This window comes from Ambystoma mexicanum, chromosome 2p (genome assembly GCF_040938575.1).
Source record: "Ambystoma mexicanum isolate Mex_15411 chromosome 2p, UKY_AmexF1_1, whole genome shotgun sequence".
Classification (NCBI taxonomy): Eukaryota; Metazoa; Chordata; class Amphibia; order Caudata; family Ambystomatidae; genus Ambystoma; species Ambystoma mexicanum.
Window position 1 is genome coordinate 862,543,646 of NC_090923.1, and position 72,089 is coordinate 862,615,734.

Genomic DNA, 72,089 nt, shown 5'->3' on the forward strand with positions numbered 1-72,089 from the left:
GCTAATTAAACGTGATATATCTGGGAAATAGTCCATTGGACTGTAAACCTATGTCAGCCCGTGAGACAGTGATACATTAATTGGGTGCCATTGTATGTTTAGAAAGCAAAGTGCTTCAGACTTCCATTTGTATTTAAGAATGTGCTTTCTATCATGTCCAGGCTGCACCACAAAAAGCAAAGCATTGGTTGTATCTGTTGGTTCATCTGCGGTTTGGCTGGAAAAACGAAGATAGTTGTAATTATTCTCTGCAGGCTGTCATGGAATATTCCTTCCAAATTTGATTCAGGGATAAGGAGCCTGACTGCAAAGTCGGCAATTTATGGACTATGTGAGCAGCTGGTGCGCGATATACATCACAGCAAACCGATCAATTCACATTTAACGACAGCCCAACTTGTTTGCGATTCTGTGAAGCTGCCGCTCTTGGTGCCTGGCCCGGCAGCATTGTAGAGCACAGGAACTCTCCAGGGCGGCATAGAAGCTAAGCCTCTTAGCTTGCTGGAGCAAAACGTTTGCTTCTGTCTCAGCTCAGCTGGCTGCAGTCAGAGAACACCGATTTGCATTAGGTCTTCTCTTGCCAGGGAATGTTGCATAGGTGTAAACTAAAGATCAACGTCTTACTTTGTTTGAATTGGAACTAGGATTTATGCCATGCTGGACGGTGGACGCACGTGGTATATACAAGCTTGTGTGTGTGTGTGTGTGTGTGTGTCTGTCTCTGTTAGTTGATGTGGGGATGCAGCACGCTTGGAGCCCAGCATTGCCCTTGCTTCTGTTATAGAAAATGAAGTGCCAAAGCCCACCCCAGAAGTGACACCTCGCCCAGTTAGTGTCCCTTCAATGATACACCAGACTGCTCAGAGCTCATTAGGACCAGTCCTCTGCTCCTCCACTTAACGTTTCCCTTAAACTACTTCTCATCTGTGCTGTCTTAAGCAAGACTATAGCTGCTTTCCCTTGATCCCCTTGCCTCCCTCAATGTACACACTTTTTATTCAACCACTGAATACAAAATAAATATCTCATTATCCGTATGCATTGTACATAACCTATGCTGTTAGTATGCACTATCTTCAGGACTCACTCGAATATCCCTTGCTACTACCTGAATCATTATGTAATGCGGCCTCCACAGGGATTCCTCTTCTCCATTTATCATCCTCTGGACAGCATTTTAAAAGAGACTCAGTCATAAACCCTAGACCCCAAACAGGCAAAAATAATATTCAGGTTTATAAACTACAAATAGAAAACGCGTATTTCCTAGCAGGTAGTGTGATATTCGGGTCAAGTCCCCAGTACATTGCACTGCACGCAAATGACGTGTTGAAATAATCCCTCTCGTCTCAGTCACGAAAAAATATAACACAAATCATGCATTTTTCTGCACATGTCCTGCTTTGCATTATGCACTCTAGAGAATCAGTGAGTTGCTGACCAGGGTCGTTGAAAATTGGTTGTGGGGGAATGGAGGTGTTGTCTACTAAGTTCAAATATAATGGGTGTAAACAGATGGGATTTCTTTTGCATTCTCTAAAACTCTCACCTATCCCAGATTGTCAACATCATACGTCTAGGAAAGTGCAGACATAATGACGTACATTGAATAGCTGCAGTATTTATCCATCGATGTATGTATTTATTCTTTGTGTATCGATTGGCTGCTTTATGAAGCTGTAGAGGAGGTCCCAGACATGGACTGCACCCCATCCCCTCATTTCGAGGTACCAGGAGCGTACTCGCCAAGGTATGTGACGTATGAGGAGCAAATGAACCAAGAAAGAGCTGCACTGGGACTCTGCCCAGTATACATCGGAAGATCTATACCTGTTGAAGCGCCCATAACCAGACAACCCTGGGCAGCACGGTACCCTATCAGACAGCCGTACCAGCTGCTGACACGAAACAAGGAGTACCTACAGACGGTCCATGAAGAGACCCAAAGTGCCCTAATGGAAGGTCAGTGGAAATGACACAAGGCCCGAACAGACTTGTGAAGGAACAAAAATGGCTATTGGAGACAAGCACGCCAGTGCGAGTAACTACGAAAATAGATGTAATGGACACAGAGAAGAGACAATGACAAAACGTAAGGACACTTAGCTGCGAAACCAGATGGAAGAACCGAACCAGCTAAATGTGTGTAAATAGGCTTGGAACGCAAGAAGCTGAGAAATCGATATGGTTTGCAATGCGTATTAGAAAAATAGAGCGGCTAGCGCCAACTATATATCTACCTCAGTAAGACACATTATACAAGTGCGACTCCATTTTGTAAAAGCAGAAGTGTACCCAGGCTGCCAGAGGCCTGACAGGCCAAGTTTCGTAACCCAGACAGAGGCAAGAGAAGGAGTGGAATCGAAACTCAACAAAGAGCGGCTCATGCCTAGGAAATTGAGGTCATCCAGAGAAAGGGATCAGAGGTCAGCTAACAAGACTCAAACTTCAGAGCATACCAGCCTGTCCCATAAAGGTCAAGATAAGGGGGGCCCAGCCAGGTGGCGAGGCTAAAGAAGAATTAAATACACAAAAAGCTAGAAACTGAAGCAGATTCATGGTGAACCAACACATGATCAGCCAGGCGCGAAGAAGTACCACCGCCTGATGTCATCCAGGACCCGGGGATGCCATAACTTTTCCTGATAAGAGGCTACAGTTCCGAGGCAATACCCAGCCAACTAAGTGACACATAGCCCTAAAATACTGATTGATGGAAGGGAGGCAGGGTGAAACTTGGGACACCAGGCACCTGGGTGTCCATTCTGCATGCTGCTAATTAAAATGGGGATTTACGTCTAGGGGTGTAACCTGCCCAATCATAATGGACCAAGTTATCGGGAGTCCTATAGATAGTAGAACCAATAAGACGTCGTACGTGTAGTGACGTCAATCACGTGTGATGTAGTAGGATGTAGTGGGATGGGCGAGTTATCCAATCCGCATGCCCTGTTATCATATACAGATATAGCACCTATACTTAAGTTACCTTTCCTAACCAATTGTATTGCATGTCGAGTTTTTTAGAATTAGACGTCAGTGATGACAAGTTTTGCCTCTAACTATTGCTGTTCAACTGAAGTTTGAGGAAGTTGGAGCGAGACAGGTGATCACCAGTATGCTGATTCCCAACTGCTTCTCTGTTTGATGTACATGTCATTAAACGGACTTCCCTTTGCCAAACTCATTATTGAGTCATGTTGGACTAAGTGAATCCTGAACCCCCTGTCCTCACACGGTGCAGCTATCTTGTCTTACTGGTTCTAGAGGATGAGCACTGATCTATGGGCCCGTCAGTGGATTCTTCTCCTCCAGAACACTTGGTAGCGTGAGGATGGTTTCGGCCATTGATTATCAATTATGGATTATTGATTAATATAGTTATAAGACACCTGTAGACCGACGGTAATATCACGAGTCCTTTCGCCATTCCGGCTGAGTGGGGTGAGAAGCTCCCCGTGGACAATGATAGAGTAAGTCCTGTAAGCGGATTCAATTCAACACTGCAGCTAAGTCAATGCCTAGTCTGGGATGCTGAGGGAAACCCTTATTGATATATTTTTATGTCCAGTTCGTTTACTCTGGATAACAACTCTTATATAACACCCCTCTCTTAGAATCCCCCTGACCCCACTGAGCCAAGAAGTAGGTTTGTTTTGCAAATTAAAAGGTTTATTTGAAAATTAAACAATATATATCTGTCACATTTTTATAGTAAATTAATATTTGATAGAACACTTGTGAGGATGATAGTGATCAACAATGGATAATGTTACAGTGGTACACTCTTTTTGATGGCTTAGAAGTGATATAGAGAGGATAAAGTAGCTGGGAATGCTTTTATGGCTTCAAGGACAATGCAATGATGAATGAAAATGCAGTACAGAAAATAAACTTGATATGACTTCAACAAAAGACAATGTAATCACTTTTCTTTGACAATTCACCCACCCCTTTATGCAAGGTAAAGAGATGGAACGAAAGCACACAGTTCTCAGAATGCAATCAAATACAATTCAGTTCCCCCCCTAACAAGCTTAAAGGAAAACAGGTAGAAGTTTTAAACACAGGCCCAAAATGCTTTGAATGTGATGACAATGAAGTGGGAAATGTGCTAAAATGATTTTAATTCCCTCTAGAGGTTCAGGGTGGGTGACAGCTACTTTGTATTAGTTCAGGATCACTTTAGCAATGCTCTATGAATTATTGTCAGGTTGCAAACTATTTTCAGCAAAGGAAAGCAAGGACACATCTTTTTACACGTGGCTGAAATTAAGCAAAATGTCAAATCGTGGCAAATTTAGTCGCGTGCGTCGAGCGCAATTACAGAGGCACCATAAGGGGTAGCAAGTCGGTTTTAGGTTCGTTGGAAAGCTTAGAAACTTAGCTTTAAGATGACAGAATGACACGATTCTAGGAGGCAGTTCTAAATAGGTTAAAATAGTTTGGATTAGATTATTTTAAACTAAGAGATTGGTTTTGGCACAGTGAGTACTCACACTATATTTTTGAAATAAGCCGTCAAGGTCTGGTCAGGTTGGACGGGACTTCCGGCGGGTGGTTCTGAAGTCCCGGCTATCTGGGTCAGCTCTGCTCTCTGGTCTGTCAGGCACCGGTTCTGCTCACAACGGTCTGGTCTGTGGTTCTCTCTGGTTCCGGATACAGCACTGCTTTCTGGATACTGCTACAGGTTCTTGCAAAAGTTCTTGGCAAAGAATTCAAACAGCTCACCCGGCTGTTGAATAGTTTGGTTGGTTTTGAGGCCTGCTGAAGAGAACTCAGCTTGTGGTTTAGGCCTTTGCTTTAAATTGTGGAGTCAGAGTTCTAAGTTCTGGTATCTGTCTAGCTGGAGTCAGTCTAGGTCTCTGGAGTTCTGGATGTGAATTTGTCCATCAGCGTGCTCCGCAGAAAATGGGAATTGAGTGTCTCTACCTGTCCCAGCAGTCTCTTTTTATGTGTTCTACAAGTGGGTGTGTGCATGGACATAACTGAGCCGGCCCCTCGCAATCTATCATTGGCCACGTCCTCCTCTCTCCCTTGATTGGGGAGCTGGGTTGTGTGTCATCTTTATGACTTACAGAAAGACACTCCCCTTGTCAATGTGCACACAAATCTATTTCTGATCCAAATACATATTTCCCAGATACACAATTTGTTGAAATTACATGTACATATTACAGATTCCTTATGGTCCATGCTTGTCCGACTCTGATCTTCCTGGGGGCTTGCATTAAAAAATGACAACTTTATTTTCGTTTTTAATTGGTTTACCAATGTTAAATCTGTATCAAAAATTACACCAATGTACACCCTCCTTCTACACACATTCCAGTAATTTACTAGGTTTCTAGCATAAACCTGGTGTCTGTAATATCAATAAATAGCGGGGTTTCGCCTCAGAACATGGTACATAGTTGAATCAAGTCTTGAATTGTGGGTACATTTCTTAGATTGAGGTTCTCCAAATTGCACATTTTTGTAAGCTTAATACAATGTTTTAGAAGCATTTAACTTAAACATATATTTGCTGCCTGCAATATGATTCCACAAAAGTGTCTGAGCTCACCCCCCAGAAACTCGGGAGTACCACATGTCTCTCCTCTCCCAGGCAGGGCTCTGTTTACAGTCCACACTGAAAATCAACATACCCCATTCAAGTGCAAGGGTCTATTGTGTCGGCTGAGGTCAGCAGGCCAGGGGGCCACTCTTCATTTGGTTAGCATGTCCATGTGATCTCCTGGGCTGTTGTGTGGGTCTCTGAGGTGAGAAGGTTTCCCAGCCTCTTGGCCTGTTAATGCAATCAGATTGTCTCTGGGAACAGCAATTTGTTAAGAGTTTAATTAACCAGTGGGCCTTTGAAGGTTTCCAGCTGTCTCAGGAGGCTGATTAGCTTCTGAAGTAGCAGTTCTCCTGTCAGAGTTTAGACCGCTAGCGCCGGTTTGTGGACAATGCTGGTACTGCACCCATTTTTGGGATCTGTCTTGAATTAATGCATTTCAATAGAGTGGTCTTTTGCTTGAGAGTATAGGATTCTTGCTTAACATTGTTTTGATGGCATCCTTGCAGTAGAGTGGTGATGTGGAACCCCCCACAAGAAGGTTGTATCTTTAGAGTGGTCTTGTGCCCATGATTTTAGCAACGTTTTGACATCAATAAAAACGGATTTTGAACAGAACCATCTTTCTTTGCACTGGTGGGTGGCAGATTAGGTGACCATTTTGGTGTGCGCAAACTGCGCGGTTCTCCTGGATTCTGGCGTGAATGTGGGCGGTGACAGCTCATCCCCACATCTACCCAGTCTAATGATTTAGTTTGTTCTGGGATAGAATAATAGGCGGCGACAGCTCATCCCCACATCTACCCCGTCTTATAATTCAACATGGGTCAAAACCCTTGACAGTCCATAAAAAATCTGCAGTGGGTCTGAAGGAACCTGCTTTTCCAAGCATAACCCCTCTCAATGCCACGGGTAGCCAATCGGACGAAAAACCGCAAGAGGCTGAAGAGGAAGGGCTGGTGATCCCAAGGTTCCAGAAAGGAAAAGATGCGATTGGTGAGTAAATAATAAACTCGTTACTTTGGCAAATGTTTTGTAGGTATTAGATCAAGTAACGGAAAGGTAACAGAGGGTGGTGGTGAAAAAAATAATAATAAAAAATAGTCAGAAGTAGAGAAGACTGTATATATATATATAAGGGGTTAATGACTCAAGTATAAGAGAAAATGTAAGGATACCGGGCGGAGCAACCGAGAGACAACGTAAGGATACCGGGGGAGCACCAGAGAGAAAACGTAAGGATACCGGGGGGAGCACCCGAGAGAAAATGTAAGGATACCGTGGGGAGCACCCGAGAGAAAACGTAAGGATTTGCCTTGTTTCTGCGCTTTAATGCAGCGGTCACAAGAAACGTGAACCCAGAGCCCACATAATAGGGGACGATAGGCTACAGTGACGATAAAGGACGGCATCAAAGGGGTTTGTTTACACCCCATGTCGGGCTATTGATTAGAAGGCATGTATATGTATGACCAGCTGGTGTCCGTCTAGTCTGTCAATTGTCTGTCACATGTGTTCTGTTGTACGTCGAATGTAAAGTGAATGTATCATTGGTTGTTTGAAATGTTATTTGGCTTTACGCGATTCTGTAACTAAGAGGGAATCGCCAGTGAATTGATGGGTTCTGAGTGAATTGATAGTATACATTTAGGTGGCAAAAGATTGGTTTGGAGCTTGCATATTTGGTGCTCGCTTATGCCATTGGAAGATTAAAAACTGTATAAATATTATTGGTGACGAAAGTAAGAATGGATGAAGTTACCCCGCTTGCACATTTATGCAAGCAGCTACCCAAGCATGCACCAAAACTGAAGAAGTACAGCTCAGAGTGGGTTAAGGGTACCGCCAATAAGATGTTTATGCCTTGGCCACAGAATGGGTCCCTCTCTAAAGCCATCTTACAACACATGATGACTTTCCTCTATGCCACATATACCGGCAAGAAGCTAGAGGAACGCCTTGTTGTCCTCGAACTTTGGAAAATGTTTGAGCAGACAAAGGAGGAAGAACCACCCGCAGACTGTATACTAAATGTATCTACAGAGGGGGGTGAGACGCCTAACACCCCACTAGCCCCGTCTGAGCCAGTCATTGAAGGGAGCAAGACAGAGGGGCTTTACCCGCTAAGAGAACTTAAGTTAGCCACGGGGTATGGCAACCCCACATATGAGTCGCCTACGTGCAGCAGTGACGACAATAAGGGAAAGGAAAAGGGAATTAATCTTGCCTCCACAGTCCTGAGGGACAAGGAGAGACACAAAAATGAAGGAAAAGATTGAGCACAGAGTTGTGCACCTCCTGATAAGGAGAGAGGGGGAAAGAAGCAAAGGGGAAATGAAGGTAGAACTGACGAGATAGTATTTGCAAAAGACGAATGGATGGGAGGTCGGATAATGCTGAAACTTGATGGTACAGGAAGTGATTATATAAGGCTGAGAGAGAGGTCTGATGAGGCGCAGAAAAAGGAAGAAAAGAAAGAAAAGGAAATGAGGGACGAGAGGATAAGAAAGGAGAACAGGCTAGGCGAGAACAACTATATCGCGAAGAGCAGGGATTATCGCTCAGTCGCACACAGTGCACAGCCTATGGAAAATACAGGCAGAACATGCAAAGGTTGGAAGAAGAGCAAAGAGCACGTGAGAAAAGAGTGAAGAGAAGAGAAGACGAGGAAAGTAGAAGGGCAAAGGAACATAGAAATGAACAGAAAAGGGAAGTAGATAAGGCTAGAGAAGAAGCGAGGAAGCGCAAGGAAATAGATGAGGAAGCAGCACGCAAGCACAGGCAGAGGGCACGGGATCTAGAATATTTGGAGTGGGAAGTTAAGAAACCCAATCCTGTTGTAGAATGGGAAGACATAGAAGAATTCTTTCCTGCACACGAGTCAGTGCAAGGTATAAGCGGGACAAATATTGAAGATGACTTCGACACCAGAAGTATAGGGGAAACGATTGATAAGATATACGATGAGATGGGGGTAGAACAGATATCCCATGGGGGAAGGGAAGATGAGCGCTTGGGGAGCACTCAGCTGTATGACACTGAGGATGTCACTCAAAGTAGTGGGAACAGGGGGCTGTCCCTAGACAGACTAGAGATAAGGCAGAATGAAGAGGATGCAAGGAGTTGCGTAAATTGGGAGAACTCAGAACTGACTCCGGTGGGGAAACAGAGGATGAGACATATGAAGAAGGGGGACGGTGCAAAAAACGGCTCCCAGGGGACCAAGGGGTATGAACGTCAGACGCTAGTGAGTCCGCAATTAGGACACCAAAGTCCGCCGCGCAATCTGGTCGACATGAAGGAACACCTCACGGTCAAAGGGGGGGGTCAGCACCTGCTTATGCAGACAGATAAAGGGCATTTCCAGGGAGACGGAAAGGTGTGAATACCACTGCAACGGTAGACAGGGGAGCTATGGGAAAAGAAAAGGAAGACTGCGCATTCCAATTCCCGTTGCTAGAAAAGGGAGGAGCAAGACCACAATATATTCCATGGCCACACATGGACCGAGAGAACTTAAAAAACAAGCTTGCCATGCTGACATCGGGAGCCGGTAAGTGGAATCATGAGTTAGAGAAAATGATGGGGGTTGTCACCTTAGCTATAGGGTACATTAAGGGCCTCCTAATCGCCATACTTGGTGAAAGAGCAGGTGATGTATGGAAACAGGCAGGCTACCCGCGGGTAACTACGATTGACACCTCCCATGACGGAGCACCATTTAATAATTGTAAAGCGGCAGTATGGAAAGCGCTGCAAACGCTCTATCCAGACACATCAGTTATGGGAGCTATAATGACTCGAAAGATGAAGGAGTCAGAGGATCCCTTGATTTATATCCAGAATTTTCAAGACGTGTGGATGCTCAAAACGCATGAGTCTTGGACAAAATCTATCCCTGTATTCTACCACATATCATGCCAGGGGTTGCCTGAACCAGTGCAGAAACAGCTCAAAAAAACTGGTAGGAGTAGAAGCGAAACCATGGGCCGAAATACAGTTAACAATCGCACACGACTGCAGATTGTTACAAGAAAAGAACCGGAAAAAGGAGGCAACTCGTAAGGGTGAGGAGGCAAAGCTGGTGCAAAAGAAACTTTCAAAGTATGCTCTCGAGGGAGCCATGCTGACAAGCTTAGCTGAACCTAGCACACAATCAACAGATAACCCATCCCAGAATAACCAAGGTAGCGCGTGATTTTACCCATGGGGAAGGGGTTTTGGAGGAAGAGGATGGCAAAGTAATCAGGGTGGATTTCAAAATAGCCAGGGAGGCTTTCAGAATAATAAAGGTGGCTTTCAGAAGGCACAGATGGGCAGTCCCGCTACACCAGATGGACAGATGGCCCGACCTCCGCCAGTCTTTCGGCTGTGTGGAATGACACGACATATGGCGCGAATGTGCAGGAGCCAAGGCATGTGACGAAACAGCCAAGGGATGGGGGCAGGCATGATGAACCAGCCAACCGTCCCGCAACATGGCAGTGCACAAAATCACACAATTCAGTAGCAGGCGTCAGGCTTGCTGCAAGGTGCACAGCAGGTGGTTCAACCCGTGAATATGGGGAATGTACAACAGGGGCAATCTCAGCAGGCACCACCGCAACAATCTCAGGGCGCTGATTCAGGAGGGGGAGCCAACCCTGGATATGGGGGAAACCAGCAAGTATACAGTGGGCCAAACCTATATATGAAATAGGACAGCTCACAGGTGACTCTGATGTGCTCTATCCTATCAGTGAAACCAGGCCCTAATAGGGAACCTATGGTGAATGTCGTCATAGGGGGTAAAGAATATTCCTTCTTAGTTGACACGGGTGTGACGCGCTCGTGCATACGAGAAGGCAAGTTTTCCTTGTCCGGCGATACTATAGATATACACAGTTTCACTGGAGCTCACAGTAGAGTTACCTTTACAGACGCACTCCCAGTCTCTGTGGGAGAGCGCAAAATGAATGTACCTTTATTTTATTCACGCCAGACCCCAGTAAACATCCTGGGTCAGGACTTAATGACTAAATTGATTATGACAATCTCATTTATCAAAAACGGTATAGAATGCTCCACTCCAGGAATGCATTATTTGAACTTATGCGAAATGATCAGAGCATACTCAGGACGCATAGCCATGAGAGCTATACCACTAGAGCCATAAGTCTTTGCATATGGCGTGCAGGTGCTCATGGCAGGTTTGCCAGGCATCGCTGATAGAACTATGAGGCACCTGATGAGTTTCTATTCAGACCAAGAATACCCATGCATGAAGAAGAGGGACAAGTATTTCCCTTAATGATACAATCTGCCGCAGTGTGAGGGAAAGTAGCACTGGTCGAAGGATACGATGATGAAGGCAGACAATGGTGCCCGATTATCGCTATCGAAGAAGGGTACCGAGTGACTGACGTTACAGATGATGATCTGTTCGAAGAACACCCTGACCTAGAAGAGACAAGGGTAGATGTGAGTCTCATATTTTGGGTCAAAATGATCAAACGGGAGGTGCCACAGAGAATGATGCTGGCACTGATACGTACAGAATACTTCGAAGACAACATGGCCCAAGTGCCTGCCACAGTATGGACTACAGGACCCTATGACATAGGCCTTCTGAAGGGGGCAGGTGAAGTGAAAATTAAAGTGAAACCAGGAGCAATTTTACCAAGAGCACAACAATATCCTATGTCTAGAGAGGCAGATGAAGGAATCGCGAAGACAATTTCCACCATGATGGAACAGGGAATTCTAGTGACGTCAGAATCATCTTGCAACGTGGTGATTTACCCTGTCAAGAAATCAAGGGGAAGGTCTTGGCGTCTAATCCAAGATTTACGAGCATTAAACAATATAGTTGAAGCCGAATTCCCTATAGTACCTAACCCATCCACAATTCTGTGCAACATACCCACTGAGGCAAAATATTTCACGGTGATCGATTTGAAAAATGCGTTCTTCTCAATCCCGTTGCACTGTGAGTCTGAAGACCTGATGTCATTTACTTTCAGACAAATGTGCATGAAAAGTACAAGGTTTCCACAGGGGTACTGGGAATCTCCATCCATTTTCAACAGAGTCCTGCAGATGGACCTAAGCAATATTGCGGTGGACAGTGTTGTTTTGCAGTATGTGGATGACATTCTGATCTGCAGCATCACTGAAGAACAATGCAGGTGCGACTCTGTCCAGTTATTGACTATTGTGGCTGAAAAAGGATACAAAGTTGATAAGGAAAAGCTAGAATACTGTCAGCAAGAGGTGTTGTACATAAGCCAGCTTATCTCACACAAAGGGAAAAAGGTAACCCCAGAAAGGGCTGAAGCTATCATGAATACGGCTAAACCACTCACGATAAAACAAATGCAAAGTTTCCTAGGCCTGTGCAATTATGTCAGAGCATGGGTTTTCGACTACAGCTCGTATACCAAGCCCTTGCTCTAGGCCCTAAAGAAGGCCCAGGCCACAAGGGAAGAAATCAAATGGACCGAGGCAATGGAGAAGGGGTTTGCAGAACTCAAGGGGGCAATTTGTAAGGCGCCAGTTCTCGGGATTCCTAATTATGCAGAGGAATTCTACCTGTTCTCACATACCGATGGCAATTTTATAACAGCCGTGCTCGTGCAACAAACCTCCCTGGGGTACAAGCCCCTAGCGTATTACAGCGGGAGTTTGGACCCGGTCATGAAGGGCCACTTCCCATGCGAACAAAATCTAGCTGCCGCTGTGTTCACCATCGGGAAGGCATCAGCCATTGTGATGGGGTGCTCCATGACACTATAAGTTGAGCACTCATTATTTGCCATACTAGAAAAAACCAATAGGCACGCTGACTTCGCAGAGAGCATCCGCCTATGAGGTGATTATCTATAACCCATCGATCAAGATAGTTCGCTGTAAAACAGTAAACCCAGCTACGTTCATAGCCGAGCCAGTCACAGAGGGAGAACCTATGCATGACTGTGCGAATTATGAGGAATTCTATGATGAATTCCCCAGGGTAAAGGAAAATGCCCTGGCAGGTAGAGAGATCGTCTTTATTGATGGGTCCTCGAGAATCGACCAAGAAAATGGACAAAGGTACACAGGCGTGGCCGTGATAAAACACCTGGCAAATGGAGAATTTCGGGTACTCGTTAGTGCACAAATACCATCTCATTATTCGGCACAAGCTGCAGAACTATTGGTGCTGATACTCGCCATTGAGAATCATGCAGACCAGGAAGTAACTGTGTACAGAGACTCCGCCTATGTGATATCCACACTGCATGCAGGTCTAGCGACCTGGAAGAGGAGGGACTGCCTCCGAGCGGACAGCACACCAATGCAACACGCAGCCATATTGGACAGGTTGATAAAAGCACTACAGCTCCCAGTGGGCATAGCGCTCATGAAATGCGCCGCCCACACCAACGGGACAGATTTCGTGCCACGTGGGAACCATGAAGTGGACACAGAAGCCAAGCGCATGGCGTCCAAAAATGAACCAATCATGGACGTGTAGGTGGCACGTACCCATGAACGGATGATGATAGCACGAGCCACACTCGAGGCCTATGGTAACATGTGGCAGACACAATTAATGGAACTCCAAGGGGCGGCACCTCAGGAGGAGAAAAATGTGTGGATTCGTTGAGGGTTTTCCTTAAACCCCTATGACGGGTTGTGGAGAGAAGACAGCACTGGTAAACCAGTGATGCCTGTCACCCTACTGAAGGTAGCATTGGAACAACTACATTACCCTATACACATGTCTAAAAAAAATATCGCTGCAACGCTCACAGAAGACTGGTTTACACCGAATTTGGTGGAGCATTTTGCGTTCTTCATGATGAACTGCATAATCTGCCAGAAGTTCACCGCTGGGCACACATTAAAAGTAATGAGAGGAGTTATCCCCCGGCCAAATGGCCCATTCTAGCACTTGTATATCGACTACGTCGACATGATTCAAGTGTGCAACGGGTACAGATATTTAATTGTGGTGGTGTGTCCATTCTCTAGATGGATAGAAGCAGGTCCCTGTACACACCCAGACGCTAACTCTGCTGCAAAGTGTTTGGTGAGGGAAGTGTTCCCTAGATGGGGGGGTGTGTGAGGTAATGAGGTCAGATAATGGGGCCCACTTTGTAAACTCAAGTTCTCATCTGCGTTTCATCCGGAGGGGAATGGCATATGTGAGCGACTCAACAGCCTTTTAAAAGAGAGGATAGCCAAGTTGAAGCTCACATTAAAAAAGGGATAGTTGCACTGTCTACCACTGGCATTGTATGCACTTTGGAACCAACCAGGCTCCGACCATCATTTTACGCCGCAAGAGATAGTGACTGGCAGAAGAATGAGGACCTCTCTTACCCCCGAGCTAGATGTGATGCCCAGCCAACAAAAGAGGTTTTGGGAACAGAGATGCAGGCGAATCTGAACTGTATGACATCAAGCGTCTCTGTCATTTTAGGCCAGCTGCAGCGACAAAGAAAAGGGTGCAGCGCAGCACAAAATACAACAGGAAGTGCTGAAGCAGACGCCACACAAGGTTAACATGTGCCCATCGTCTTCCCAGGGGACACAGTGCTTGTGAAGAACCTTACCAGAAAAAGGTGGGATGAATCACGATTCAATGGCCCTTTCATCGTAGTGGACGCCGTCAAGCTCCAGGGCAGAAGGGCATGGATTTTCATAAATGACATTAAACCCTATATAGGGGAGAGCCCTCCTGCTGCACCTAACAGCAAAGAAACCACAGACAACAGGGAAGAACCTCAGCACGTGCAGACAAGATCCATGACGAGGTAGAAGGACGCATGAGCAACTAAATGAAGGCAAAAAGAACTCAGTCTTAAATTGTGAGTTAAACGAGACATTTTCGCAAATAAATGAAAAGGTGATAAAAGACATAAAGCGAACACTCTGCACATCCTAGTTGCGGGGTAAAGAGAAGCACATCCAAAGCCACAACAGCATTGATAGAATGAACTTCTAAAAGCACGTCATGCCCAAGTAATACAAAGAATCAAGACTCTGAAAGACTGCAATTAAAACTATTCTCTGAAAGCATAACACAGTATACTGAAGCAACCACTATCAAGACTTTGTTCGAAGAATTCATGGTATCTCCTAGCAGAAGCCTCAAGTGGGATGTGCTTACACACTTTCAACTAGTGGTGCTGTCCTACTCATCGCTAATAGGGAGAGAGACCAGCGTCACAGACTTTATTCTTGATCCTGCCAACAAAAGGGTAATCCGGCAACTACTGACTGTTATCACGGAAGCCTTCGTCGAGCTACCCGAGCACATCGAAAAGGTCACAAATGCTTCCACCACCAGTAGACATTGATGAACTCACATTTAATTTGTTCTTCCAAATAATTGAGAAATGCCCAGGACTTGTAGGGAGAACAACTGATACATGCACTTTCATCGGAGACCCAAGAAATCTAGCCAAATTGAATCAGCTGTGGACTAAATTAAATCACCTAGTGGTAATTCACACAACAGGAAAGTGCAAAGACTGTGCAAACCAAAAGAAAAGCTCATGATCAGGACACAGGAAAAAAAAAAGAGCAAATGTCCCTATCGCCCGAGGACACCCGGCTGGCGCACAATGTCATGCTTAGGCTAGACACGGACTATCCAGAAATGGTGCAAAGGCCTGCAGATGTTGACGTCATCACCTTCCTTAGAGATCCAGCCAACGCCCCACACATGGGTACACTTCTCCACGGCATAATGCTCCAGGTGGAGCTATCCAACTTCCAGCGAGAGTACCTTAGGAGGTTCCAGTGAGATTTTCCGCCATGGGACAGATCGTGGAAACAGAGAGACAGTGCTTCATCATTTTGGTGGGACAGATCAAGGACAAGGACACAGTTCTTCAATTTTCCGGCGTTGGGCAAACCGAGAGAAAGAAACATAGTGCCTTATTTTTCTGCCATGGACAGATCGAGGAGAGCAGAGTCAAGAACTGTACTATCTTATTGTCCCTTTTACTTTTTCATATTTTTCCTTATTTTTATTCTTATTTTTCCATGTTTACTTTTATCTTTATTTTTATTTTTATGACATTCTATTTTGTGTGATTTTTAGCAGTTCCATCTTTTCATTCCTTCGCATTGAACAGGGTCCAGCATGTCCTCAGGACCAAGGCAAATTCGAGGAGTGCATTGGGACCTTGCCTACTATACATATGAATGTGATGTATCAAAGCTGCTAGCCTGATCTTTTTCCATAGTCTAGCACAGGAATTGTACTGCATACCCAAAGACTGCCATCATCACCCACAAGAGGGGGGACATTTGGAAAGCACTTGTCACTTTAACAGTAATTAACTCTCGAACTATGAGATCAGAGCAAGAGAATGAATAAATAACTGACTATGAACGCACTCGAAATGGGGGCCCAGAACAGTAACTTAGTTTTACCCCCAGCAGAAGGGTGCCCCCACTTCCCTGGAAGAAATGTTGCAAACTGTCATTTCAAATGATTATGTGTATAAGTATATATTTTTCTGTCATTAACAATCAGAACTGCTTTCTTTATTGTTGCACAAAGTGTCCCGATCTCAGTGCACCCACTGGATGATGAACCTCTGGAGCCTACGAAAGCACCCAGACCCTATACAGTCATTCCTGTTCCAAGAAAACCTGATGGTAAAGTTAACGAACTAAAATGAAATATAATTAACAGTGATTCAGACACACTTAAGGTAACGAATGACGAGAAAAGCTGGAGACAGGGTCAGCACGGAATGAATGAAAATGCAGCACTGCCACTGCACACACCCACACACAGGATGCACACAGACAAGGGCAAGTGTCAATGGCTACAGGGCCTCCAACAAAGGCTTCAGAGAAAGGGAGACAGCCTGCCGAGCAATCGGTTCCAGAAAATAGTGGAAGTGACCAAGAGAAGTCAAGTGAGAAACCAGAGAGAGAGGGCACAGCAATATCCCTTGAAAGAACAGAAGTAGCCACAAAGGAACTCACAGAGAAAAAACAAATGCTGATAGATTATTTATTCCCATTTATAGTCAGAGCAAAGAAACTGCATGAGGAGCTGAAACATAGAACTGCAGAGACCATAACGACAAGCATGTCAGCTCGAACGCTGCAAATAAGCACCAGATCGACGACACAGCCAGACGTTGAGGAGTTGGAGAGCCAATGGCGGCCAGAAAACCTCAATGAAAAGTTACAAGAGGAGAGGAAGAGAAGGAAAAAGCCTCTTCCTACAAAAGCGATGCAGCCAGAGGATCCTGCTCCACGAGACGTCCAGGGTGGAAAAGCAGCACAGACGCTTTTAAGGACATAGTAATAGCAAACTACAGAAGAACACTGAGAATTAAGAGAAGCCCATATGAAGATAACAATGAACTTAATGATTACCTGGACAGCACAGCCCATCTCGGAAATAACATATGGTACCAACACATGAACGAAGTAGGACGAAGGAAGTCAGAAGGAGAATGCTTTGTCTGTGCACTCCTACCATACAGTATGGGAAAATCAAAAATATTTGTGGCTGTAGAAATTGATGTCCAGACAGCAGCACACTGTATGTCACATGTAGCAATGTGCAACACCAGAAGACACTTTATGGGCAGAGATGCCTTGTTGATATGGGCCAACGAAAAGAACTACCCGGACGAAGACAGCTACGTCCAGGATATTAAGACAAGAAACAGGGCTCACACAAGGAATCACGTGATCCGATACGAGAATCCTGACGTCAAAGGATCAGGAACACGACGGGTGACAAACCCGAGACTGAACATTCAAGGAAAAACTGCAGAAGAGGCACAAATCTGGAAGAATAGAGGCCAAATGCAGATCTGGGGAACAGTGGTTTCCCCAAATGGATGGGAAGAAGGAGTAGTAGTCTGCGAAGCCTGGATGGTCATTGGAGCCTAAAAAGAAGCAGTAGAGAATTTGCAGAGATTATGCAAACCTCTATGGCCAAAACTGCAAAGGCTGCTAGCATGGGTCGAAGATAGAGGAGGACCCCTGCAAATAGTACCGCTGGAAAGCCCAGAACTATGCTTCAGAAGTAATGGCACAAGGAAGATGGGAGAGAATGTAAACTGCGGTAGAATCTTTGAAGATCCAGGAATGACACAAGGTACCACAGTCATCATGGACCATTACTGGGCGTGTGGATCTAAGGCATACATAAGACTGCCGAAAAATGGGGAGGCATATGCACACTGGTGAACATCCACATTCCTGCGCTAGTGATCCCTAAGAATTACCTGAATTTGGGCAGTTTCCCGAAAGCAGATGCTCATCTAAGGAGAAGGCGATCTGTGCAACTGGTATCCAGGATGAAGAGAGAAAATTACTTTTCTGACAAATCAGAAGAGGCATTCCATACAATCCCATAGGAACACAGGCTGTTCAGCCTCACCTCAACAGTATTCACCACGTTGCTCTTGCCACACATCCAAATTTGAGTGAAAGCTAAATGGTTGCAGATAACCAGATGGGAGTTACTGCAGACCATCAATACCACTATAAAAGGATTTAACGCAATCAAAGAAGAGCTGAGAGCAATCAGACTGATGACCCTCCAAAACAGATATGTACTTGACATGATCACAGCAATGGATGGAGGTGTTTGTGCAAAAATCGGAGAATCATGTTACACATTTGTACCATCACACAATGAAGAAAACGGAACCCTAACAGAGGCCATGAGTATGATGACAAACTTGAAAAACCAGATGATCGATGAAAGTGATGAAGTGGATGATGACATCCACAATGGATGGCAGATATATTTAAGTTTTTGGGAGCCCTACTAGCAATGGTATTTCTAGGATCCTGTGTTGTCAAAATAATCATTATACAGTGCCAGAAAACTGCAATGAAAGCCAAAGGGATGAAAGTACTGGTTGATATCGAACAAGGATGGAAGCCCAGAGACCTGACTGAGGAAGAAATAAGAGACTTGGTGAAGGCCAGCAAGTTTGCGCGAGAAGGAACAAAGTTCACATATCCTAAGAAATGAAGAAGTTATGAAGGAAAATGGATCTACTGCAGCCCAAATGGACAATGCCAGCTAATGACATGGAACAAAGACGAACATGTGAAAACAGCAGGGAGTTTGAAAGGAGTGATAAAAATATGGACTCCAAAGGCTCACACATTCACACCATCATGTACAAACCCTGAAGTCGATGAACATGTCACCGAAGAATCAAAAGAAATGAATGCAAAAGAGGTTGCAGAAGTGGTTGATGAACCGACCAGAGGGGGGAGGGTAGAGGAGGTCCCAGACATCCCCTCATTTCAAGGTACCAGGAGTGTACTCGCCAAGGTAAGTGATGTATGAGGAGCAAATTAACCAAGAAAGAGCTGCACTGGGACTCTGCCCAGTATACATCAGAAGATCCATGCCTGTTGAAGCGCCTATAACCAGACAACTCTGGGCAGCACGGTACCCTATCAGACAGCCGTCGGAGCCGCTGACACGAAACAAAGAGTACCTACAGACGGTCCATGAAGAGACCCAAAGAGCCCTAATGGAAGGTCAGTGGAAATGACACAAGGCCCGATCAGACTCGTGAAGGAACAAAAGCGTCTATCGAAGTCAGCACACCAGTGCTAGCAACTACGAAAATATATGTAATGGACACAGAGAAGAGACAATGACAAAACGTAAGAAAACATAGCTGTGACACCAGATGGAAGAACTGACCCAGCTAAATGTGTGTAAATAGGCTTGGAACGCAAGAAGCTGAGAAATCGATACGGCTTGCAATGTGTAGTAGAAGAATAGAGCGGCTAGCGCCAACTATATATCTACATCAGTAAGACACATTATACAAGTGCAACTCCATTTTGTAAAAGCAGAAGTGTACCCAGGCTGCCAGAGGCCTGACAGGCCGAGTTTCGTAACCCAGCCAGATGCAAGAGAAGGAGCGGAATCGAAACTCAACAAAGAGCGGTACATGCCTAGGAAATCGAGGTCATCCAGAGAAAGGGAGGAGAGCGTCAGATAACAAGACTCAAACTTCAGAGCATACCAGCCTGTTCCGTGAAGGTCAAGATAAGGGGGGCCCAGGCAGGTGGCGAGGTGGCAAGGCTAAAGAAGAATTAAATACACAAAAAGCTAGAAACTGAAGCAGATTCATGGTGAACCAACATGTGATCAGCCAGGCGCGAAGAAGTACCAACGCCTGATGTCATCCAGGACCCGGGATGCCATAACTTTTCTTGATACGAGGCTACAGTTCAGAAGCCATACCCAGCCAACTAATTGACACATCACCCTAAAATACTGATTGATGGAAGGGAGGCAGGGTGAAACTTGGGACACCAGGCACCTGGGTGTCCATTCTGCATGCTGCTAATTAAAATGGGGCTTTATGTCTAGGGGTGTAACCTGCCCAATCATAATGGACCAAGTTATCTTGAGTCCTATAGATAGTAGAACCAATAAGACGTTGTACATGTAGTGACGTCAATCATGTGTGATGTAGTGGGATCGGCGTAGATGCCCATCGGATAAGAGTTATCCAATCTGCATGCCCTATTAACATATACAGATATAGCACCTATACTTAAGTTACCTTTCCTAACCAATTGTACTGCATGTCGAGTTTTTTAGAATTAGACGTCAGTGATGACGAGTTTTGCCTATAACTATTGCTGTTCAACTGAAGTTCGAGGAAGTTGGAGCGAGACAGGTGATCACCAGTATGCTGATTCCCAAGTGCTTCTCTGTTTGATGTACTTGTCATTAAACAGACTTCCCTTTGCCTGATTATTGAGTCATGTTGGAGTAAGTGAATCCTGCACCCCCTGTCCTCACACGGTGCAGCTATCTTGTCTTACTGGTTCTAGAGGATGAGCACTGATCTATGGGCCCGTCAGTGGATTCTTCTCCTCCAGAACAAAGCTAACCTATGACACCACTCAAGAGTGAACATTCTGAGATGGTTGTACATAGATGAATCTCAAATGCTTATCATCAAATATGCTCATGAGCATTGGAGCATGGCACACACCCTGATCATTACAGCACACAGAAGAAACCTGGGCACCCACCTCATTCTCCCCTCTCACATGGAAAGTTTGTTTCTCAGCTCCTGATGTGCCTGGGAGAAGACCCTAGACTATTGTTAGGAAAGATTTCATAATTGTATGTAATTTTCCCTCCATGTGTCAACCCCCACACTTTTTGCTGCTGTTTAGACACCATTGACTGACTTTGCCAGAGAAGCACAGCCTTCAGCTGCACTCCTTTGGGCTTTCTCTCACTTTTTATGGGGAAACTGACATGCCCTTAAGACAGTCAGTACTGGGAGACTCTTTTTCCCTTAGTCCTTTCCTCATGTTGCAACTTTTGTGCAACATGTAACAAGTGTGCAATGCATCTTACCATACAGCACACTTGGGTCTCTAGTCATTTCCAAAGGCCCTAGATACTCTCTCTGGACTTTTTATGAACTGTGCAGATGTGTCATGGACAGGACTGGTGGCAGCTATCTTTTCGCATTATTTTTAACCCTTTTTTGCCATGTTAACCCCGTCAACCGCGTTTGGCACGAATAAGTGGCCTGGCTTCAAAATGGCCATGCCACGAGGTTCTTTGTCCTATCCTTTGGTCATCTTGCCCCTTCACCTTCATCAGGTCGAGTCGACCCTGGTCAGTCCTTATTTGGTCATGCACTTTCCCGCAAATCCCAATGCTTTCGCCAGCCTTGTGTGTGTGTCTCCAGAATGTGGGCTGGAATGTCTGATTCCAATACAGATCCTGGGTGCCAGAGAGTCTGGAGTGGCAAGAATGCCTGGACCACCGTGGTCCGTGATTGGTCCACGTATGGAGTGTGTGCTTGTGAGCAGATCTCCCAGTGGGTCCTCTCTGTTTTGGCGCAAAGGGAATTTTGGATAACAGGAAGCTGAAAACACCACTACCAGGTTGATCTCCTGAGTTCTCACTGAACAAAGGATAGGATCCAAGTATCATGCAACTATGAAACTGAGTCGAGGAATCGCTGGTGACCCACTGGAAGGTTTGGCACCCTGAGCCTGCTGTCGTCCCATGGGACCCCTCTGCATCTGGTCGTCCTAGAAGGTCTGCGAAGATGCTTTCACCCAATGGAATAGTGGAACCAACTATTCTCGGCACCTTCATCAAACCCTGCAAATAAGCTTTCTCTGAAGTGTGCCTGGGCCATCCAGTGGACTGACCAGCTTACCCAGTTGCTTTGCTCTGTCGCTGCCGCCGTTTAGAGGAGGCCCTCGTAACTTGGTAAACTGCTAGCTCTGTGTCCACGGCACCCTCACACCGAATTTCGTACACTTGGCGTTCCCAGGTCTGAAGTGAGACGAGTGTGCCAGGCCCGGAGTAAACGCGGTTACCGTGTTGCCCTGCCACGGCAACAACCTGTGCAAGTTCGCTGTATTTGTGACCCTCTTGCCCCTGAAGCCTGCTGCAGTGAAACTGGGCCAATTCCCCCACCCGGAGCAGATAAATCGCCACTGTCCCGTTTGGGAATCATCGCTGTATCTTAGGAACTGAAAGGTGCCGAGACATCATTTATGCTGCATTCGAACCTGTCAGCGAAGTGGACTGAACTGGTGAAGTTTGTGTCTGCTAGCGTCGGGGACCGGTGGGTACTCCTTACCCAACCGATGGCCCCTAGCGCAAGAGCCCATTTTTACACATGAGTGGCCCCTGTGGGCCCCTCTACTTTCCACAGCTATTGCGAAATAGCAACTCCATCCCATACTCTCAAACTGCCTCTGCCTTCAAGTGGAGGTCCTTCTTGAATAGTGGGAACTTGGTCTTCATCACCTCATCCAACTTCCTGAGCTGCTAGAGACCCTTGAAGAGACCCTATCCTGCCCATTGGCACAAGCGTGTGCATGTACTATTGAGCACAATGCTCCTCTCTTCGTAGGGCTTTGACTGCCTCTAAGTTAGATGTATTAGTGATGTTGAACTGGGCCTAAAGACTATCTGCACTGCCTGTTTCCTTCCCCTCTAGGTGTCAACATATTTCGTGCAGTCACTCCTTTAGACCCCCATGTTCTTGTATATATATATATATTGTATTTAGTGTGATGTATTGGTTTACTGAGTGACACTGAGATTCTTCTGCTATGGTCTATGTTACAAAGGCCTTGTAATAAATGTGTCTATATTTTTGATATAACACCTGTCAGGAGTAATTTGTAAGTGTCCTTGCTCTGTGTGCTCATTGAGGTCCTTCAGTCACCCTCACCCCTCCTGAGAATTTGGGCCTCATTACGAGTTAGGGGATAACCATGCCGCTATTAGCGGCATGGTTAACCCACTTATCGGGTGCCGGGTCTGGGTTCCTTAAATGAGGAATTACCGAGCCATTCCAACCTTGGAGGGCCCGGTAATTCCTCATTCAAGGAACCCTGACCCGGTACATCCCCATTCCCATTCGAACCCTCATAGGGCTCAATGGGAATGGGGAGGGTGCTAACAATGGGCCCTTTGTTAGCACCCTGGTCTGCTCGCGGAACCCGCTAATGCCGCCTGGTTTTACCAGGTGCCTTAGCGGGTCCCACGAGGAGACCTCGTAATAGGGCGGTAAGGGGTTGATGGCTCCGGCACCTTTACTGGCTCCATTAACCCCTTAATGCCCTCCTCGTAATAATGCCCATAGTCTTGACCGCTTACCATAGCTACTCTGATTGGTCTGGCTTGTCCAGAGGTTACCCTGTTCCAAGAAACTAGGTTGGCCTTCTGAACCTCTGCCCCTCCAGGTCAGAGTTCAGAAATCCTTTTTAACAACTATTAGAGGAGGATGCAGACTAAGGAGGCCATCTCTGTGGATACTCAAAGTCTGGGGGTGGAAGGAGGAGGTCCTGCTCCCCCTCAAAATGGGCTGAGGCAAAGGAATCCATGACCACGCAGGAAGCCAGTGGCATAGGCAGTCTGTGGCAGGTGGGGAAGACCTGGCCTTCATTCTCTATGCCACAACCTGTGACTTGAAGTAAAGGGGAGGGGAAGAGGATGAAGTTGGACGCTACCTTGTCCATGAGCTAACTGGAATATTAATTGTGGTGTGCTGATAAGTGAAGAAATTTAAAAACATGTCAGGTTCCCACACCTATTTGCCTGATACAAATAAGATAGTTCACATTTTGTATAAAGATATACACACTTTATGATTTTGCATAGTTTGCCGCTGTGTCACTGAGCACGATGTTTGGCTGTTGTTCATAACTCATTTCTGATCAATTAATCTTGTAATGATGTGCTATGATTGGTTATTTATAAGCACTTAATACCCAGAGGTTTCTAAGTGCGGGCCCGGGGATCAAACCTGCGTTGCTCTGTGTACTGTTGCTTCTAAGGCAAGCATGTTGACCCTGAGGTATCCTCCCGAGAGCATTCCATGTTCACCAAAATATTTCTGTTTTGGGCATTCACCGTAGCACAACTCATGCTGCATTGTGACTTTCTTTGGGGAATGCATTGATGCCTTGCAATGACCAATTTTGAAATGAATGCTGATGCTTGTTATAAAAACGAAAAAAGCAGTATGTTGCAGTTGTAGAGCTTGGTCATCCATATTAGCTTTGTACAAACTGGGTAGCTACCCCAATTGAAGAGGATAATGTGTTAGATGTGAGAGTTGATTAGGTAGACAAATTAGAGACATTGGTGCCAGTGTCAAGGTTGTTCCCTGGCCACTAGACATCCTGTGATACTAGGCAGACCCTCTTATGTCACTGTATGGTACTGTGTTGTCATCCATGAAACTGTTTCCTTTCTCACATGTTGATGGCGTCTAGCATGTGGACCAATTGAATTGAAAGACATGAGATATGACCACATTTATCTCGGCTCTAGCAAGCTAAAGATCTGCTTGTTTCAGACAAATAAACTTTGCCTTTTCTTTTCTACAATCTCACATCTTCTTCCCATCATGAATATCAATGTGCAAGTCTTTGTCAAACAACGATTATAAACAGGTAAACGTATCACATTCCTTATTTTGCTAGGCATATTTAAATATTTAAAATGAATCCACGTGATATCTCATAGATTTAAATCAATTAGTAAACTGATAATTGTATTTATTTCGATTTTATTGTATTGTTTATTGTGCAAACCTAGGTCAAGAGCCTCCCGTTGATGATAGAGAAAATAAGTGAAATCCAACTTTTTTCGAGGAAACTGTATGTTAGGCAGAATTACATGCAATACCATTTGGGAACACTACACACAATTAAGACCACAGGTGTAAGTACAATCTCACCTTTGGTATAAGTCTGTACTACACAGTTTTTGGTAGCAGCGCTGAGCAGCCATACTTATCTCAAGAGCGATGTGAGCAGTAGAAGGTGTTACACAAAGGAATTGCAATCACAGTGGTTCAAACAAACACTAAAGGTTTCTTGGTAAAAGAAATATCAATGTATTTGCACATTTAGTTAGAAAACATTCCACTTGTAATAAGCAGCTCAATATCACACTATAATACAGTACAGTACCAAACCAATACGTTTCTGAACAAATTAGGTTCCCCTGAAGTGGGAGCAAAATAGCACTTTCAAAAGGGGTAGAAAGACAAAGGTTATAAGAATCAAACACAGTTACTTTTCATAGGCAGGGCAAATAGTTCAGTTCACTACAAGAGGCAGTTCAATTCAATAGGCCTGGGCCATAGTCAATGGATCAGTGTCTTGGATAGGATAGCACAGTTCTGGTGGTAAACGGTTAAGTCTATGCCAATGCTCTTAGAAGTAGTTTGCATGAAAAAGAGTTATAGGTCAGTTTAGGAGCGAACAAAACTCCAAAGTTGGGAACGTTTCACAAACTTTTACAGCGGAAAAGAGGATTTCTCTACTGCGTTTGCACAGTACCTTTTGAATGAAGAAAAGCTGTAGCTGAGTCAGTTGTTCCTGGCAGTTCCTGCAGATCTCGCTGTTCCTGAGCCTCAGTCGTGGGGACCAGAGGGAGGACGTCGGGAGGTTCCTGCACTGCACAGGGAAGGATCCACAAGCTTGGCAAAATGTTGATTTAAGGTGTGAGTGCCTTAAAGTCCTCAATATGGTATCCTTCTCACTGGCTATCTGGTTTTCAATAGCACTCTGAAGAAAATGTGACCAGTATGGAGATGGTTTCCAGGTGGCTTGCGAGTTGGTTGTTCCCACCAACTCAAGGGAAGAAGTCATCCTTGAAGGGCTTCTCTGTTGAGGGAGTTTCAGGCTATTCGTACATGCAGCAGGGCTTCACGGGGCAAACCAACGGTCCAGGAGTTGCAGCAGTTGTCTTCCTACAGCTCGTCTTCGGTTCTTTCATTCCAGTGGTTGACTCTGCCTTCCAAGTCCCTGAGACCTGCTTTTAAACAGTTTTCTCCCATTCATTGCAGCCTAGCTGTCACTCACCCAGTAGGACACGCCTGAGTGCATTCAGGTCTCCTAGGAGACTAAGCACATGGAGTTTCAGGCACCTCCCTCACATCCTGTCCACCCCAGACACTCAGGCGCCAGAGGGGGGCTTCAGTACAGAAGCTCACCAAAGGCTAATGAACAAAGGGACGAAACCTGGTTTGGCGCGCAGAGACAAACACTAGAAGGACCTTTCCAAAAAGAAATGTCAAAAAAGTCTATCGGAACATGTTTTTTCAGAGGGGGCTCAGACGGCATCTTGAAAAACATGGATCCGGTGGATTTCAGTTACCGGAGCGTTTAATCGGGTCGCAGTCGGGGATATCATGGTAATATGACTGCCAACAGCCATTCTGAGAGGAAAGGGTAGCTTTTGAGGGCTACATGAGTTTTCTAGGCATAGGGAACACTAGGTATTCCCTCCAGCACTTTGCTGTAAGGCAGTGTGTGCTGGGTCTAGCAATTTAAAAAGTATAGCAAAGTCAATGTAACTTTACATTCACTGGGAGAGAGTAGTCAGTCCCAGAGAAGCTATTTAAACCTTTGGAGGTCTAAAAGAGGGTGCTGTGTGACACAGAAGAAAAAGATGATGCCTATGGAGTTGTCTAAAACTCCATATCCAAAGAACACAAAAGTAAAAAAAAACATCAAAATACATGAAAGAGTGGGGAAAAAGGCTCACACTCTTTCCAGGTAAAAAAGAAAGTCCTATACATATAGCAAAGTTGCTGGGGGTCTCAAAAGGCAAGGGAACTTAGCACATTTATGATAATTCTCCCTAACACTGTAGAATAATACATGACATTATACAACTCCTATGTGGAGTAGTACATGACATTACATTATTTTCACTGGAGTCAGTAGAAATAAGTGCAAGTGGAGACATCATATTAAAAGGTAATGCATTGGGCTCATGGGGGGCAGTGAATTAGGCTTTCAATGGAGTCAGCAAAATGGATGCAAAGACAGCAGATTTAAATGCACTGAGCATGTGTAGACATTATTCATGTTATAAGTGAATTCGCCATCTGTGTAGTTTTGCATTGAAAAACAAACCCAGATTAATCCATTAACAAGTACCTATTAAATAACAATGAACCCTGTAATTAATGTTCCCTTTTAACAATGAAATGCAAGAGGGCTCAGATGGAAGATTCTATTTGTTTTTTGGTGAAAATTGAAAGTGTGTTCAAAGTGAATGGGCTGTTTTTTCCATTCAGAAAGGCTATTGTGCTGTGCAGGAAGCAAAGTTGATACATGTAGACCCTTGTCGGGTGATTGAACAGAAAAATGTTATGGTTCTAGAAGAGAGATGGCGTGACAAAAAACGTCGGAAAAGGGGTATGAACTAGCTTGAGTGACTGGGCTCAGACATAAATGTAGGAGGCAGAATGGGTGTGGGCGTTTTGCTGCTGGCTGTCTGGAGAAGAGGGGGAGAGCAGCAGACAGAGGGAGAGACGAGCTGTCCCATGCAGCTGGGGCCGTGAGCTGACCTTCGGGGGCTCAAAAGCAGTGCAGAGTTTGTAACACTCCTTTTGCTGATAACCCACGGCAGAGAGGGGGCTTTTCCTGATAAAGCATAGAGGCTTCACAGTTTAGGGTGAGTATCTGTAAAGTGAGGAGAGTGCGGAGAGAGTATTATCTTTGCAATCGGCTAGACAGAAATAGATCATTAGTTTCAAATTATTTTTTTTCACATTGTAATTGAGAACACTGGTTTAAGGAAAAAAATAAAAAGTGGTTTGTGTTATCTATGTTTGTGTCTTGTCTCTTAGAAAGTATTCTCTGTGATCACATCGTGTTTCAAGTTTTGGTAAGAAAAAAATATGTTTTCACTGTGTACAAGCTAGCTCATGTATTTTCTACAAAAGTGTTGAGTGTGTAACATATGTATTGCAACATCTCTTTCAAAATGCTAAATGCATAAAAGAAAATAATCTCACAACAAAAAAAAACAGAAGCGGTGGGGCTGCATTTTTTTTTTCTCTGTTGGTTACTTTGAATGAGGGGAATAATAGGAAGGTTTCATAGTGCAACCGACAGCTGTAAAACTTTTACTTCCTTCGGTAAAGTGAAAGTAAATGTTGGAGGACCAGATAGCAAGCTAGAAAACCTGTGATGCATGTGTGTGTGTGTTCAGCTGTGCATGCTGGAAGCTGAACAGAGTCATTAAAATGGTAGGCTGATGTTGTATATAAGTCACCGGCATAACAGATGGTGCTATTAGGTTCCTATAAGTGTAAGGTGCAGTGATGTGTACTTACAGTCAACCCTAAAACAGAATAGAAATACAAAGGGGGAAAGGCTGGACTCATCACATAGGGCAGTATTATAAGTATGCTCACCACTTTAATACTGCTATACTAAACTATTGCCACTTTACCGCCAATTTACCATGACACAAAAATACCACCCAAGTTATTTAATAGCCATATGATAAAACCCCTAACAAAACCCAGGAATACCATAGATCCTCCTAATCTTGGATATTTTATTGGATGTATAAATGAAGGAGGAACTGCATGCAACCTGACACCCAATAGTATTGACTACATGAAAGGAAACTAATTCATGACACAAGTTAAGACAATTTTATTATTACACAATTTAAGAAAGGTTAAATCATGTTTCATATAAAACACTGCATAATACTAACATATATATACATTAAAAACCTCAGTTATTCAGTAGCGAAATGTTGCTGCTAAACTGTTATGCAGAAATGTATAATTCTTATTACATCATGGTCATAATGTGAAACTACACCTCAACATGTTTCTGTCCATAATAGTTGCAATAGAACTTTAAACAGGAGCACATTTACATGACAACCCATATACCTATCAAGAGGACATAATTCATCTTCAATTTTATAGTATTTGTTGTATAAATACATGTGTCTCATTACCAGTTTTGTGGGATTGTTGGTGCATTTATCACTGGGGGATATACCGTTAGCATTAGGGACTGGATTTCTTACCACTGCACCAATCATGGAACTACAACCTTCATCTCACCAGATGTTTTTGACTGTGGGTATCATCATTCTTAGAAATATTTTTCAATGTGGAGGGGTGATGGGAATTGTAGTACAACACATTCAGAGAGATGCAGGTTTGCACCTCACTTTTTGTTTTGCCCACCGATGGGTGGTTCCATAATTAGCACAAAAAGCTCTCTGGACCCTGGACAAAGGCCAGAGTATGTTCAATATTTCAGGCAATATTCCAATGTATCACAATTTGGCCCTGTATTGGTCTTCTTCTGGTACGACATTTTAGAAGTCCCGAACCCTGACAAAAATAAATCTGCATTGATTGGCCAGAGATTGGAAACCACATCCTCTCCTGAAGAACAAACAGGCACTGATGCCCAAGTGCCCAATATAACCAGCCACCAGAATTCCTAATGTGGCACAGACAAGCAAGCTGTTCAATATTTCATAGAGTAAGCACTGCATTGCTCATCAGGAAACTTTCTATGTCTCTTCATTACCATTAGCTAGGTACAGTTTGGAATGTTACTGTAAAGCATGTACTGCAAACCACTAACAATGCCAATCACAACCAATGGGCCTCATTACGATTTTGGAGGTAGCCATGGTGCTATTAGCGCCATGGCTGCCTCCAAAATCATGTCCCGGTGCGGGTAAATCATGTCCCGGTGCGGGTTCTGTGAATGAGGAATTACCGGGTCATTCCAACCTTGGAGGACCCAGTAATTCCTCATTCAAAAGACCCCTCCCCATTCCCATTCGAGCCCCCATAGGGCTCAATGGGAATGGGGATGGAGCTAATTTAGGATATTCACCTCTGCTCCAAAAATGACATTACTATGTAGGATATATTGGCAACAATTAATGCAGGGAGTTAATTCACCCCCTCCCTCTCCCACACCAATTGAGCAGATGTGTAACTAACTCTGCATTGGATGCATATAACACCACAAGACTCCACCTTTGCAATAGGCAAGCCAAGAACCAGACTGTTGTGCAGAAAGAATATCATTTATTTTCTGTTAATCAATAGACACAATCCTAAAAGCCACAATCATTATCAGAAGGCACACAACCTTACTCCATGGCACACAATGTTTCTTTCTTGTAAAAACTTCACATTACATACAAGTTGAAAACACCAGTTTGTCTTTCAAAATGAAAAATCACAGACTCTTTAAAACACAAACAAATATACAGTTTTTCATTTATTTTCTTCTAGTTTCCCCATGTCACATATTAAGAGAAACATACGCCTAGAGAATTCCTCAGATGATTGGGTCACTCACAAGAATCCGCTAATGTATAGATAAACAATGCAGCACCCTAGAACTTGACATGCCAGTTTTGCTTTCCATGTAATTGGTATGTGGTCTAACTTAAATACCCGTAGACCTTTTCTGTCCTGAAAAATAATAGACATGCCCACTGCTCTTTATTTCTGACCTCCCTGCAAATTTTACATTTCTAGCAATAACACAACACACCTTTAATAACAGACTCTTCTCAACAGATGATGAAACACTTTCCCTTGCCACTTTACTCTGAAAATCTCCCTTCAATGTGGAATTCCTTATTCACTCTCTATAGTGTGCTTTTAAATCAGTTTATTTTCAATTCAGATAATCCTGGAGACACTTTTCTACACAACACAGACACAGAGATTCAGTTTCCCATTTGACACCCACCCTCTGCTTGAATACAGGGTTCAGGGAATATTGAACTATTGAGAATTTTGTTTTTAAATGCACCCCTCCCCTTTAGAGGATTTTTGTGGTGGCAAAATGGTAATAGGTGACCCACAATTACTTTAACGACTATAGCCTTATTCGAACTTGGAAAGATGTTGCAGATTTTAAATATCCCCAAGATCTCCCCAGTGTCCGTTAACTATGTGGGAATTGATTAAATTGTTCATTAATAAGAAAGGCCAGGGATATACTCTTGATGCCGACCACAATGATAGGAGGAAAATGTTAATTCACACAGATACCCACCAATGGTTTGCTCTATTGGACACATTTACTCACTTTGAATCTCTCTGGGTTTGTGCACAGGAGAAGTCAGCAGGCACCATGGGTCATCTCATGGGAAACAATGGGACCTGTTATGGATGGTACTCCAAAAGCCATTCTGTCTTTGGTTATGGGTGGTATTACAAAAGCCCTTCTCCTGACTCTCCTGGTATCTCCAGATTTTAGTTCCACCTTCCTTCTTGCCTCTTGTCTCTATCAGTTAGTCAGTCTGTCTCCCTTTTCCCACTGTGTGCCTAGTTTCAAAATCTCCTAACCACGGCCCACAATATCTAAATTATGAGGTGGCGGGTCATTGGTTGATACTCTTGATTGGGCATCTCTTGTTTCTCCCTTGATGAAAGGCCACACCCCTTCCCTGTAATTGGTCCTTAGGTCTCCAGGCCCCATTTCTCAGAGGTCTTGCTACATCCATCTGAAATTGCATTTCTGAACAAATCAGATCTGAATAAAAAAAATTCCAAAACAACACTTTTCTTCCATTCACAGATAAGCGTTACAATCTACATATGACTAAATTGGTCTCATCATGCCAGTCACAATAACCTATGTCTGACATTGGCACGTGGTTGCATGTGTGAATGGCAGATATTTGTGACTTATCCAGAACAAACTTCATTTCAAATCTTGACATTCTACAGATAGGTATCTGATTCAATAGGTCAATAAGCTACAATATTCCTGGCTCCACAAACCATAACTTTTTCTGGGAAGCTACAATCACATTTTAGCTCCTAACTTTGATTCCCAAGGTCAAATTGTGTGGCAATTTCTGGCAACAGCTCTTCATGTGCCTTACAAAGACATATAACCCTCTCAGCATCTATTGTGGTTCCCCAGTATCTAGGCAAAATATGATTCTCCATATAATCATAAAATGGCTGTATCTTTATTTACGTGGTGTCATTTCAACCAAATAAATCTCTGTCACAGGTACAAGCTATGTCCCCTTCCTGGATCTGTTGAGCTTCAAAGTGTTTCCAGGTACAGAGTTAAAGGAGTGTTTGAGTTTGTGTGGTCTGTTGGGGGGAAGGTTTCTTTTGATGTTTAAGCACAGGCTGAAGACAGCACTTGAGAACAAAAATTGAGCTTTATAACTTGTTGCATTTTCTTTAGACGTGAGACCTGCATCAATATTTCACATTACAAATGTACATTTTTCTGCTGCACCATGTCATCAATGTCCATCCTTGCATTCTGATTTATGTTTAAATGACTATACAACTGGAGTTTCATGTTGAAAATGTTCAATGCTGCAGATTTGACAGATTTCTCCATGGCAGCTCTCTGTTTTAGCAAATATGCCATTTCGGGCATCTGTCAGGTGTATTAGGGAGAAGGCCTCATTTCGACATTGTCACTCAAATATTGTGCACAATTTTTGTTTTAATGTATGTCTTCTGTAATCACTATTTAGATGTTTGGTAGTTGAGCATTAAACACTGTCCTTTTTATTTGGCAGCCAACAATACACTTTCCACATTCCTGCCCCATTTGGGCCCACTTTGACAGCTACAGTGCATTTGTGTCCTGGTGCTAAACATACCCCAGAACTATGAGAGTTGCTATCCTGGCGGTACACAAATCTATAAGGCATACCTGAGTTTGAGATATTGTGGCTAGCATTTCTCATAAGTATCCAACCCACATCAATTTGATGTCATACATGTGTCAGCCCTGTATGCCCAGCCGAGATGTGAAATGCTCATAGGTATCCCACCAACCCCAGCTAGAATGTCTCTGCATCTGCCAGCAAAACTGCATCCCTGGGGGTTTGTCTCTCTTTGCTCCTTTTTGTGGGCATGTAACATTCTCCACAGAGAGACAGCCACTCCACAGGAAGCTGTACTGGGAAAATGAATCAAAGGACATATACGTCAGGAAATAACTAGCCCCCCAAAAGTGTGCAGCATACCAAAAGGACTGTTGATGCTATGGGAAAGGGAGTAGGGTGGAGCGAGTTTATTCAGAGGAAGCTCAGAACTGCTGGAGGAAGGTTTTTGCCATGTAATTTATTCTCTTTTCACCACCCTTCCTACCTGTCCCCTCCACTTCCTTTAACACAATTCCCTTTGAGTGTTGTTATATCATAAGGCAAGGTCCACGTGTTCCAAGAACAGGGATTGGACCCTTAAAGCAGACTTGTTTTTGTCTAAACACCTGTAGACCTTTTCCTTTAAATGAAGGGGTCTCCCACTCCTTCTTCCACCCTTAATGAAGATTTCATTTGGACCCTGTTGGGAGAGCAGTCCTGTCCAAAGTCCTCCATTTGTGAGCTGAAGACAAGTAGACCATGGCAGAGGCAAGCTCTGTCCCCTAAACATCCCCAGGATCCCTTGGGTTGACCTACTGCTGGCACAAGAACTGCCTCTCTGACATCCAGACTGGGGCCCAGGACCTTACCATGCTGAATGACTCATGTGGGGGTATGCCAACCTCCCCTGTGTTTGAAAGCCCTAGAAAATGACTACTCTTGCTCCCCAAGACCCTGCAGTGGAACTCAGAGCTCCCGAGAGCCAGGATAGGCAGGGCTCTTACAATTTCATTTTTTAACTGCTGCAAACCATGATTTGAGCTTGTTCAAACCCGATCAAAGAAACAGGACCCTCTGCAGCTGCCTTTGGCAATCGCTGATCCTTGAATCACTGTCTGGCACATTCAAATCTGTTTGCCAACAGCACTACAACACCTGAAAGTGCGGCAACGCCTTGGCTTGAAATAAGAAGTATCACTACATTTGCAATGCTCAAACCACCATTTGAACCACCAGCCTTTTCATCATCGATCAAGTCGATGATCAAACCGAACCTGGTTTTCTTCACCAACCGTGACCTTTGAATACTGCATCGCACCAACTTGCCTTATGCCTACTGATATCAGCCCATCCACTGTCGAGCCTCAACAGTCCAAATTAAACCTTGTGACCTCCACAATCTCCATTGCTCAAGTATCACTTTGATTCACTGAACAGCACTGAAAAACCTGGTTTGTCATGGCTGAACCCCCAAAACACTGCAAAGGTTGTATTTTCTAATAACTGGCCCCAAGTCCAGTTAGGGCCCTAGAGACTGGCTAGGTAACTTTAATGCCTTTTGCACTTCATGAAAATATCCTTTACAATAGCATTGCATTTTTATTGCCTTTCTCGTCTTATTATCCAGAGTTCTGCATGTGAGATATCTTGTATATTCTTTATATCCTCTGTACTTTGTGAAGGAGGATCGCACAGGGTCAATGCACTGGTCTTGGAGGCAAGACCACGCAGAGCAACAGAGGTTCAAAACCCAGATCCACGCTTAGAAACCAAACTCAGGTATGGTATTAGCACATAATAAAAAACTATTAAATAACTAAAGGGCTGGGTTATTGTAGTGTTTTCTATTTAGGTGTTATTTCATATGGTGTCTTTAGTTAAGGCATATGTAGTTAATAGTACCTTGATTGGACAGTCCTTTGTTTTGGACTGTTGTACATAGCTGTTTAGTTTGCTACTGTTTCACAATCACACCCCTCTTGAGCGTATAGCCTTCCCTCAATCCAAAGTACGACAAAAGGAGGTTTTTCTCTTAACTGTGCCCATTTTACCTTTATGATTGTGTTCACTTGTTGTAGAAGTGTAAGGGATCAGGATGTGTTTTATTCCCTACTCATCCTTCTACTACTGCTGGCAGAAGTCAATTTGTCACAAAGCTTTACTGCAAAACATCAGAAGATGCAAAGTGTGCATATTCCATAGTATAACATTGAGTGTGTGGTGTTTGATCACTTTAAAACGTTGCGACATATACATGTCTTGTTGGATTCAGCAGTGGTGGTATCTGCCATGGGGTTGGGTGAGGGAAAAGTCCTTTCACACTATTCAGAACGTTGCTGGATGCCAAGTTCTCCTTTGGGTCTTGCACAGAAGTAGCACAAACTCCTGCCTCCACGTAAGGTCTTGGCACCTCCACCTTGATAATACACAGGCCACCACAACCTACCAGAAAAAAGGTTACGGTCCGCTGGATTGGATGGGTACGGGGAGTTTAGTGTAACCTGAAAGAGGATTAGGGAGAGGTTGTGGATGGGTAAGGGTGTTCTAGGGTAAACACTTTGTGGCTCTGTTTGCTCTCCCAAGTTGCTTGAACAACACCCTTTCATACACTCATTCACACTGCCATGGATTAGCACATATTTACTCTGTTTTGCATGACTTAGAAAGAGTCTTTACATGACCTTATGCAAAGAGTCTCAGCAACTTTTGCATTGCCCAAGAGATGCTCTGTGAATCTGCATCACATAAAGAACCTGGCATATCAAGCAAAGGATTGTTCCATTACCAGTAGCACACAGTGAACTCAGGAATAGAGTTTTGCTTTACTTCATTCACAGATACATTGTGTGTGTGGTCAAACCCTTGTATTATCTCATGCAAGAATAAACTGTGTGTGTGTATTAGTTTGCAATACCTAATGCTCCATTATACATACATTGTGTGTGAGGAAACATAAACACTTTACCATTTCTGTAGTACAACTTCAGTGGGACATAAATAGAATGAGAATCAACAGAGAAAAAGCTACTGAGCTACAACTTTTATCACAGGCAGCGATCACACTCAGTGATCATGCAGATGTTCATGCACTCCCAGCCAGCACAACGTATTGCTGAAGTTCTTTAGATCTACTAGGGAACAAAAAGCGAATGTCAATGCAAGTGCACAGTGGAAGCAGAGTTCAGAACAAAACATGCAGCGTTCCACCGTTAATTGGCAAACTTAGTATGCAGGCTGCTCTTAGTAACACTTGCAGTCCATAACGCACCATAGTTCAAAAAGTTGGAACGCATAGTCGTGTTATGTTTTCAAGAGAGTTTGATGCTAGGAATTGAACTTATCTGAGAGCGGAGGAGGGCCTGAATGTTTTGGAGGTGTGGGCTGGACCCCACAGTGGCTTGCCTGCAGGAGCTCTTGGAAGACACATCCGATATGCTGGAAGGTCTGTAGCAAGTGGGTGCAGGTGCGCACTGGCTTAGGTGTCTCTCGAGCCTGGTGAAAGGTTTGTGCTTACTCTGGCCTGCTGCCAACTACAGTATGATTCTGCTGATGTACTTAGAGAGGCCTCCTGCAGTCATGTCTCCATTAAAAACATATACGTCTACTGCCATAACATGCCTTTGATACTAGTCCAGTGCCATAACATGCTTTTGATAATAGTACAGCGCTGACCATGTGTTTTGTCATTGACACTGGATAAAGACAGGACTATGCAACAGTGCTCACACAGCTATGGGCTTATTTAGGCTGCGTAACCCTGCAAAGTAAAAACTTTTTAAACTGTAAAATCACAAGTCGATGTCTGTAAAGTATTAAATGCTTCATTATTTTGTGAGAATTCAACTTGTGCTTGCATCACGTATAACATGATAAAAGGTGCGCTCCTTAAAGCCCAAACTGGTTCTCTTCCGAGTGGCTATCTAATCTACTGCAGCAATGCACAGCAAATTCAACCAGGATGAGAACCGGTGTCTGGTGTTTGGCGAGCTGGTCATTCCCACCAAGCTCAAAGGAAGAAGATTCCTAGCAGATCTCCTCTGTCGTCGAAGTTTCAGGTGATTCGGACCTGCAGCAGACCTTCACCGGGTGTCTAGTAGTTGCAGCAGTCGTCTTCCTTCAGCTTCTCGTTGTTTCTCTCGTTCCAGTGGCAACTCTGCCTTCCAGTCCCAGAGATTGGCTTTTTATGCACCAAATCCCCCATTCACACAGCTTGGCTGTCAATTACACGGCAGGGTGGCTGTCCTTGCAGGGCAGCCACCTAGCCAATCAAAAAAGAGTGTGACTTGGGTCTCCAAGGAGACCCTGTGCAGGGGGCCTCAAACCCCTCCCTCACATCCTGCCCACCCAGACACTCCGGCCCCTAAGGAGGGCTTCTGTGCAGAAGCCCACCAAAGGACAGCGAACAAAGGGACCAAACCTGGTTTGGCACGCAGAGTAAAACACTAGGAAGACCTTTACAAAAAGATATCGCAAAAGAACTCGACCGGAACCAAATTAAATTAAACATGGATTACCGGGTTTGAGTTTGAGGCTACCACTATAGCCTCTAACGGTACCGAGGCTTTTTTCATAATCCGCAATACCACTGCCACCAGCCAAATCTTAGAGAAAGGAGAACATAACAATGTTCCATGAGAATCAGACAAAAGGGGATAACTATTAACCCCTCCAGTACTTTATTGTACTGGGGCTGTAAATTTAAAAAGACTAGTAAAGTCAATGGTAACTTTATATGTTCTGGGAGACAGTAGTCAGTCTCAGAAAATGGAGTTTAAAGTGGAAAGTCTGAAAAGACAACCCTGTGTCACTGCACTAAGGGTGCTGGGTGACACACAGTAAAACGATGATGCCTATGGTGTGGGTGAGAATCCATAGTCCATGAGCACAACAATGTACAACACACAGCAAAACACATGTAAGAGTGGGAAAAAAGGCTCAGAAACCCTAGAAATCCAGCAAAGCTGCTGAAGGACTCAAAAGTTATGGGTAATTAGCCATTCTGGAGAATTCTCCCTAACATTCCACAGAAGAAAAACTACAGTGTGATAGAGTGTACTTGATTTAGCAAAATCTAAATTGAGTGAAACTGTAACAACTCCATCCGACTCCTCCATTTCATCGAAACCCCATCCTCTTTTCTCCACTTCGGATTCCACCTTTCATGCGGTGGTGGAGATGAGTATTGGGGTGAACCTCCATTGCAGCAACATTTTACATCTCCAATACACCAACATTCCATAACTCCAGCCCAGTGTGTTCATTTAATTAATTACAAAGTTGACGCCTCACGGCTGAACACAGAATTATTTAAATTTGAGCGTAAGAAGTAACAAGGGGTCATGGCAGGCAAATGTACAATAACAAATCATGTATTCATGTATTTTATTAAAACTGTTATTATAACATTTGAAACAATTCACAATTCATATAAAATCGTCAACAATATGTGCAAAAACTGCATAATAAACATACTGTGCAAATAATCAGAATACATTGAGTACATCCGCAAATATAAATTGTGCAAAACTACAAATCACATATGCCACCAATCTTCAGTACATAACAAATACAGACATGATTGGCATATAACTGATATGCATACGTTATTGCCAACATCGCTGTTTAGTGTGGAATTCAATTAAAGTGCAAGCAGCACCCACTCTCAACACTTGTCATCTAAAGGTTATTAAACAAATGGGCAAGCTCCTCAGTATTCAATATATATACTTCTCTTCTTAGTTTTGATGGAAAAACCTCTAATTCAATATATGAGCTGTCCGTCATCCTCAGTACGTAAATTTAGCATAGGGTAATTCCTTTTGTGTTTCTAATCCTCTCACACCATCCTGTATAGACTTTATGAATTATAAAATGACATAGACATATATTTAAACAATTAGACTCAACATTACCTGTCCACAAACCAATGCTCTATCTTATTGCTCCCATAATTCAAAAAAGAGCATTTACAATTAACACTCTCATGATTGCATAGTGGGGAAACACCTCCATCTTCAATCAAAAAAGCAGGAAACCAAACCTGCAACAAAAAAACGCAAAACAGGGTATTTCACCTATAATTTGCAAACGTGGTATTTTAAGAATGCATGCACTCCGTATATAAGGAATACCTTAGCTGAACCGGAATTATAATTCTTCTGGAGATGAGACATATTGATAATTATTTTCATAACTTTCCTCTTGGCAATTCATTAATCCAAACTCTCATGTCAGTAAACTGAGACTCTCTCTATACAGGCATCTAAGGTCTGAAAAGACAAATCACAAATATGTTGTGCCATTGCTATTTTGTATTTCATTTTGTGAAAAATTGCCATATTCCAAGGCCAATTGTAGATTTACCTGTTATGCATCCATTGCAGCGTCTTTCTTTCCGAGAAACGCTACTCCTCTCGAAATGCTATGATAAATACAATTGCACCTCATGTTAGAGAAAGAACTAGCACTAACTACAAGTCAACACAAGCTAACTAACAATGTCGGTTGCCATATTTAAATATGGTTAACCTAATTTAATTTCCCACAATCTTAGCAAACTATATTGCACACAGGAAACATATGTTCTCTCCCTTTTCATGGTGCAAACACAAATCGCAATAACAGAAAAAGTCGTTGGCAAAGAAATCACCCTTCATTTTCTTTTACTAATAGATTAATACAGAAGTGATCATGTTTGGTTTTCCGCTTTTTTAATTGAGGACAGAGGTGTTTTCCCGGCTATGCAATCATGAGAGAGTTACCACCGTGCATGTGGTCAGTCTTTCCCTGTAAATGACAAAGTCATAGGGGGGTTCACACCAGATCTATATTCATACACTTTCTTTAAGAAATTCCTATTCAAACTGATGTTCCATTTCTTACAAGTATCTTCATTTCTAAACTTGTGAGAGAATTAGACACACACAAGGAATTACCCTATGCTACATGTACATCCTGAGGAAGACGCAAATCAGCCCAAATATTGAATTAGATGTTTTTTCATCGAAACTAAGAGAAAGAGAAGTTGGTATATTGAATACTGAGCAGCTTGCTCATTTGGGGTTTTGTCTCTCTTAATAATAACATTTAGTTGACGGATTTTGAGAATGGGTTCTGTTTGGACTTTTTTCTGAATTGCTCACTGAACAGGGATGTTTGCAATAATGTATGCATATTAGTTATGTGCCAATTATGCATGTATTTGTTATTTACTGAAGATTGTTGGCATATGTGATTTGAGGATTTGTGCATGAGAACATGCTGGACAATATAAAGAAATTGGAGAATCTCAATAGGGAGGAGCCAGACCATGGATACATTGAAATGCATTACAAAAAACAAAACAAAAAACATAATTAAGAGGGATATGGAAGTGAGTGCAGAGAAGCAAACAATAAAGATAATGGTGATTGTGGTGGTAAATGTAAGATACAATGTAGAGGCCAGAGATGGCATTAAAGATGACCAACAAGAAGAACAGAACAATAATCAAGTCATGAAAAAATAAGAGTAGTAATTGGGATTTAAGTGGCATGAAAAGCAAGAAAGAGTGCATTTTTGAAATTTTGAAAAGGAAGAGATGAGCCCTGCATGTGAAGAGAAATTGGGACCGTAGGCTTGAACATATCCTAAGCCAAGGTAGACTAGGAAAGATGTGATGGAGAAAAAAGATTGAAGAAGGGCGGAGGAGGAGGAACTGGAGCAGGGAAATACATTATTTCAGTTTTAGACATTTTAAGATGAAGCTAATTTGAGAGAATCCAAGTTTGGATAGTGGGTAGACAAGACAAAAAGAGTAGAGTGTAGTGAATCTGTGAGTCATCAGCATAAAAATGATTGAAGGAAGAAACATATCAGAAAGAGGGTTACTATGAAGCAAAAACAGTAGCAGCCCAAGTATAGAGCCCTGCAGATCACCATGCTGAAGAGAGTCAGAAGGAGAGAATCGACTGGCCCAAAATACAAACTAAGCCTAGCCAGAGAAATAAGATGCGACCCTGTACAGAACAGTACCTGTACACCTCAATGATGAAAGTGTAGCCAGAAGTATAGCGTGTTCCACCATGCTGAAAGCAGCTGGAAAGTTTAATTAAACAAATAGATATGATTGCTTTACATTTCAAGCAGAAAAGAGAGAGTTCTCAACATAAAGATGTTTCAGAAGAATATAAAAAACACAATCCTAATGGATCCATTGGAAAAAGCGAGTTAGAATCAAGAAAAGATACACGTTGTGAATAAATCACTGATTCCTGGATCTTAGAAATTGATCTACATTCGCTAACATGCATTTCATATCCCTTGATATACCTGCCGCGCAACCGACGACAACCCATCAGTATATGTCTAGAAGTTTCAACCAGAGTGTTGCACAATCTACATTTCTGATTCTCATACAGGAATTATTTCCATGCTCCAATATTTTAGAGATTTTTAATACATTTTAATTAATTGAACCTTAATCTCAAAATACATCTCCTTAAAGAGACACATTGAGTTTTTACAATATAAGTAAATTGGCTTAGGAAAGGGAACCATTGACTAGAATATATTTGATACTTATGGCCTCATTACACAGATGGCGGTAAGGATTTACCGGTACCGGTAAAGTACCGGTAAATCCTTACTGCCTTACTACGAGGTCCCTTTGCGGGTTGGGGGATTTAACGCCTGCTTTTTGCAGGCGTTAAAAACCAACCCGCAAAGGGACCCAGGGAGCTAATTACGGTACCACAATTTGCGGTACCGTAATTAGCGCCTTCCCCATTCCCATTATGACCTATGGGGCAAAAATGGGCATTGGGGAAGGGCAATAGTGGAAGGGGGAATTACCGCCCCGCCAACCTTGGAATGGGGCGGTAATTCCCCTTTCTGCCAAGGCGATGCCGGTATTTTTACCGGCATGAACCATGGCGCTAATAGCGCCATGGTTCTCCGCCATCCGTGTAATGAGGCCCTTAGACTTAGAGGATACTTTCTCCAGCAATGTCCCTCTATCCATTTGTTTAGCTTTCAATTTTATGTGTCTAATACTTACCCCCAGATTAAAAGGCAATTCAACTTTAAAATCAATCCAATTGAAGAACATATATACATCTTCAAAGAAATTCAGGATTGCCCCAGGATGCTTTACAGTACCCATCATCCTTGGGAAGAAACATCTAAGCAATGAATGTATTTTGTTTTGATCACATATTTTCAAACATAAAGAACTTCTCAGCACTCTCCATAGGGTCATTAAGGAGGTAGGCCTCAGCTCACAGAAGATTGCTTCAGTTGACACACTTAATGGTAATCCAAGTGTGTTTTCCATATTTTACCCTCAATCTGCTGGAGCCAGAGCACTTTGTTGTCCCCAAACACCTCTAGACCATAAAGTATATTTGGCACCATACTTGTTTTGTACACGGTTAGAAAAACCTCCAATGGACACCCTACTCTTGCATAAATAACAGATTTTATTAGGTAGGCTTTATAGATTTAGGTAGTGCGATTGAGATAGACAAGAGTTGATCAGCACACTCAGATATACATATTCCCCATCAGTTTCGACCGATGAGTTTCTGATTTTGAACTCACATTTCCTGGTTTTCTTAGATTTATCTCCAACCACCATTACATTTGTTTTTGAGGGATTCAGTGATTATCCCTTTTGCTTTAGAATAGTGAACCAGGGTGTCAATGCTGTGCTCAGCCGCAATGGGCGTTCTGACCAACAGGATGGTATCATCTGCGTAGGAAAGTCATGGCACCGTGCTGGCCACTATATTTGGAGGAAAATTTGTAGCGGCATCCAAACCCTCACCCATATCTGGCTGAGATCCCGCTCAGTTTCTGAAAAGAAAGCGCTCCCATTAGTATCATAAACACGTTCTCATGTGCAAGCTGGCCTCCTTCCAGACAACAGGAGAGCCTCTGTGGATCGTGCACACCTTGTTCTGCCATAAACCCTCCAACAGCGCTATTCTGCAGACTCTCAACCCTGAGCTCGCTCATGAATGCTGATAAAAGAAGACTTGTTTGGATCCATGGAGTCAAGTCACGAACTCTGGGAAGAAAGTAACCCATAGTAATATCTTTAAACCTTCCAATACCATTATATGAAGATCTGGCTGGAATACATATATTTCCAATGACGCCGCGTTCCATTGGAAATGGTAATGACTCCAGACCTAACATTTCACCCACCCCCACTTTTCTTTTTTTTTTCTTTTTAGGCTGGTGTCTAATACATGTATTGATATCAGGGCACAAGTTAAAAAAGTGAGTGAACTCATTACTATATGCAAAAGAAAGTGACAGTGAATGCTGCGTCAGCGGAGGGCTAGGAACTTGCCTGTGACTTCCTGTGTGATTGAAGTCAATGGCTTCCTCCTGCCGCATTAGGTGGTCAGCTCTGCAGAGCCACCACAATTATTTGTGCAAGAATGGTTCATTCTAGAGATTGCAGTACCATAGGATTTCTTCTTCTACCCAGTGCAAGGTAACCAACTGTGAACCTCTGCCTTTGAAAGGCTAGGCCCAGGAATAGCCCAACCTTTTTCATGGGAGCTCTCTGAATTTCAACATCCTCTGTTTGTGTAAATAGCCCTTTGTTGGGTTTAACATCATTCTGAAATAGAGGTCATTGAGCACCAGATGAGCAGGGTCCATTACAGTATGCATTTTGGGTTTGTGGTGTGCTGAAGCCAGTGTGGCAGATTTCTGCAACTAGCTACCAGGGATTCTAACGCATTTTCAGATCACCTGAGAAAAACAACATTTGAAAAATAGGCAATGGTAGTCAGAAGGCCCACAAGGGACCAGCACCTGCTCAACATATTTTATTTATTTTTATTTTTTGCATTTATAAAGCGCCAACAGCCCAAGGGCATCATGGCACTGTTACAGAAGGCTTACTTAGTTGCATAAGTGCTTAAAGAAAATAGATGTTGCCTAACCCCATGTTGCAGGGTGGCTAACTCAGTTACATAAGTACTTGAAAAAACATACATGTTGCCTAACCCCATGTTGCAACGCCGGCAGCAGCATACAAATGCAGGAAGTCAGGTTAGGTGGCACAAACATGTAGCCCAAACCCATGTTACAGGGCGGCAGCAGCATACAAATGCAGACAGTCGATTTAGGTGGCACAAACATGTTGCCCAACCCCATGTTGCAGGGCGGCAGCATCATACAAATGCGACAGTCATTTTAGGTCACACAAACATGTTGCCCGACTCCATGTTACTGGGCGGCAGCAGCATACAAATGCAGACAGTCAGTTTAGGTGGCACAAACATGTTGCCTGATCCCATGTTGCAGGGCGGCAGCAGCATACAAATGCAGAAAGTCACTTTAGGTGTCACAAACATGTTGCTCGACCCCATGCTGCAGGGCGTCAGCAGCATGCACAAAGTCACTTTAGGTGGCACAAACATGTTGCCGGACCCCATGTTGCAGGGCGGAAGCAGCATACTGATGCAGAAAGCTACTTGAAGTGGCACAAACATGTTGCCTGACCCCATGTTGCAGGGTGGCAGCAGCATACAAATGCAGATAGTCACTTTAGGTGGCACAAACATGTTGCCCCACCCAATGCTGCATGGCGGCAGCAGCATACAAATGCAGAAAGTCACTTTAGGTGGCACAAACAGGTTGCCCGACCCCATGTTGCAAGGCAGCAGCAGCATACAAATGCAGAAAGTCACTTAGGTGGGACAAACATGTTGCCCAACCCCATGTTGCAGGGCGGCTGCAGCATACAAATGCAGACAGTCAGTTTACAGTATGCATTTTGGGTTTGTGGTGTGCTGAAGCCACTGTGGCAGATTTCTGCAACTAGCTACCAGGGATTCTAACGCATTTTCAGATCACCTGAGAAACACAACATTTGAAAAATAGGCAATGGTAGTCAGAAGGCCCACAAGGGACCAGCACCTGCTCAACATATTTTATTTATTTTTATTTTTTGCATTTATAAAGTGCCAACAGCCCTAGGGCATCTTGGCACTGTTACAGAAGGCTCACTTAGTTGCATAAGTGCTTAAAGAAAATAGATGTTGCCTAACCCCATGTTGCAGGGTGGCTTGCTCAGTTACATAAGTGCATGAAAAAACATACATGATGCCTAACGCCATGTTGCATGGCGGCAGCAGCATACAAATGCAGGAAGTCAGTTTAGGTGGCACAAACATGTTGCTCGACCCCATGCTGCAGGGCGTCAGCAGAATGCAGAAAGTCACTTTAGGTGACACAAACATGTTGCCAGACCCCATGTTGCAGGGCGGCAGCAGCATACTGATGCAGAAAGCCACTTCAGGTGGCACAAACATGTTGCCTGGCCCCATGTTGCAGGGCGGCAGCAGCATACAAATGCAGAAAGTCACTTTAGGTGGCACAAACAGGTTGCCTGACCCCATGTTGCAAGGCAGCAGCAGCAGCAAACAAATGCAGAAAGTCACTTAGGTGGGACAAACATGTTGCCCAACCCCATGTTGCATGGCGGCAGCAGCATACAAATGCAGACAGTCAGTTTAAGTTTCACAAACATGTTGCTCAAGCCTTGCTGCAAGGAGGCAGAAGCATATAAATGCAGATAGTAAGTTTAGGTGGCACAAACATGTTGCCCAACCGCATGTTGCAGGGTGGTAGCAGCATACAAAGGCAGAAGTCATTTTAGGTGGAACAAACATGTTGCCCAACCCCATGGTGCAGGGTGGCAGAAGAATACAAATGCAGAAAGTCACTTTAGGTGGCACAAACAAGTTGCCCGACCCCATGTTGCAGGCGACCATGGGGAGAGGGGGGAGGCAAACATAATCACAGGCGCTCATGGGGAGGAGGTGGGGGGCACCCAGCATCACAGGTGACCAAGGGGGGCACACAGCATCACAGGCGACCATGGGGAGGGGATGGGGGCACACATCATCTCAGGCAACCATGGGGAGAGAATGGGGGGCACACATCATCACAGGCGACCAAAGGGGGTGTGGGGGCAGTCATCATCACAGGTGACTATGGGGGTGGCGTTGGGGGCACACAACATCACATGCAACCATATGGCGGTGGGGGGCACACAGCATCACAGGTGACCATGTGGAGGGGTGGGTGGCACACTGAATCACAGGCGACCATGGGGAGGGGTTGAGAGGCACACAGCATCACAGGTGACCATGCGGGAGTGGGGGGCACACAGCATCACAGGCAACCAAGGTGGGTTTGTGGGGGGAACATAGCATCACAGGCGACCATGGTGGTGTGGGGGGCCCACAGCATCACAGGCGACCATGAGGGGAGGATGGTGGGTACATAGCATCACAGGCGACCAAGGGGGGGTGGGTGACACACAGCATCACAGGTGACCATGGGGGGCACACAGCATCACAGGTGGCCATGGGAGGTTTGGGGGAACACAGCATCACAGACGACCAGGGGGCTCACCCCACGATCTGGGTAACAAACTGCGAAACAAACAGGGGCCTTAGAAGGTGGGCCTTCGGGAGAAGGGCCGGTGTCCACCAGCCGGTGTTAGGATTGGCTCATAACAGCAAAACATGGGCCAATCACGCAACAACACAGGCTGTAACAGAGGCACACTGAGAGAAGCGTTAATGCAAGCTGCCATCTTGGAAGATTTAAAAGTGTCATGATGCAGTGGAAAGGCAGTGTACAACAGGAGATGGTCTTAGAAAACACTCACTGTGTGGGGATCAGATGCAGGCAGTCATTGCGCATGGCGCATGGTGGTATTAAGCACAAAGGCATCACCAGCCGCCAGAGTGCTCCAAGCCTGCCAGGATCCTAAAATGTTTGCAGAATCATGGCTTCAGCAGAATGAAGTTGCAGGCCCCCAGGGTGGGAGGAAGGACAGGACCGTAGCAGGGTAATGTGGGAAGTGGTGAAACATGGAAACAAACAAGGGCATTAGAAGGTGGGCCTTGGGGAGGAGGGACGGCGTCCACCAGCCGGCATTAGGATTGGTTCATAACGCAAAATATGGGCCACTCATGCAACAGCACAGGCTGCAGCAGAGGGACACTGAGTGAAGCGTTAATGCAAGCCACCATCTTGGAAGATGTAAAAGTGTCACAATGCGGTGGAAAGGCAGTGTACAACAGGAGATGGTCTTAGAAAACACTCACCGTGTGGGGTTCAGATGCAGGCAGTCATTGCGCAGGGCGCAATTAAGCATACATAAGGTGCCATACCATGCACAGCCTACTCTCATACATATCAAGGAGCCACACGCTTTACATTTACATGGGAGGTCCTATTTCTTTTGGAATGGAGGTTCAAGGAAGCGCCAATCTTCTGACATCTCCTGATCCTTGCTGTACCTATGACAGTGACACTATCAGAAGACACGTAAAAGCAGACTGTTGAGTGTGAAAAGGATACTGTTGGTGTGTGCTCAGCCAGGCTTTTTTGAAATTTGTAATTCTATGGAATGATGGTATACCAACCTTTGTGGGCCTATTCAACACACTTTTTCCTATGGTCACACCACAACAAAAGCATAGTCCGCCCCTGTCATATTTAGTTGGAATGTGACACCAGGAGTGCACAATGTCATCCCCAGGAAGGGTGAGGACCAACCTTCACCCTACCATGGTCATCCTGATTAGCTGACAAAGGATCCATAAAACTGCTGTGTGCTTTTGTTAGGCCCTGCGGCTGGTAGCAGTGATTAACATACCAATAGAGGGTACTTCCAATAGTCCCACATCCCACCTCTCAGTATTGATGGCAGTGAACTGTCATGTCTGGGTCTGTTGCTTACAGTAGGCCACCCCTCAGGGATGTCATTTGGGGGATTACCAGGGGTAGCAGCTGCATACACTGGGTCAGTGATGAGGGGTATGCCCCAGTGGCTTCTGCCACCAATCCTGCATGAGCACTGTGTGACCTTACCCAGATCTGCCAGATCTGTATCACAGGCACACTGTAGATAGACAAAGGGTGAGAAAGTGAATTTATATGAAGTTGCCTTCCGCCTTTGAAGTAAACCATCTGTTGCTTCCTCAAGCCAAACACATATATATTTGGAAGGATGGCTCAGGGGCAACACACTTGCTTTGGGAACAAGAGGATGCAGTGCAACATGTCCAACATGTGTTTAGTTCCTGTTCCAGTGCTTAGAAACTGGAGTAAAATATAAAGGACCAACTAAAATCATAAAATGGGCCTTTTCTAGGGGCGATGTCATGGAGCTGTTGCTGCTGTTTACATTAAAACATATGAAAAAACCTGCAATTACTGGACCTGCAAAACATCCTTCCTCTCTATCTATTTAATGTTATGAAGGCTGGTACTGGAGACTTAAGTTATTGTACTAGCGGCTTACAGATGTTGGGAGAGAGTGTTTGAGACATAATGGGCTTCATTACGAGGTGGGCGGAAAGGGTTAACGGGCACCGGTAAGGAGACCGGTGCCAGTAAACCCTTACCGCCCTATTCCGAGATCCCTTAGCCGGTCCCGCTATGGGCGCCTGGTTTTACCAGGCGTCATTAGTGGGAGCCTCTAAGGTACCAGGGAGCTAGCTCCATCTCCATTCCTATGGGGGCTCGAATGGGAATGGGGAAAAGTTCTCAGAATGGGGACTTGCCGGGTCCTCCAAAGTTGGAATGACCCGGTAAATCCCTATTTCGAGAACCCGGACCCGGAATGCGGTAAGGGGGTAGCCATGGTGCTAGTAGCACCATGGCTACCTCCTACCTCGTAATGAGGCCCAATGTGTTGTGAGAGAGTTGCAGATATTAGATGTTTGAGGAGGGTAATTGAGACTCACATTGTCGGGGTGTTGAAGGAGGGCATTGGAGACTTAAGTTGCTAGTTTGCTGGAGGTTGATGGTGTTGGGGCAAGCTGGCCACTTAGGTTTCTGGTGGGCGGCACCGTGTAAACATGAAGGTGTTGGAGCAAGGCATTGGTGGTGTAAGGTGTTGGAGGACGTGAATGGGTGCCTGTATTTAAATCTGTTAATGGACGGCCCCTAGCGACTCGCAGTAGATGGTGGGGTACCGTGGTGAAAACAGGGGTGGACTGGAAACTAAAAGAGGCCCTGGAAATAATTACTGGGGACCAAAAGAGGCCCTGGAAATTATGTTCAAAGTGGCCCCATATGACACATTTTCAGCAAGCCCAATGCTTTTCCTATGAGAAAATTTGGAAATACCACACAAAAGAGGCCCAGGGTGCAGAGGCCCACTGGGAAATCTCCAGAGTTCCCTATAGGCCAGTCCACCCCTGGGTGAAAATGGTTGGGGGTTATTCAGGCAATGGGTGACTGGTGGGAGTGGCTTGCTGTGCAATGGTTCAAAGTGCACTATTGACAAGAAAATCCCTGCGCATATTGTCCAAGTGTGCAAGCATGGCGTGGTATAGCCTCTGATTGTCTTCTGGTTCGACTTGTGTTGGTCAGTTGCTGTTTCCAGTATGTGGCCAGACACTGGATGTCTGCGCTTTGGGAGATGCTCTGTCTGTTTACAGTTTAGCTACAGTGATGTACAATAGTACAAGTTGTTGTGTGGGACGTCTACTTACATTCACATTCATTTGGTAATGAGGGGTTATACACACTGATATTAACGCTACATATGATGATACATTCTTGTATGATATGTGTATCATATTACAGTAATATCTTTACCATATCTTTCTTACTGAGGAACAAGGCTATGCAATGGCACTACCTGTTTTGTCAAGGGGTGAAAGGTTGTGTGCCATTACTTCCTGTGATGTCACTTGGGGATGGGGTCATATCATTAGATGTCAAGGGTCATGTGAGGTCACTTCCTCTACCCCTAGCATTTGGTGAAATGACGTCCCTGCTTGCACGGCCCATAAATAGCATAAATATTTATATGGTAGCTCTACACACTGGCCTTTCTGTACCCTTATGCCAGGTATAGTATTTCAAACAACTGAGGGGGAGGGACACATGCCTACCATTGATAGTCTGATGACAGGGACAAAGTAGGAGGGACAGAACAGTATTTTATGGTATTGTATAGCCCATTCATCGCAAGGGAGGAGCTATGAAAAAGATATATATATTTTTTTTTCTTTGCCGCTTATGAGCCTAGGGGCCTCATTACGACCCTTGCATTCCCGGTATGAAGGGGGCCTATACGGGACCGGCCCCCTTCATTCCGGGAACGCGTATTACAAGATTCCCTTCGCGGGACCCGGATCAGACGTCTGGTAAAACCAGATGTCTTTTCTGGGTCCTGGAGGGGAAGAGGGAGGTCACAACGGGACACTTATAATGTGCCCGTTGCTACCTCCATCCATGGGGGCTCAAATGGGAATGGGGAATGGTTCCTGCAAGGAGGATTTACCGGGTCCTCCTATGTCGGAATGACCTGGTAAATCTCCATTGCAGGAACCCGGTAATGAAGCACGGTTTGGAGGCAGCCATGGTGCTAGTAGCACCATGGATGCCTCCAAACTCGTAATGAGGCCCTAGGTCTGTCAAGTCACTGACAGCCCTCACTATGTTAAGGACTCTGACGAGGAAGATTGAAAGATGAGGTAATGCATTCTCGAGCAGATGTTTCTCATTTGCTCAACCTTTAAATAAACCCCAAATTGCCAAAAAGAGAGGACCCCCCTACTCATCGGTTCTGAATGCATGTTAACATTCAAGAATGAACAGGAACAACTATTACGCAACTTTAGTGAACATTGCATGGCACCAGTCTGATGCAATCTTGTTAACGTTATGTTACAAAGAGAGGTTATTAAACGTTTCTTAATAATACGTAAGTGTTGATGAATACGCACATCGTTATTGTGATGTATTTATATCTTTGCATTTAAATTGGCAGCTGTTTCTCACCTTCCTTGTTAGAAACCTCGTTAAATGTAACGGAATGTTATTCTTCTTGAAGGGTTTCCAGATGTGAAATAAGCTTCTGTTGAGGGTTTTCGGTTAGATCACATGCTTCACTCAAGTTATTTTGAGTTCAGTCAATCCATAACCATAACACAGCATCTGTTCATCTTTTTCTTTCTTTGGGCCAGTCAGTCGTTCTGGTATGCTGCAATACTGTAATGTATAGAGTGCCAGCATAAAAATGCTCACATCCCTCGATGTTTCGTGCAATACAAAACGATCTGTTATATGGAAGGGACAAGAGACGTGAAAGGAAGAGAGGGTAGTGATTTCCGTTCTTGCTACAATTTACCTTAAAAAAAAGTAGGACACGTGCACGTTTAACTTCCAGCACTCTACACCTTTTTTCTGGCATCATGTTCATAGTACAGGAGACTTAACAGTGATGGAGGACTAAGTATAGGTTAACTATTGGCCCATTTTAGACAAAGGTTAGCAGGCGCAAGCTGCTGAAATGTTTTATATTTTGAGTGTGTACCAGAATGGCGATGAGGCCTTCCAACAAACCACACACCTGCAGATTGGGTGTTGGAGCCAAACTAACGCATCTGTTTGGGTGGGAGCGTCAATGTCAGTAGATGAGGGACATTATTTGTCTAGTCCATTAGGTTTGAGGAAGTCATACGTTTGGAAAGGGGATGTAATGTAATATAATGGATAGAGGGAGGTGCTGCAACCCAAAGGTAGCTAGAAAAATAATAATAATAAAAAAATAATCTCACAGAAGTCATATCTAGGAGGATTTAAAATAATGTGGTTTTCACTCCCTTTCTAAAGACCTCCAAGTTACTAATAGAACCCTTCTCTTCTGGTATGCTTCAATATCATCAACTGAAAATGAGATGCACTGCACACATTATTTACTTGTGGGTTCAGGGACAAAGAAGATCCCAGGACCACTTCTAAATAATTTAGACTAGCTATGTTTTTATCGATGTCCTGCATGCAAAACTTGTGGATAGATAGCCAGTGCTTTAGAGATCTGATGAGGAGATGCAACAGGCATCATTTTTTAATTTTTTTTATTTTGCTCAGACCAATTTCCTGCCATCCATTGTTCAATGAGACTAAAAATATGTTGTAGATGGGCTACATTGGTGTAATAAAGACAACAAAAACTATTTTGATGTCATCTGTATGATTGTGAAAAGCTGCACCATGGGCTATATGCAGATTATGGAGCTCTTTAATGTATATTTTAAAGTGTGTTGGAGAAGTTCACAAACCCTGTGGGAGATTACTTTATACTACATCCTTTTGAGACACATAATCATTGACTTTGACTCGATGTTATTTTGAACAGCAGCGTGCAGATCCAGTTAACAGACTACTCCAATACATGAGCATCCTCTTTTCCACCTACATTAGCAGCACACAGACTGGGCTTCCAGATGCTGGTGGGCTAGTCTTAACCATAGCTTCCCAATGAGCATATTCATCCATAATCAACTCTGTGGTCTGCTGTCAATTAGGGCTTTGAACTTGTCCTTGGGAGTGTTCTTTGCTCTGGAGAATTCAGGGGAGTGAAGGCACGCTCTGCCCTCATGCATAGGTGCGACATTCATGTTCGTCCAACTTCATCCCTCCATGTGACTGAAGACCACAAAATCGAGCCTTTCGTTTATTAAACATTTTCTAATAGACCTCTGACGTCTTCCTTGTTTTGTTCATGCATCTTGAACATCAGCTCTGTTATTTTACACGATTTGCATCCAATGTCTGCTCACCCCAGCCTGATAGGGCCTTGGCTTCTTGGTTCATCCAGCCTCGCCTTTCTGAGATTCACTTTGTAATGCACTTGTTTTCTATCTGCGACACAGTGAAATAGAGGCCTTCCTTCTTTAGGCCAGCTTTGCTATAACACATAGTGGAGACATCCATTCTCTACTCACTTATATATATATGTTGGCGCATGCCGCAATCTATTCTCTATAAAGCTAGCCTCAAGAATACTTTGTCTGCTTGCGTGTCTTTGCATACGTACACATGTAAAACAGTTTGACATCTTCATCTTTTCTGTAGCATACGTTTCTAGATCTTGATCCCAAGATGCCACTTATCTTCGATACTTTCTTGATGCCTTATAGAATATCCGCATTCTCTGCTCTCTGCATCTCTTCTATGTACGTCAGCTTGGCTCTGTGTGACATCACCATTCATCTTGGCCATTCATTGGCTCTGCTTCTTCCGGGATTTCATTCAAATGGCCATCATACTCTCTTATATGCAGGTATAGTTTCCTCAATGGAAACCTTGCTTCCAGGATTCTCTTTGGTATAGTTATTTTCACTGGTATTGTACGTGTCTCACACTCTGGTTCCCAACATATAAGCAAGATGGGCGAGGCGATTGAGGTGGGGGTACTTAGCTCCTTCATTACATCCTGGACGTTGACATGAAGCGAGGCACTCCCCCAACCACTTGCTTATACCTCATAGACTGTTTTTATATGTGTATCCAGTGAAAACTTAGACTAGAAACACACCCCTATGTATTACAATTCTTTAAACATTAGGATGATAACATCGTTATTAAAAACGGATGGGGATTTGGGTGTTCGTCTTCCTCTATGGCATACCAGAACAGCCGATTTTAGAGCATTCACTTTAAGATCTAATCCATTAATAAATGAGGGATAGCACGTGATTAGCTTCTGAAGTGCTTGCAAGGGACACACAATCAACACTGTGCCGTCTGCATAGGCCAATGGCATCAATACTCTGTTCCCCAATCTCAGTACATCAGGGTTGCATAGACTGAATAATAGGGGCATCATGACACAACACTTGTGCAACCCTGTCTCAACCAGAAAAAAGTCAGTGCAGTGGCCGTTCTACACACTTCTAACACAAGCTTGTGTGTTTTGATGGAGCCTAATTAGAAGCTTAACAATGCATGCCAGGCCCTATTATGGACTGGCTATAAACTGCTAAAGTGTTGATCAATGTACCTTATCAAAGGCTGTGCTCAGGTCTTTGAAGGGCACAAAATTGGCTACTCTTTTACATAAAGTGTGTTGGCCACTACTAGATATAAATATAGTGATTGTTCTCTGGTGCCCACCCCACGTCCAAATCCCAGCTGCACTGGGGGCAGTATGCTATTTAATTCAAACCAGCTTTTAATTTTGGCCCCAAAAAACACCCACAAGTCTTGAAGAACTGGGGCTATCTTTAGGGCCTTTTTTGAGGATTGGTTGGATAATTGCAGAACATCATGAGATAGGTATCAATTTTGTGTTAATATTTGCATTAAAACAGATTGTTAAAATAGAGGCCCATAAGTCAACCTCAGCACATCATATATCTGCAGGAATACTATCTGGTCCATGGGGCCAATTTCATATCTGGCATTTTATTGACACTGTAACTTTCTCAATAGTATATTCAATATCAATGCCCAGTCTCTTGCCCTGATGGATAAAATTGCCCTAATTTACTAGTATCGTTGAGTCGTTCTCTCACGAGTGTGAGACAGCTCTATACAAGCTTGATATGATATGATATGATATGATATGGCATTTATAACGCGCCTATGCACAAGTGCTTCAAGGCGCTTGAAAAATGATCCGTCCATACATGCTCTGGGACAATAGTTTCCTCCCTCGATTCTTGTATTTATAATGTTGGCCCAGATTCACTATCTCCCAGAATGTTTTTGTATCCTTTTGTTCAGATGCATTTACTATACATTTATATTTCTTCGTTTCTGTCTGCTATATACATATTTTTTATTTTTTTACAAAGGGCTGTTGTCACTATAATTTTATGCCTGGGGGAGACAGACTGTTTTAACAAAGTTATCAACCTGGTCTTTGCCTTGGTTGAACCAGCCAGGTGGGTCCAGCCTCTTTTTGTGGGGACAAGTAGTTGTAAATGTGTTTTATATATTAGGTGTCAGTGCACCAAACTTAGCTAGAATACTACTTGGGTCATCTGACCTAGCCAATAATAAGACAATAATGTGCTGCTTTAAGGTAATTATTCCTTCCAATATTTTCCCTTCATCAGCCATTTTCCACTTCACCCTTCTTTTGGGGTTAGCCAAATAGGTCTGTGCCAAATGTGGTGGATTAATTGAATTTGGCTTGTTTGGTATTTTAAGCTTCAACACAATTGGGTGATTGTCACTAAATATTTCTACAACCAATACACATCCATAATTAATTTCCAGTGCTTCATTGGGAAGCAAAACTGATCAATTGACGAGCTACTTTGTGCTGTATTGAACATGACCTTTCCAGGTCTGTAATTTGGAAAGTGACCGTTCACTGTTCTCAAACCCAATTTGTACAGACCAGTCAGCAATCTTTTCTCATTCATACAAGTTCAAGCATCCATCATGACGTGCTTCTAAATCTCTGATACATGCCTCACCACAAATTGGGCGCTATCCTGATGCTTATTGTGACGGGATACCGTCCAATGCTATTTGCTTTAACGTAACTCAGTCTGGAGCAATTTGTGCCAGATCCCGAGTTGCGGGCTTGGGGCGGGTTGTCCCCAGTCCCATGACCCAATGGGGTTGGTGTGGCACTATTAGCACCGGGCTAATAGTGCCGGAAATGGGGCAAACATTGTCATTGTTCACCTCCAGCAAGAAGCTGGAGGTAAAAATTCAATTTTCCACCCAACTTGTGTTTGGACAGAGCAATGAATGCAGCAGTAATAGCACTACCATTGCATTTTACCTGTCCGCTCAACTTGTGATGAGGCCCATTATCTTCTGTCTCATCAAAAAGATTACACAGAGAACCATTCCCCATTTTTAGATTAAAATCTCTGCCAAGTATGAAAAACACATCAGGGTTAGCCTAATTCTTCATCATGTCACCTATCAGGGCAATACATTCAGATAAACAGCCATCTTTATTTTGGGTTGGTGCTGTAATAAAAGTTAACCAATAATACATCTTTAGCACTAGCCAATTTCTACTTGGCCACTTGCGAAAACATAATTGGTTGCTCAAGAGGTATTCGTTGACTGGCAAGGTTTGCTTTCACCATATGGCACTTCTACCAAAAAGTAGTCCACATGCATGTTTCTGTGCTGGCGTGTGAAAGGTGTAGAAACCATCCATGACTATATCATCTTGTGACAATTTTTCTTGAAGCATGATTAATTCTACATGTTCTAAGAACTCCAAAACTTCTGGTCTTTCCAATGTTGTTTTACCTCCTGCCACATTGCAAGAAGTGACTGTTAGAATGAGCATATCAGAGGTCCAATTATCAATTGACCCCTGTGATGAAGTGACAGACTGGGTGTTATTCTCGATTGATACTGGGAATTAAGCGTAGGTGGAATATAAAACCACTAAGCAGTTGGTGAACGTTGAAGTAGTCAGTCAATGCTTTCAATCCCTGCCAAGTACTGGAAATGATTTCAAAGCGGAATGGACAGAGCAGATAAAAGGGACGTACAGGGCTGGATTACCCCAACTGAGGGTTTTTTCTGAAAGTGAGTAAAGCATGGTATAGACCACCCATGTCGTCCTTTCTGGTCACAAGTTCATTTAAAGGTTTATATTCTTTATGCAAGAGCAGAGGCCTTGGATTTGTTTTTGGAGCTATTCATCCTTCCAAAGGATAGAAGAAGGTTAGTGGAACAATCTTTGAACCAGCCTTGGATATGTTATTGCCCACATTTTTGTTAAGTACATAATCAACATTCATGGGGTGGCAAATTTGACCACTATACAGTCGAATCAATATTTTTGTTGCTGTTTCACGCCCAGTTAACCCTTTGAGCCTTCTCTATTTTTTGTGGATTTATATGTTGTGATCTTATGTTGGTTTTTATTCAGTGCATTGTTCTGTTAATTAAAACCTTGCAGTCTTGTCTTATAACAAACCTCAACAACTGTATTTTGACAATAACACCCACCATAGGTAGTTTGGCTGGTGGGAGTTGCAAGTTATGTAAGTTGGACACATAACCAACTCCATGCTTTTTGGAAGGCGTACTAAACCTGATCAATAATGGGTTTGGTTGGCATGTGGATATCTATTTGAACGGTCTTCAATTGCTTACCATGCAGAGGGGCTGGTTTTGTGATATTTTTAACTTTGTTGAGGCTACCAGAATGTTCACACCTTTCTTGGACATTCCTAAAATTGTCAATGATCATAGAGATACGTTCTGTTTTAAAAGATCCCGAAAATTCATCCAAAATTATTAAAATTGTTATTCTTAAAATTATTCCTAAAATCACAATTGATTGAATTTTAGTCATAAAAACGTTTTGGGCATGTTCAAATCTATGAAGAATGTGCCCATTAGATCGAATGCAGCAAATTCAAGATTCGGATTACTCGCCACTTGCCTACATGATGTATTTATGTCCACTGGGCTCATGATAGATGACATGCTGTCCCACGTAAAAAAACAAACATGGATCACCATTGGAGTTCTTCCCAATTAGTCGAATCATTTTTTACATTGTTTGAGTCATCACCTTGATCACTAAGTACTATATTGTTCATTAAGTGACTACTCTTTCACCATTGTTTGCCTGAATAGTCTTTGTTAGGTCAATTTGCTTTGACACTGCAAAATTCAGTGAGTGACTTCCTTTTAGTGAATGGTGAATTTTTTCATCCAGGAATATAGTATCTGATATAGTTGGACTCACAATGTTCCCATCACTGGGCGATGGTAGTGTCTCAAGAGCAATCTCTAAATCAGTTGCAGGCTTTATTTATTTATTTATTTATTTATTTATTTATTTACCAAAAATTCATTGGTTTTAACAAAATTGTCAAAGTCTATTTCTTCTGTTTTCATCACGAGAGCCGTAGAGAAGGAGCACTTGTATGGCTTAGCTTTTCACTTCTTCTTCTTTACTTTGTTCTATCAAAATAAAAGCCTGTTGCAAAATCTTTGCCGTGGCAATTGTCCAGGATGTTTTTTGTCCACTAATTAGCTGTTGCCACCAAGTCTACTCTTCTGGCAAAGTTGAGGCCTCCAGAAAAGTTGACAAATAGGCCTTTCTCAGGGTTCTCAACGCCGTGCAGGAAGTTAATAGATATCTAATCGTTTCTACCACCTTTTCCTCTTTGCATATTCTACATGAATTTGATGGACTGTTTCCTCTGATGAACAAAATTTCGTTGGTTGGCAACAAATTTAGCCTCGCTTTCATAAAGAGCTGTCTCAGAGGCTTGCTAGGGAATTAAGTTTCTTGTTGCTGATAAAGCCCATTCTACAGCCGTAGTTTGCTCGCCAATTGTTTACCAGCCACCTGTTTTAAGTAACTGTCCAGTGAAGGTTGTGGTTTTAGCCTGTTGTTTTCTTAGGTTTCTTACCAGGTGGGCCTGCAAGGCTCTGAGTTGATTTCCTTTTAACCATTATGTAGGTGTTCTGTACTTTACAGTCTGAAGTTATACTGAGCTTAATTAGCTTTAGATTTGGGTGGTGGCAACCAATAGATTGCTTGTTGCACAGTCTCTATCTATATACAAAATCTAATTCTTTGATTTTTCCTCAGAAACTCCTGCATTATAGGTTGAAAAAAGACTCAGAGATAATAACCCACAGTCATTACTCAATAACACAGTGGCATTATAGCACTTCTAGAGCTTCAGCACACCAGAGGTCAGCATACATATAAAAATAATATGTTATATTATGTTGATTTATACCACGCACCGCAACCACCCAAGGGCAGTCTCCAGGTGCTCACGTGGCTCGGCAAGAAAGAGAATGGGGTTGGTTAGTGAAGGAAGAGTGATAGGATAGATCCAGAACCAGAAGAAACTGGTGTCTGTGTGTGTTGGCTTGCAAATGATTGCCTTCATGCAGAGGCTTATTGTATCCTTATGGGTAAGGTCCATTGTCTGGGTTGTTTCTGTGTGACTGTTTGTTATGTAGGAGTGTGTTTTATGTGTAGATTGGATGGTATTTCATGTTGTGCACACTGGCTTGTTGTATCCGTATGGTAACGTCCAGTGTCCAGGTTTGCTGTTGTAAGCTAGTGTTACTGGTGTTGGGTGTGTGTTAATGTATAGGTTGGCAAGCCCAGTGGGCATGTATAGTGTTTGGTGGTGTGTTGGAGGAAGCAGGAGCATGGTGGTTAGTACATTGGCTACTCTCTAAGTGTTCTTCTATGTGGCAAATCTTCACAGTTCTATCTAGTGAAACACATGGCACATTTTACAGTCTATCTAAGTGTGATATGTGGCTAATCTTTAACAAATGTATCTATATGTGCTGCATTTCTAAACTTCACAATCTATCTAAATGTGCTTCATGGCTAAGGTTCAACAAATGTATCTAAGGTTTAATAAATCTGCTGGCTCTATCAGGACCTGGGCCTCTCTGCCATTGGACTTCAGGATTGCATGTTGTACCTTTTCTAAAGTGATGGTAATCATTGGTCTATCTCATTCAATCAACTCTAGACCTTTTATTGGAGGTCCCTCTGTGTTGTCACGCGTATTAGCTGTGATGTTTTCATAGAGTCCACTGACGTGACTAAGCCGTCTTCAGGAGGGATGTGGCAGTGGAAACTGTTATCATTTTTTTCCTATTATCTGCCACCAGAGTCCAAATGCCTTAGCATCCCTCCCGCTGGTGTTCCTCCTTTTTCTCCTTGATTTTATTTGTATATGTAATTCTCTGTGAATGTAGATCGTCTTTGTTCACCTTCCCTTCAATGGCCTGGTATTGCACAAAATCTTTCTTTATCAGCCTACAATCCTCATCAACCCCTCTGGTTACCCCATCACTCTTTTATGCATCTCATGTACTGGTCGTGTGAACAGAGGGTGTAGACCTGCTATCAGGTGATCAAATTCGAACAGACTTCATTGTCACCAATATCCCATCACAGATATTCTCAATATGTATTAAGGCCTTTTGGTAGATAGCATATTTTTAGCCAGAAGTGATTAGTTTCAAGAGTGCAGGTGCAGTAATTATATAATTGAAGTGTGATCGTGTATTCACTCACCCTTTTCATTCACTCACCCTGGTCAGACAGTCAAACAGCAAACTAGGAAAGTCGTAAACCACAGCAATCTCCCTGTACTGCCTCCATGCACATCCAAAGTGATGATCTTGTAAGATTGCATGGAGCTACAGGGGATCAGCCCAACACTCACCCACCAACAGCCCAGCCAACAATCCAGCAACCACAGCGCCCTTCACGTCGTTGGGAAGGCACGCTATCTCTTATACCAAAGCACTCTGTGTCGTTTCTTCTGGGGTCGCTTTTAAGTGATAAAGTTGGATGTGGTTCACTCCATCTGACTGTGCTGACTATGCCATTGTATCAGCTTGTTAGTCTCAGCTGAGCTGAGCTCAAGCACAATTATGCTCATCAAGGAAGTTACAAGATAAAAAATAAGCAAATTGAGCACAACGAGATAGAAAAGCACGGAAACAAAGGTGGGTGGAATCGCAACAATATCCAGGAATATCCAGACATCGAGATGGTGTCCGCTAAAGCTCTAGACTCTCTAAACTCTCCAGAACACAGCGAGAGCAGCAGGAACAGCGGAACAGTTTGCTGTCAGCCGCGCTGTGCTTGAGCAAGCCTGTGACTTTTTAACTTAAAACAGCTGGAATGCAACAATGGCTCATGCTGGGCTCCCACTCCTGGCCACAGCAACGTGGGTCTGCTGCTGTCCAACCAACAGCGGAACAGCCTGCTGCCAGCCCTGCTCCTCTCCATTTGAGCGAGCCTGGGGATATTTAACTCAAAGCAGCTGGGTGCAAACACTGGTCCCCGCCAAGCCCCCCTACTGGCCGCAGCAACGTGGGTCCACCACTCCCCTCACAAACAGCATAACAGCCCGCTGCCAGCCCTGCTCCGGTGACATCTTCACTGCAGTGGTTGCATAGTGTGCGTGTTGTACTGGTAATGTCTTTCCAGTTCTTGGAGAAGTTTGCAATTGGAGTATACTTAGAAGGAATTTTGTATACAAAGATTGCTCTGATGGGTTTTCTAATGATGAAAAATATCGTTCTCGGTGGAATTCGTTTTTTGCCATCATGTAATCATCAAACCAATAATAATGCTTTCCCTTTCTGATTATTTCTGTGATGGCTCATGCATGGTAGTCGTCTGTGGCCTTCTGGGTGTGGTTTAAGTTTGTATTCTCTGGATTTTCCCAAAGAAATGCCCATCCTATCTCCTATAAGGTTTTATGAACGTGTCTAGCCCAAGCCCATGTAATTCCTCTGTCAGAGCGTAATATCCCTAACATGGCATCATTATATGCCCTTAGTTTGGGTACAGCCCATATGTGTTGATAATACGATACTGGTTTTAAATTGGCAGCATGCTCTATGTCTTACTGTCAGAGTTCCTTCCGGAGCATCATGTTGGGGCCACTATTTGGTAATGCTAATAGACTTTTCAGAAAAGTGTCATTACCAGTGATTAATGACTCTACATTAGTGTGGTCCTTGGTTTCTGCTTAATACCGTATGGCTGCTATTATCTGGGCTTTATAGATATCCAGGGTTGGTACCATAATTCATTCTGCGTGCCAAATAAAAAACACAAGGTTGTGCTAGCTCTCCTATGCAAGATAACTGTGCTTGTCTCAAAATGTGAACGCCATGTCCGCCTGCTACAAAAGTGAACACTCAAACAATCAAAGTGATAGTTGAGCTCTATTTGGGTCTCCCCTGTGCAGGATAGTGATTTCCTTCATTTGAATAACTTTTATTTTTGAACTTTTAATGGTAAGGCATTTTTCCTCACAGCTTGCTAAAATATTTGAGAATGCCTTTTTAAGGACCATCAGTGTCTTTGAGATAATGGCGGCATCATCTGGGTAGAGCAACAGGGGAAGCTTTTTACCGTTGCATACCTGGGCATCTACCTCTAGCAGGGGACCTCCGCCGGGAATCTCAATGTAGAAAAAGTAATCCAAAAATGAGCATACACTAAGCACAAAGTAATCCAAATGTATTAGAACCTAAACAGCTGGTAAACAGGGTTCAGACAGCCCATTAGAAATTAACTGAATAAAAAGAGCTCTCAATGCCACCTTCTGTAGCATTTTATACACAATTCGCAGAATTCCCATACAACAATTTTGTTACATTTTTAGGGCAGGTCACAGGGGCTGACTGGTGGAACTACGTCAGGCCCCCAAAGGAATGTGTAGCTTACATCACCCTAATTGGGTGAACCATTTCTTTGACCAAATTCACAATATCAGCCCTCGTGATGTCACAAACCTTCCCACACTGCCCCGCTGATCAGTCAAAAACCACTTGTGTGCCATTGGTTGGCAATACCCAATAAACAAATGGATAAACTGTTGCATATTGATTGAACAGGAGATCTTGAAATTGCAAGGGGCAAGGCATTCACACCTAGTCTGACCAATGATGTGCCCAGCAGACATCGCAAGGACACTTTACAATGTTGCATCCTAGGGACCCCAAAACCTCTCTCCGCTGATTGGTTCCCTGTTGCAAGCCCCACAACCCCCACAACCCCCCAGCTGCCTTTACACACATTGCTGCAAAATGTAGTCTGAAAAAACATACCACACCATGGCTGGATTTTAATTAACTGTATTTGATTTCTATTTCTCTGCCAATTCTTCTCGGACACCCAGGTGCTTAGCTCATTGGCCTTAGAAGTATCTCTTAGTGTGACTTCGATAGGAGTGCATTCTCCTGGGAAACTTCAGTCTTGCATCAATTCCGCGCAATGCTAAATGCAAAACAAAAAAATACATGCTGCTGTCACAAAAGCATGAAGCCCTTTTATTCTGAGCTCTCTGCAGCAATACATTCCTAGCATGGCCTAACAAAAAATGGTGTCTCTACTGTTCCCATGGTGCTCAGGAGTCCCCTTACCACACTACTCCCTACAAGCCTGTGGTGACAGTATAGAACAAATTTCACATTATGAGTACCTTGGAGTGTGGTTTGAGGAATCTGGTCCTGGGAACCACAAGTTAAAAAATCATTATTATCTCTCAATAAATACTGTGGTGGAATTCCCTCCTTCTGTATTAAACATGGAAGGGGGGCAATATCACCTGCCCTGGAACTCTATAACAAACAAGCAGTCCCAGCAGCCATGAATGGCTCAGAACTATGGAGACATACTAACTGCCATGTTCTCTGTGTCTGTGAAAATACATTTCTAAAGAAAGTATTACTCCTACCAGTGTCAACACCGTCAGCCCTGGTGCACCTTGAACTTGATAATAATAGGGTCACAGACGGATTTTGAATAGACTAGTTATGTTCTGGGCCAGGATTTGGAATGGGGAAGGGTTGGAAGTACATAGGAAGACGTTGTCACATGTAATGAGCCAGGAAGGGGGGAACAACCTAAAGTGGTTAGCACATGTGAAGGACTGTCTCCTAGAATTAGGCATGCCTGAGCTACGGAGTGAACCCCAGGTACCATTGGTATGGAATTTCACTGATCTAAGAGACAGGGGTAAAAAGCAAATGTACGAAAAACTTAAAGTCGATGCCACAACACTGAAGTTTGGTGAGGAATACCTTAATACCTCAGTAGAACTGGTGTTCAAGACTTACTATGACTCCATTCTTGTGCTATTCGAGAAATCTCTTTATATCCGCTTGAGGCTTAGATCCCTTCCAGTGGCTTGTCTAACTAAGAGATGGCAGGGGTCCCAATCAGAACTGTGCCAAATGTGTGGCTCTGTATCGGAAAGTATGCTGCATTTCCTATTACTATGTAAAAGAACAGAGTGTTTGAGACGCATGTACCTGCCATGCACTCTGTACAACACGGGAATTCGCCAAGCAGTGCCAGCTCTGAGATTCCTAAGAGAATGCCTCCTTCCCTATGTGGTTTCTGGCACTGCGCGTTTCATTCATAGGGCATGGCTGCTGAGAGGCAGGATTATTAAGTATGGCCCTGTCAACATAGATATGGGTGAGTGAGATTTGGTGGCTGCGAGCTTTGCTCTCCCCGATAGTCACTGCACCTATATCTTGGCTGGATCCTAGCCAAAAATTGACAAACAACAGCAGGAAATTGTATTGTGAAGTCCAGTATATATACTACCTTGTATTGTTATTTCTGGTCCTATTTGCCCATTATGTCGTAAATAGTGTCACTGTATGGATTTCTTTTATCAACTGTGAATATTTTTACATTTGTATTATTTTTGTACGAATTGTATTTTATAACGTAAAGGTTAAAATGCCGAATAAAAGTATGTTTGATGACGATGACTACCCCCTAAGGCACCTTTCATCCCAACCCGGTGCCTGTGCTGTGTGAACTACCCCATCACTACAACAAATCACTGATTCCTTCCATTGTGTGCAGGAAAAGCATACACCGCTCACCATCAGAGGAATTCCACCCAGAAAAGTTGGTGCCACATCCTGCCAAGTGAGAGGACAAGGACTGGCATTCCCAGAATAAGGAAGCCAGTGGAAGCAACAAATAATGGTTGCATAGTGTTTTTGGAAGTAACTTCCAAGCTACCAAGGATTGACAGAAAGACCAGGATGCTAAGAAGTCGAACTGCATTGCTGGGACCCACATACAGTACAGAGAAGTGGAAAATGATTCCTGTGATGAATATCCAGCATTTACTTGCCATGTTAGGACAGCAACCTGTACAAGTTGGGTTTTGAATGTAATGAAAATAAGTACGAGCAACCTAGATATGTTATTTTGCTGCCTCCATCAGTCTTTGGCTCCCTTGGGTGAGGTGTGCCCAGGCTGATCCTGTTAGATCATAGGCATCTCTCGTGAAGCTAAGAAAGCAAAACACACACAGTAACCTATATAGATCATCAACACAACTGTCAACCATATTTTAATCAGATGTACCTTTCACAGCACTAAACGCATTACTTAGAATTTAAATTCGTATGAATGTCATTTGAGCAAATCACTCAGAGTAATATAACATTCTTCATCCAATCAGGCTATTAACTTTCTGTTCCAATAGTATTATCTTGATTAAAATAGTTTCACATTGAGTTCCTTCCCTATACCTGGTCACATAAGTCCTTATCTACTGTGGGTTTCATAGCCATCTGTACTGCTGAATAAGATTCTGAGATGTATGCTAAATACTACACAGACCTGCTAGAATGCACACCATATGTCTGTGCTGAGCCCAACTCTTTGATGGTTGAAAAACGTTAAACACCCATATACACACCGGTTCCTATCAGTTTCCAGTGTGTTTATGGACTCCACTTTGAGTCCAATTAGTCTATAACATTCAAACTGATTAGCATTTTGCACACATGCCCATATTGCGGGATCCCCATGTATTCTCAGGATGACAGTATCCAGCCATTTAGCCTTATCTCTTGCTTTCTGCCAAGTCATTCTATTCCAAGTTATGTTGATTCTGAGAGAACACAAAACCAAATCAAGGAAATAACACAATGTTTCCAAATGTAATCATTGTTATCTACCTAAGTAAAAAAGTAGGGCATTTAGGGCTGCAGGCAGGATTTGATTCAAAATTGAAGACACTAACTTTTCCTGCATGTCCTCCAGTACACCTTCTCTGACTTTTGGAATCTCAGCCTTTGTTCATCAGGGCACCACACAATCTCACCGTACCCCTCTACCAGACAACTGCCAATCTCCCCAGTTCACTAAACTCCATGCCAACACACGAACTCTGCAAGGTTTAATGAAAAATTGCTCTTTCTTTTTTAAGAGAAGAAAATATTGCAATGCTCCATGATTTCACCTTAGATCCTCAAATGCTTCACTGCCTTATTGCAACTTCTTCAGGAATGGCCCATTTTATATTTGTATATTTGAAAAATAAAATAAAAGCAGGGGCACACAATAGAGACATGTCATGAGCTTGTGAAAGATTAATCTTGGTAATGCACATCATTTCCCAGCAAATTCACGGTGTTAATTCCTTAAAGATGTTATTTGTTTAGAGAAAACAACACTTGAAATCTCTACATCTTTTCCTTGTACCAGATTTGGAATATTGTTTAACTGAAAAAATAGATGTTAGTGCATCATAATGTTATCCTAACCATTTGACTCCCTTAGTATGTATGTAAGACTCAATCGGGGGATGCCCAATTAAGGTTGTTTAATAACTCACCTCAATCAGGGCTGGTGAAATCATGTTTCCTATACTAGGCAAAAGCTAATTTGTTGCACGCACCCCCTTGTCTTGACCATCCCGCTCCAAATTAGTCCTACCACTTAACTCTCTTGGCCAGGCCTCACAAACCATGTGCGAGAAACAAATACCTCATGTTTTAATAATCTTGGTAAAGCACTATTAAAATAATTCACACTCTTACATGCAACATCTCTACCATTCAGGCAGTTTCTGAAATAACTAATCTGAATTAGAAACAACGGTCACATCAGGCAGGAAAAGAAGGCGTTAACAACACACATAGTTTCACCAGAAGGTCTCTTACAGACACCCTGCGATCCGATTTTAAGTCAGTCGGACTTTGTTGGTGCACAGAAGATGACTGACAAACGGGTGCAAGCATCTGCATTGTATTTTAAGTTATCCGTTACTGGAGGTGTTCACATTTTAACACTAAAAGTGTGTTCTTCTGGTGGTTCGCTATGATGGACCTGGATATGGTAACTATGCCCGGGCATTTTAACAACCATCACACTGTTTTGTCATACCTCAGTTTAAGCTGTTGATGCAGTTTCTGATAATCACAAATGTGTCAGTAACTCCCTTGAAGAGCTACTGCACCGCCATTGTTTTGCGGTGGAGATGCCTTCACAGTTTTGGCATGTAGCATCAGTACTACATGTGTAATGCAAAGCAATATACGTTTGGTAATTATTTCTTGACCCTTCTATGCTAAAAGTTCTAGCCAATTCCGGGCACTTATTGTCGACAAAGATGTCCTGTTTCAAGCATCTTAAATATCCTGTTCCATCAAACAAATGAAAATGCACGTGTTGCGCACATCGCTGCGGTTTGTAAGGTAGGTTTTTCATCACTTCTGGTACAAGGGTGGCTGCCTATCTGGCGATAGAACCTGGCCAAACTATGATATATTTTATATGAACTCTAATTCTGCCTCTTAATTTTGTCTTAATTCTGCCGAATGCAGTTACTGAATCCACCACCACATTTTCAAGAGGCCCTTCCCCATTTGCACAGCTGCGCTGTAAATCGGAGGGTGCTACACCAAATCTATCAGTCTTAAAATAGGGCCTTACGTATACCATTGCTCAACACACTAAACAAATACAGCACTAACCACGAAAGTTTCACTCACTCACTCAAAATGCAGCATTGCAGTAGTAGTCCACACTTCTCTCACAAACATAAAAAAGTACAACATAGCTAGCAGTGTATGCTTCCCTCATAAACAGAAAATCCATTGCATATACAGGTTAGGTAGAAGACAGTCGGCAGCAGTGCAAAGTCACCCCACACAGTAAATAGGTGGAATAGAAGCAGCAACCATGTAGTCGTCCATTATACACACTGGAGAATATGTTACATGTACAGAATGAACAGTAACAATATAGGCCATTCTAAAGAAAAAAAGGGAATATGTAGCGTGGGCAGAAGAGTAATATCCCCTCAGACTTCGAAAAACATTTAGCATTGGGAGCAGAGAAAGATGACTTTCAACATATAAAAGGCACCGCATGGAGAGCAGCAAAGCAGCACACGTATATCTGACTTGTCCAGGCTACATGCAGCACTCATCCTAAAGTTCATAGTTTTGCGATTTCTAAAATGGTTGGAGATTGTACAGGGAGCTGTACATGATCACCTTTGAGCAACGGGAGAAAAGGGCTACTGGAGAGAACACCAGACATTACCTTTTGTCAGGGTACCCATGCTGAAGTGCTGCCCTGCATGCCTCTACCATCCCATTAGCCCACCCTTAAACTGAAAGAGCTTCTCAATGACTGAAAAAGTTTTTGAATTTGAAAATCGTCCTGGAAGCGTTGCCCAGAGCTGTACTGCTGGTTAAGATTAATTCTGAACATTCCAACCATCACCTTTTGCTTTTGCTTGTGTCACCCCTAGTGGAACAGGTATGCCAGACCTGGGTCGCAAACCTGCTGGGCCTAGAGACCCAAGCTACTACTCACTGATGATACCCAATGAGGCCTAAGCATGCCTGGGGATGCCTGTGGTCTCATGTAGAATGGATGTGACCTAGCAGTATGGGCTGGACAGCCGCTTTCAGGGTGGGTCCAAGCCTGATTTGCATATGGTCGTCCCCTTCTGTAGTGGCTTGACAGGCTGAAAAACAATGGTCTGCAGGGTTAGCCAGAGCTGTGCCTTTGGATAAGATTAATTCTAAACCTTCCAGCCATCGCCTTTTGGTTTTACCACATGACAAGCCGCAGTGCAGCACATGTTTATCCTAACTTGTCCAGGCTGCATGCACCATTAATCCTAAAGGTTGTATTTTTGCGATTCGTCAAATATTTGGATATTCTACCAGGAACTATATACGATCGCCATTGAGCAATGAGAGAAAAGGGCTAGTGGAGAGAACATCAAACATTAAATTTTGTTGGGGTAGCCATGACGAACATGTCTCTACCATCCCTTTAAACCATTGTTAACCTGAAAGAGATTCTCAATGACTGAATTATTGATTATTATTATTGTTAGATACAGAAATTAACATACTATTGAATGAAGCATATAGTGTCAAGTTTCGTTGTGGAAAATGTATCACCGCTATAACTGTCCTTGCAAGGTCACTTTGCAATGCGAAAACCACTCCATTATACAGTCTACACCACACTCCCTCACTATTATTTCCTCTATTATTTTGCCTTTGGTGACTGACCCATATTTCTCCACTTAATATCTCAATAGTTTGTGGAGCAGTCTACCATCTTTCGCTAGCAACAATCTAGATTAGAAATGATTAAAAGCCAATTCCGCATTTCAAATTCCAATTACAACATTCATGGCAATTATTTTATTTGGCTGTGCAGTTGTGATAACTACATTATCTACCTGAAAGTGGTTTAAAGCTGTCAGTCTGCATTTGCTTCTTTTTATTTTTCTGCTTATGCAACAGAATGCAGCACTTCCTCTCTGTCTCACCCACCTGCAAACAGTAATTTGCATGCCTTCCTCTCTTCCAAAAAGCACTTTCTATTTTTCACCACACCACTCTTCTCAAACACTCCTCCTGTAGCTTGCATTTAATCACCCATTCATGCTCCTCCCACCAACCCTTTCTCTCTGCAATGTTTCTCGTTTCAGCCCTTCCTTTCTCTCTCATATAGCTTTTAAGTGTCCTTATGTTGTGTGTGACACCTTCAGTCTGTTATACTTGTTGGGCCAATAGCAGTTTCCATTCTCGGAGTTGTAGTTTCATTTCTCAAATTCTAAAATATGGGCTTTCAAAAAAGATAGGTATACATGTGCCTGAATGCAATGTTATTGTTGTTGACTAAACAGCCAGGCCTAGTGAGTGCTGTCACAAATGACATTCGACCATTAGGAGGCGAGTCTCATCCTCCTTTTTGTGGTGTTTATCAGCAAGGTCGTCCTCCCCCCTGTCCCTTATCCCTTCTCCCCTCCTTAGATCCTCTAACCCATCTGATCTTGCTCTCTACTCATTTCTGTACCCATCAGCAAACTGTTCCACTCTAATCCACTCCTAAACCATTTGTCCACAAGGCTTTCTAGAGCCTGGGTCCAAAATACTTCAACTATCCCTCCTAAATACCTCCCATCTCGAGCCCTTCACTACTCTTCTTTTAACTCCCTCATGGTCATTCGTTATTCTAAGAAACGAGCTGGGGATAGATCTCTGTTTTCGGCTGGGGCCTCCCTTTGGAAAAACCTCCGTGCCACCTTGAAACTTTAGAAGATCCATCTCCGGTTCCAGAAGCAGCTCAAGACCTTCCTCTTCACTTCTGCCTTAGCTCCTCTTCTCCCCTGCTGATCTGCTTTCTCTCTCTCGGCACCGTGCACCTGGCCACCCTCTGTTCTTCGGGCCCAGGTACCTGCTCAACCTCCCTCCTGCACGGCCTGCAGGCCACCCCATGCACTGGGTCTGTTTCAGTACCCATACAGTCCCCCACCCATTTTTCTTCTGCACTTATCAGATACATCCTATCTGACTATCCTAGCACTTTGCCACTTGCTGGCTACCCTAGCACTTTTTATCACCTTTATTTATTTATTTAGTTTACTCATTATTATTTATTCTGTTCTCTCCTCTGTTCCGCCCTTTCCACTTCTCTGCCCTTCCATGCACTTTCCCCCTTTTCCCATTTCCATGCACTTGTGTGCTCTTAATGTCACTGGGCCTAGTAATATCGTTGTTTTTGTTCTCCCCTGTTCTCCTCCCTTTGCCTGGTCATGCTCTGAAAACACTTGTGTATGAGCACGATATAAATAAATATAATTTAATTTAATTGCGTTTTCATTTAATGTGTTCACTTTCCCTTTGCTGCAGCCTGTTCTTCTACCACAACCTTCTCTCCTTCCACCACCTCCTCTAACCCTCATGCCTCTTCCATTCATCTGTTCCCACTCCTTTCCTTACAACATTTCTTTCAACACTTACTTTTTCACCCTCCTTTAACTTCTTTCAGTGAAGCCTATCCCCCAGACACTGTGCATTACCTGCTCTCTTGCACCACTTTTCTTTCTCGCGTACCCTGACTTGGAAGTTTAGAGTTGCATTGGAGAGGGGATATGGTATGGACAAAGGAGTCGAATGCTGTATTATACCACCAATAAAATCACACAAAAGCCTCTAAATGCTGCTAAAGGTAGGTTATCTCTCAGTAAGCATGTGCAAATATAAACAAATGCACACATACAAAAAGTTAAGGGGTAGTGTTATTACTGCAACGGCACACTGATATGATATGATGTGATATGTAATTTATAACACACATATACATAAGTGTTTCAAGGCGCGATGAGGCAAGAGAGGGTGAACAAAGGGAAGACAAAGACAACAATCCTACTAGGCAAGGTGTCATTACAATCGTGCAAGTGCATGGGAAGGGGGAAGGGGAAAGTGTGGGGGCAAGAGGGAGGGGACAGTGCAGTACATGGTATAATAGAATACATAACAATAGGTAAAAGTACGGCAGGCTGGTGGCAAGTGCAAGGGTAAGTGCAGACTTTGGGTGTCATGTGCTGGAAGTGGGACTGAATGGATACAGAAGACAGTCCCCAAGTGCTGGTTTGCCCGGAAGGAAGTGCAGGAGTGTGACTGGCGGGGGAGGTGACCTGGGACTGAGACCACAGGGTGGCCAGGTAGCAAGTGCAGTATCAGTTTCAGCCAAGAATTCAGCAGGGGAGAGGAGGAGAAAAAGCAGAAGCAAAGAGAAAGGTTTTGAGGTGCTTCCGGAACTGGGGATGATTCTCCTCAAGTTTCAGGGAGGCAGGGATACTGTTCCAGAGGGAGACCCCAGCCGAAGAAAAAGATCTACCACCAACTCGTTGCTTGGAGAAGCGACTGACCCTGAGGGAGTTGGAGGAGGATGAGCAAAGAGCTTGAGAAGGAAGATATTTAGAAATAGAGTGTTGAAGGTATTGAGGCCTCAGGCTTCCGAAGGCCTTGTGGACAATGCAGAGGGTTTTGAACTGAATCCTCTCAGCCACTGGGAGAGTGTCCTGCAGAGATATGATCCCTGGGCTAGAGGCCAAGGACAGGTCTCACAGTTAAGTTCTGGATGAGTTGCAGAGGGCACCAATGCTGGTGACAATGCATTCACAGGCATTCAACCTGAGTTAAGAAATAAAAACCTGCTTCTCAACATTGCATTGGCAAGTAGAAGGGCTCAATATATCCTTTACTTGCCCTCACTCCCATAGCCCCCTCACCTCCCCTTCAAAGATATGTCACTGCAAGTATACCTGCAAGGATAAGTGTGAAAACAAACTCTGCAAAGTGAATTCATTCATCAACTAAGGGGGCAAGTGGGGCGGCAGCCTGTTCTTTCATACAATGGTGCCCCCTGCTGAGTTTACCACATGTGAGTGCCTATTTGGCCTAGTGGTAGCAACAGACCCAAGACAGGGCCCAAAAGGTCATGAATATATATTTGGAAGGTACAGGCCTCCAGATAAGTCGCACTGGTCCTTTTTACACATTAACATTTTGTAAAAACAACACCTTTTATCTCTCTATGCGTACCATTAACACACCAGTTGGGAGCAGAGATCAATGCAAAGGGCAAGTGATCTGATAGAATCCAGAGCAGATCTTTTGATTCTTGTCTGCATGGATGAAATTGCAGACCTTGAAGGAGCATTTCCGACATTTTTCGCTGAGCTTCGGTGCACCGAGCCTGTTAGAAACAGTACACCGTGAATGGTTTGTTTCTGTTCAACTTCTGCTGAATTTTGTGTCTGTAGATGCTCATGGAAATGATGCATTTTACAATGCATACATATTTATTTTTGTAGCTTTTTAGGATCATAGCAGCAATGTGATGGACAGCTTAATACAATTGGGAAGTATCCTTTTAACAAACCAATTATGCTTTTTAGTGCTTGCTTGCATTGTAGCAAATAATTGTTTGGAGTTCTTGTGCTGTGCTCATTTATCATCAATGATAATTTCAATTAAATGCTCTATCTAGAATATATTAACAAAAAATTATCAACCACCCAAAGTTGATACTTTTTTACTGACCTCAGAAGGACAAAAAGATGAGTTGACGTTCCGGGGACAAACCTGCGACCTGGAGATCACTCAGATTGCAGCAGCAATTGCTCAACCCACTGAGATATCTCACTGGCACATGATGCATCACAATGCCTCTATGGG